Raw genomic sequence first — 72089 nt, 5'->3', positions numbered from 1 at the left:
CCACATCAGGATGAATGTTCACTCTGAATAGAGAAGTTATAGTATAGTAGAGCATTAAGCAAGGTTGTATTGAGGATTACACCATGGAGGCTAAGTATGTAGCTACCTGTGAAGTTGTTAAGGAAACCGTTTGGCTCATAAAATTTCTCACAGATTTGAAAGTTGTTCCAAATATGTCCTTGTCCATCATACTTTATTGAGATAATAGTGGTGGTGTGGCAAACTCCAAGGAGCCTCCTAGCCACAAACAGGGAAAGCATATAAAGTGCAAGTATTATCTTACCTGAGAGATTATGCAACAGGGAGATGAGATCGTCACAAAGATTGCCTCAAATCACAATATTGCCTATCCATTTACAAAGGCTCTCACAGCTAAAGTTTTTTAGGGTCACTTGGAGTGTCTGTCTACGAGATATGAATGATCTAAGCTAGGACAAGCGAGAAATTTTATTGGGTATATTGTATGCATTAGTTTATTGTATTGTATATTGATACTTTAATTTCCCACTTCTCTTTTATTGTATTTTGATACATTTCACTAGCTTTGGACAAGTAGATGATTGTTGGGATTGGTGTCCTAAATCTAGTGTATCTCGTGGTTTGTAGTTTTGTTAATACAAATTATTTTTCTAATAAAATAAAAAGTATTTTATTTGACATTTAGACAACATTAATTTAATCTAATACACTAAGATCCAAGGTTATACGATGTCACTGAACAGTGTATGGTTGACATACAGGTGGTTCATGTTAAAGTAATAACCTAAAAGGTCTACAGTAAATGGATGAAGGTTGGGTGCCTTATCCTAGTAATACTGCGGATACGACCCACTTTGTAATTGTTACATGAGATGTAAGTGTTACGACCCATATTGTTAATGTAAAGACATATGAGTGGAGGTATCCTGTATAAAGGAGTTTATACATAGACCGGACCACGAAATAATTAGTTTCTCTTTATTACACTGTTACTTCAATAGGATGACCATAAGAGGCTTCACCTTAATCCTGAGTGAGTTGTGAACTCCTGTTTATAATGGCAGTCCTTTGATCTTGGGTAAGAGTGGCCATAGTAGCCAACTCAATAAGCCTACCATTTTAGGGATTTGTCTGATTAGGAAGCTGGGAATACAACTACACATGATGGAATTCACTCCTTCCCATTCCTTGGGAAAGTAGATAAATTGCTCCCTTAATAGCTGGTTCTGAGTCTTGAACAATGAGGCCTCAACCTTTCACTCGCCCGAGAGGTGTTAATTTTGAAGGAACCATTGAAGGTCCTTGAGCGAAAAACGGGATCAGACCCAAACCCAAAATTTACATAATATAAATTTTACCGAAAACATACAGAAAAAAGAAATGCATTTAATTAAAAACAACACGCTAGAGAAAAATTACAGAAGAATGTGTTTTAGAAACCCCTACCTTTGAAGACCAATCTTCAAGTAAATTCTCTCGAACCAATAGGAACATCACCACAATGGAAACCTTTGTATTCTCTGGGTGAGAATCTAGGAGGTGTAGGTTCTGGGATGAGGGAGATAGAGAGAGTAGAGAGGAGGAGAAGATGGGAAGAATATCTCAAAACGTTATTGTGATTTTTTGTGTTTGTCTCTATAAAAATCAGAGGAGAGGATAAAGATGATTAAGTCTGTTCAACCCCATGTTCTTACTAATGTAGTAAAGAGAAAAAGGAGGGAGGGAGTTACTCCCTCCCTAGAAATATATTTTTTTAAATAAATAAAATTAATTTTAATAAAAACTTTGATATATATATTTACATGATAACCAATTTATCATATAATACATATTAAACTATATGTTATATCAAATATAACATATAACCTATAGTCTAATATTGTATCTAATCAATATAACCTATAGTTTAATTCAATCAACAACGAAATTTAATATAAATCCCATTTATATAAAATTTAATTATAATATAATTCTCATTTATATAAAATTTAATTATATGAATCCAATTCATATAATTAATATTTGAATCATATTCAAATATTTATTTCCTCTCAAATAAACTTTATAATGTATCAAATAAAGTATAGTGATTATATAATATATAATTATATTACATAATTAATTCCCTCAATTAATTTAAACAATTCAAATTAATCCAAAAAATTGATTCTCATTAATTCACGTTGAGCTATAAAGGAGACCTTATGGACTTGAGCTTGAAGCTCCAATGGTACATGAATAATTAATTAAACTCTTTAATTAAATTAATTAATTATTCACCATCTGTTAACTGTCAAACATTCCACTAAATATTGGCAACTACACTTTTTGTACTACAGATATATTTTTATGTTCATTGGATATAATCAGTCAACAGTACGATGACCTTTCATAAGTTGCTCATAAGTACAGTTGGGCCAAAATTATCGGTTTACCCCTATAGTTACATCTAACTTCTTAGGTACCACTGATCCCTCTAATGAACAATAAATCATAGTCTAACTATGACCAAACGCCTCTCAGACCAGGAGAGGGTGTGGTGCCATATTATTCAAGCCCTAGAATCAGCCCTTAAATGAGCAATTTATCTACTTACCCCGACGTTAAGGAATGAGTGAATTCCTTCTTGTGTAGATGTGTTCCCAGCTCTCCAATTAAACAAATCCCTAAAATGGTAGGGTTGTTGAGTCGGTGATCTGGCCATTCTCACTGATACAAATCAAAGGATCACCTTCATAGGCAAGAGTTCACAACTCACTCAGGATTCAGGTCATGTTACCTGTGGTCATCCTGGTGAAATGTAAGTCTCTATTATGAATGGCGTTATGTAATAAGACTAAGCATTTCGTGGACCGATCTTATACAAACTCCTTTGTGTAGAATACCCTCGCTCACATGTCTCACATGAATGATCAGGATCAAATCATTTGTAGCACTTTACAACAACTGTAACATCTATAAAGCGGGTTGTACACTTAGTGTCACCAGGATAAGATATCCAACCTTATCCATCTACTACAGACCATTTAGGTTATCACTTAAACATGATCCACTCGTATATCTCTACATATATGTTTAAGCTACAAGATAACCTTGGATGTTAGTTTATTGGTTTGTGGGTTTAATCCAACTAAATGTCAAATAAAACATCACATATTTTATTAAATAAATAAAATGTTTGTACAATACTATTACAAACTATAGGGGGACATCAACCCCAACACCACTTGACTTAAAGCTAGTGGAGTGTACAATATAAAAGTCAAACTAATATACAAAGTACACAAAACAATAAATTAAGGCATAACACACCTAGTACAAATCTCCCACTTGCTTTAGTCTAAACGTGATTTGTCCCATAGACCCATACTCTGCAGGTGCCCTCAAATACCTTAGCTGTGAGGGCCTTTGTAAACGGAGCAGCAACGTTGTGCTCCGAAGCTATCTGTGTGACGATCACATCCTCTCGATGCACAACCTCTAGATGAGATGCACAACCTCTGAGTTGATGCCCTAAATCTCGTAGGGTCCTATAGTTTGTAAACATTTTTTAACAAACTCATTATGTATTTAATAAAATATTTTATATTTTATTCATTGTCTATAAAATATATGATATTTTAGTTGCATTAACTACAAACCAATAAACTAACATCCAAGGTTATCTTTGTAACTTAAACATGTATGTAAAGACATACAGGTGGATAATGTTTAAGTGATAACCTAAATGGTCTATAGTAGATGGATAAGGTGGGTACCTTATCTTGGTGACACTACAAGTATGACCTACTTTGTAGGTGTTACAATTGTTGTAAAGTGCTACAAATAATATGATCCTGATCATTCATGTATAGACATGCGAGCGGGATATTCTATACAAAGGAGTTTGTATAAGACTGGACCACGAAATGTTTAGTCTCATTATATAACATCATTCATAATAGAGACTTACATATACAGAGATGGCCATGGGTAACATGACCTGAATCCTGAGTGAGTTGTGAACTCTGTAGGATTGTATCAGCAACAGCGGAAGCACAATGATCATCTAAGCATTCAAATTCACTAATTTTGGCAAAATATAAAACATGCTCTTGCAGAAAAACAAGTGAGTTTCAAGATATATCTCTTGTAGAACTTCTTCAAAGCTCCTTCTCCAGCTGCTATCTTCTCCAAAACCTTGTTGCAGACTACCTCAAGATCTTCCCATTATTCTCTTGGTGCTCTAGATAGAGTTGTGGGACTCAAAGTAAGCTTGAATCAAGGGATGAAAGAGAAAAGCTCACTGTAGCAACCTTATTGAAGAACCTTTCTTCAAACCGAATTCTTATCTAAAATTCTCTATAGATTGCATGCCTGATTTTCACTCCAATCTCTTTATTATTTGCAGATCAACATGCAAAGGAGAGAGTTGCATCTGTTGCAGCTCATGCTTGGAGAAGACAAGGCAAAGAAAATGCTTCATGTGTGAGCAAGTGAAGAAATGGATAATGGAAAATCAACATTTTCCATTTTAGTGTTTTGTTTTCGAATTTTTCAATTTTATCTCAAAAATCAAAATTTGATTTTATTAAATCTATTTTGATTTTAAAAAAGAAAATTTTAATTATTTCATAAATTAATTATTAAATAAAACTTAATTAATTTAATATCAAATATTAATTTAATTTTACACACATATCCATCTTTATATATTTAAATCATATTAAATATATAAATTCTCCTATTCCATTTAATTGATTAAACATGTAATTATATCTCATATAATACTAATTCCCTTAATTTTAATTTGAACCTTTTAAATTAACTTATCACGCTATTCTAGAGCTAGTCCGTTACGAGCTAGCAGGGAGACCTCGCGAACCTACAGATCACGGGCTTCAAACAATCCAAGATTAATTGGCTAAACTCATTAGACCATATTAATCCTCATTCGTTAATTAATGGGTCACTCCATTAAAGCCCATAGTTGCACTCCCCTCACTGTAGATATATTATGCCACATGATTTAACCATAATAAGCAAGTCGACCCTTCACAGGTTGTTCGTAATAAGGGTGGGTCAAATATCTGTTTTATCCTCAAGATTACGTCTTATTCCTCAAGTCCTTATTGATCCTCTAAATGAACAACTGGTTTGTGATCCAATCACTAAACCAAACTCTCTCAGCCCAGTGAGAGGGTGGGGCACCTGTTCAAGACTTTGAATTCAGTGCTTGAGAGAACAACCTTTCTCTTATCCCTAAATCGAGTAGGCGTGAACTCCATCTTGCACTCTATGTCCCCTGCTATCTATCTTGACTAATTTTGACCTCTCGAGCATGAATCCGCATTCATTTTCTTGAAATACAAATCACATTTTGAATATAAGGTCGGTCAAAGTTACTTTTCAAAGTCAAAAGTCAACTCTTTGACTTTTTACATCTTTGACCATTTCCATTATTTTCGAGCTTCCGAATATGGACGTGTTCATATTCTGATATTTAAATCACATTTAAATATTAAAGCTGTATTCTCTAAATGAAAACCCGACCACTATATCACATATACTTATCGGTTTCTTTTCTTCACCTTAATTTGAACAATTCGAATTATTCTATCATATTGTTCTAAGTTTTATTCCATATGAGTTAGTAGGGAACCTAATGGACCTATAGATCATGGGCTCCAACGATCCGAGATTAGCTAGCTAAACTCTTTAGACATAGCTAATCAACATTCGTTAAACTAACGAGTCATTCCACTATAGTCTCGTAGTTGCACTCCCCTCACTATAGATATATTGTGTCCATTTGATATAACCATAATTAATAAGCTAATCCTTCACAGGTTGTTCGTAATCTCGTCTGGACATAAAAATCGTTTTTACCCCCAAGACTACATTTGTTCCTAAGTTCCACTGATGAATAATTGGTTTAAGATCCAACCTATCTACTACCCCTATAACGGGTAGGAGTGGATTCCGTTTGCACCCTATGTTCCCAGCTATCCACCCGATCTTAACCCTGAAATAGGAGGCTTATTGGGCCAGCGATGAATGAGCTGCCCTCACCTAGCAGATCTAAGGATAATTCCGAGTGAACAGGAGATTCATAGTTAGTTCAGGATTAAAATTAAGTTACCTAGGTCATCAATTAACGAAATAGTCAATTTTATACATAAAACGCATTTAGAACATAAAAAGTGACTATTTCATGGTTCAGTCTTATGCAAACTCATTGCATAGGATGGCCCACTCACATATCTCTATATGAACGATTAGAATCACATCGTTTGTACTAACTACAAATGGGCCTCATCCATAGTGTCCCCAGAATAAGGCGCCCAACCTTATTCATATACTATAGACCATTTTGGCTATATATTTGAACTTGATCCACATTTATGTCACTACATAAAGTGAAAACTATATTAAATAGCCTCAGGACCTTAGTTTATTGGATTCAAGATTACAATTTCAACAACAACTTTATCGAAAAATAAAATAGAATATGTTTATTAATTTACAAACTACGAGTTTTAGGACTTAAATCCAACAAACTCCCACTTGGACTAAAACTTCTAGTGGAGTATCATAATGTGAATTTAAGTGAGAAACATATGAGTACAATAAACATATGAATACAATAAACCAGGGTATATACCCAAAAGTTCTCCCACTTGTCCTAGTTTACAAACTTCACAGACCTAGACTCTGTAGGTGACCTTCAAACACTTTAGCTGTGAGGGCCTTTGTAAAAGAATCAGCAATGTTTTGCTCAGAAGATATCTGGGTTACTACAACGTCTCCACGATGTACAATCTCCCGAATCAGATGGTATTTGCGCTCAATATGCTTGTCGCGCTTGTGGCTTCTTAGTTCTCTGGAATTTGCAACTGCACCACTATTATCACAACGTAGGGTGATAGGCAGATGCATATTTGGAACGACTTTCAAATCTGTCAAGAATTTCCTCAACCATATTGCTTCCTTTGTTGTTTCACAAGTAAATATGTATTCAATTTCCATTGTGGAGTCCGCAATACAGTTTTGCTTCACACTTCTTCATACTACTGCTCCTCCATTCAGAATGAACACTAATCTCGATGTAGATTTTCTTGCATCTTTATTGGTTTGAAAATCAGAGTCAGTGTATCTAGTAAGGATCAAATCCTTAGTACCATACACGAGCATGTAGTTCCTCATTCTTCTAAGATACTTGAGGATATTTTTAACGGCAGTCCAATGATCATATCCAGGATTGGACTGATACCTACTGACTATCCCTACTGCAGAGCATATGTCAAGTCTAGTACATAACATTGCATACATCAGGCTCCCTACTATGGAAACATAGGGAATGCGTCTGATATCCTCAACCTCTTGAGGTGTCTTAGGACATTAATCCTTTGACAAATGAATTCCATATCTGTAAGGTAACAGACCTCTTTTGGAATTCTGCATCTTATACCTAGATAACATTCTGTCTATATAAGTTACTTGAGACATGGCTAGTGTTTTGTTCTTGCAGTTCCGAATAATTTGAATCCCGAGAACATACTGTGCATTTTCCAAATCTTTCATTTAGAACTGCGTTTCTAGCCATTTCTTGATGTCAGTTAGGTAACCTACTTCATTCCCAATGAGTAGAATAACGTTAACATATAAAACTAAGAACGCTATAGTAGAATTGACGATCTTCTTGTAAACACAAAGCTCGTCAACATTTTGTTCAAAGCCATAAGATTTGATAGCAGTATCAAATCTTATATTCCAAGATCTAAAAGCTTGTTTCGACCCATAAATGGATTTTTGAAGCTTACAAACTTTTTGTTCTTGACCCTGTGCAATAAATCCCTCTGGTTGAGCCATATAGATACTCTCCTCAAGATCGCCATTTAGAAAGGCTGTCTTGACATCCATATGCCAAATTTCATAGTCATAAAAGGTGGCAAGGGATAAGAGTATTCTAATCGACTTAAGCATGGCAATGGGAGAGAAAGTTTCTTCATAGTCCACTTCCTCTCTCTGGGTATAACCCTTTGCCACAAGTCGAGCCTTAAAAGTTTGTACTTTACCGGCTTGTCTCGTTTTCTATTGTAGATCCACTTACAACCAATTGGTTTTACATCATTTGGTTGATCTACAAGTTTTCAAACAAAATTGAAGTACATAGACTCCATTTCGAGGTCCATGGCTTTGACCCACTGATCACGGTTCACATCTTTTAGCGTCTGTTTATAGGTCGATGGATCCTCTATGCCGTCATCAGGTATGACGACTTGTGTTTCTGTTAAACCCAAGTAACGGTCATGTTGATGAACAACCCTCCCACTATATTGAGGGATTCTCAACTCTTGAGAAGGATGTGACTGACCAGATGTACTAGTTTTATCTACTACTTTAGTAGATGAACTAGTTCTATCTGTAGCGTCTTTGGAAATTTCATTCAATACTAGTCTACTGCGAGGTTGATGACTTCTTATGTGGTCTTCCTCTAAGAATGTGGCCTTTTTCGATACAAACACCTTATTCTCTTTAGGATCGTAAAATAGACCACCTTTTGTTTCTTTTGGATAACCTACAAATAGGCATAGTTTTGAACATCATTCCAATTTTTTAGGATTTTGCACCAACACGTGTGTCGGGCATCCCCAAATCCTAAAGTGACGTAAACTGCATTTACGCCCTTTCCATAGCTCATAAGGTGTTTCTGAAATACTTTTAGAGGGAACGTTATTCAAAATATAGACAATAGTCTCTAATGTATGTTCCCAAAAGAAATCAGGTAACTCAGCAAAGCTCATCATTGAGTGAACCATGTCCAACAAGGTTCTCTTTCTTCTTTCAAATACACCATTTTGCTGAGGCATATTAGGTGCAGAGAGTTATGACTTGATTCCATGCTCTATCATATAGTCCTGGAATCTTAAGTCCATGTACTCTCCACCTCGATCTGATCGTAGTGTCTGTAATTGTTTTTACATTACGATCTGCGCAATTTTTATGTCCTTTGTCCACATCAATAGCCCTTATCGTAAGCCTCACATGATAGGGTATTTCTTTGAACTTTTTCAAAAGAATCAGACCTTGTGATTCTCCGCTAGGTAAATAATGAACATAGCTTGAAAATCATCAATAAAGCATGACTGATGAAATATTCTCATCTACACCTTGAGCTTTGGAATTCATGATCACAAGGTCGAATGTAACGAGTATTCTAAAGGTATAGGTGCTCTGAGACGCCTTTCTACTCAGTAAAAGATCTTTCTTAGTCATTCTTAATCCGACTCAGACAAGACTCACATGGAGTAAAGAAATGGTCTTCTAAAATGATTTAGGAGTCCATTCTTAAACAATCTCTTAATCTTTGTATTTTATGGACAAAAAGTTTTTAGGTGCCATAGATAGGCATTAGAAGAAACTTTTGTCTTTTTTATTCTGAGTTTCGAACTATTTCAACATTCTCCAGTAATTTAAGAACAAATTTTGCTTTAGTTGGTCTTAACTTATATAAGTTGTTTTTCAAGTTATAAGCATGACAACATTTTGAATACTTTTCCTGAAAATTGAACCGCTTCATTAAACTTTCAAAAGATTATTTTATACTTTGTTCCAATATACAATGTGATAGATTCAAATTCCGTCTCATATTCTAGGAGCATACAAACATACTTTAAGTATGATTATCTTCGTTAAAAAACAACTTCAAAGTCTCGCCATATCTGGATCTGAGACCACCTCTCATGTTCCAGTTGATGGTGCTTCACCTTACTTCCCAGCTTTTCCAGGTCAGAACTAGTTTTTGACAAAATAAGCAAATATGATTAGTGGTCTGAATCCATATCAGGTTGGAGGTATCATACCACTAAACCTGTTTCAGCAACTAGTAAATCATATTTTTTACCTTGTGCTTTCTTTCGAGGCAGGGGCCGTGAGGACATTCCTCAGTTAAGACAAATCCAGGTCCATCTATTACTAGTGTTGAATTTAGATTATTTCCATGTTGAGTATTCGTGTTTAGTTTCTTGGAACTAAGAGTTAATCTAAAGCCTAGTCATGCCCTGAAAAAAAAACATCCTTTTTAGTAAAAACTTAATCTTTTAAAATCCAATCACGGTATTAGCTAAAAATAAATAAATAAATAAAAATTGATAACCGTTAATTAATTATATTTTTGCTAACGATTATTTCAATAGTTTTTAGAATACCTTCACCGACGGGTGATCGTATATCCTTGTTGAAATCCAAGACTATTTGACTAGATATTGTATCACCCAAATAACTCTTAATCCTATAGTAACTCAGTATTCCTTACTTTGGTAAAGAATTTATTTAACACTTAGTAATGCTCGTTAGTGTACCTACCATTTTCAACCTCAAATTGATCGGAATCATTATGCTCCCGAAGTTGGAAAGACAAGAATGAAAATGGACCTGAGAGACCCTATCAATTTCTAGAGTTCGCGGAGTTCCAAATCCTATAATACAGCCCTCCGATTGGTAAGGTCGCTCCAAGGCAGACATGCAAGCACATCAGAGGAATCTCACGGTGCCACCTAATGAAAGAGACTGTAGGATGTGTTGACACACTTCCTTCTCCCACTTACTATGAACAATTTCCCCTATTCACCTTGGTATTCACTCATGCAAACACTCTCTAAATGGAGTCTGCTCCCAGGGCGGCCCAAAGCCAAGCATGAATCTCATGGTGTGAACTCTTAGGGACGCTAGAGCTAAAAGTACATTACTTCTCTCCAATTGAAGTGTTCTTAACAGTTAGGGTATAAAATACTTACCGATACATTTTGGCTAACTAAATATATCCTTAGTCTTGGTGATTCATCCGAGTATAACTTTTATACTGAATTTTTAACCTACGATGTCTAGGTGATAAACAAAATTTATTACCTCACACCGCTCATGCATACTCATAAAATCGGTTTAACCTAACTCAGACGCCGGCTCAATCTCCAGGTAGTAGGTATTCCATGAACCATCAACTTAAAAACCTTCAACCTTAGTCACCTAATCTGACTTTTTGCCAAGATCCTACCGGGTGATTTTTCTTGTAACTTCGGTTTTACAAGATATTGACCTATTTTCTATGAAAATTGGGATTGCTCGATGGTTAACCCTAAATGAGCATGCATCTTATCTTTGTTATAGATTTTAGAAATTTAGGTTATTTTATAACAATTATAACAATTATAACCCTAGAGCATTCATCTATAACATGCTTCCTTCAATCAAACATGCTTTAATATAACACTTATATTAAAACTAAGCATGTATAATATATATTTTATAACACTTATAACATATAACACATGCATGTCACATGATTTTCCTATGGTGGGGTTTTAAAATTATATGGCATACTATATGCACATATAATCATACAACATTATACATCACATACATAATAGGTAAACAATACTAAAGTGGACCGATTTTGGCATTAAAAAAAAACAAATAACTAATTTATTACAAAAAAAACAGAAACCATCTTCCCGGAACTGGCTTCAAACATTTTGAACCATCTGGAACCACTCAGAAACCACTCGAACCGGCCCAAAAACACCAAAAACCAGTCAAATCGGCTCAGCCAAGTAAAACGGACCGGTCTTGACCGTCTAAACCAACTGGTCAATAGTTATTGGTGTAGTCAACGGAAGCGGATGCAGGGTGGGTCGGCGGAGGCAGAGCGGGCGCACGGCGGACGGGTCGCGAGTGGAGCGGGTGGGCACACGGGCTCGTGGGTCGTGCTAGTCAGATTTGGGCGGGGCAGCGTGCAAGCAATCCGGGTCGGAGCCTTCTCTCGGGTCAGATCTGGGAACATTCTCTCGGGTCTGGTGGCCAAATTCGGGACTGTGAGCCAAAATTCCTTCAATTTTGTTGTTGTCCTCTCTCCCAAAATCAAGAAATTACAATCTAATTTCAACTCTAATGACTCCAATAAATTTACAGACCCTTTTCTACACATTAATGCTCATAAACATGTGAGAAATTACAAATTTTCACAAGAAATTTAAAGGAAAACAATGCCAAAATCATAATAAATCTACTTTAGTCTATATTTCATTCAACACTTGAATAGAAAGGGAAAAAAAACACCCACAAAAAGCAATTGAGCGTAATTAAAGCATGCTCTGATACCACATGATGGAACACGACATATACGCAGTAGAAAAAGGACCTAATTACACTTTAATTGCTTTTAATTTAAAGGAAAAAATGCATGCAATTGAAGGGAAAATAGTAATTAAAAATTACCTTTGAAGCTCCCGAAAATCGCTTCTCCTTGCTGAATCTCGATCTGAACTCTTCCGGACCACCATTAGAGTTAACTTACTATCCTCTGGACTCAGCCGAGTTGTGAGACCCGATGGATGAAGAACCCGAGAGAGAGAAAGAGATTGAAAAGAAGATGGAATTTGGGTAGGGTTTGGGTTTGTTTTTCCAGCCCAACAAAATTGGCAAATTGTCAAATCTTTTTCCATCCAAATTGAAAGCCCATTTTATAGAAAAAAAACCATGCAATATTTGCATGAAATAAATCCATAAAAACCCAATACCTAGAATCTACTATCTAAGTGGGCTTAATGTCTCCACTATAAGCCAACACCTAGCCCACTATTTTGTTAGTGGAATTATCCAACAAAAGTTTGGATTTTCCCACTAACTTTAGTCAAAGGGCAAAATAGTCATTTTGTCAAAGTCAAACTTTGACCAAAAAGTCAACATTTTGACTTTTTATGATTTTTTTCGTGTTGACTAATTTTGACCTCCCGAGCATGAATCCACATTCATTTCTTGAAATTCCACATTTGAATATAAGGTCGGTCAAAGTTTGACTTTTCAAAGTCAAAAGTCAACTCTTTGACTTTTTACATCTTTGACCATTTCCATGATTTCCGAGCTTCCGAATATGAACATATTCATATTCTTGATATTTAAATCACATTTAAATATTAAATTTGTATATCTAAACTGAAAACCCAACCACTATATCACATATACTTGTCGGTTTCTCTCTCTTCACCTAAATCAAACAATTCGAATTATTTTATCATACTGTTCTAAGTTTATTCCATATGAGCTAGTAGAGGAACCTAATGAACCTATAGATCATGGGCTCCAACGATCTGAGATTAACTAGCTAATCTCTTTAGACGGAGTTAATCAACATTCGTTAACTAACGGGTCATTCCACTATAGTCCCGTAGTTGCACTCCCCTCACTATAGATATATTTGTGTCCATTTGATATAACCATGATTTGTAAGCTAATTCTTCACAGGTTGTTCGTAATCTCGGCTGGGTCATAAAAACCGTTTTACCACTAAGACTATATCTTGTTCCTTAAGTTCCACTGATCCTCTAATGAACAATTGGTTTAAGGTCCAACCTATAAACCAAATCCCTCTCGGGCCAAGGAGAGGGTGTAGCCCCTTGTTCAAGACCTGGATTCAGTACTAAAGGGAACAACCTATCTACTATCCCTATAATGAGTAGGAATGAATTCCATTTTGCACCTTATGTTCCCAGCTATCCACCCGATCTTACCCCCCAAATTGGAGGCTTATTGGGCCAGGGATGATGAGCTGCCCTCACCTATGCAGATCTAAGGATAATTCCGAGTGAACAGGAGTTCATAGTTAGCTCAAAATTAAGATTAAATTACCTAGGTCATCAATTAATGAAATAATCAGTTTTATAAATATATCGGCATTTAGAACGTAAAAAGTGACTATTTCATGGTTCAGTCTTATGCAAACTCATTGCATAGGATGCCCCCACTCACATATCTCTATATGAATGATTCAGGATCACATCGTTTGTACTAACTAAAGTAGGTCTCATCCATAGTGTCCTCAGAATAAGGCGTCCAACCTTATTCATATACTATAGACCATTTTGGCTATATATTTGAACTTGGTCCGCATTTATGTCACTACATAAAGTTCAAACTACATTAAATAGTCTCAGGACCTTAATTTATTGCATTCAAGATTACAATTTCAACAACAACTTTATCGGAAAAAAAATAGAATATGTTTATTAATTTACAAACTACGAGTTTTAAGACATAAAATCCAACATTTCATCTGACGAAACATATAAACCATAGTTCTTTTTCTATTTTATGGTACTTAATGTAAATCACACTTACATTAATCCTCCACTTTATGTATCTTATACATCACACCGATTATATCACATATAATCGAATTTTCTCTTATCAATTTGAACATTTCAAATCAACACCAAGAACTGATTCTCAACTTGAATCCATGGAACTACTAAGGGGACCTTATGGACTTATAGCTTGAGGCTTCAACGATACGTGAATAACTGGCTAAACTCTTTACTCACAGGATCCACCATCCGTTAACTGTCGGAAACTCCACTAAAGACTGATAGTTGCACTCTCTTTACTACAGATACATTTTTTGTCCATATCAACCAATCAACAGTGCGATAACCCTTCACAAATCTCTCGTAAGTACAGTTAGAAAAATTTACCATTATGCCCCTGTAGTTACATCTAACTCCTTAAGTACCACTGATCCCTCTAATGAACATAAGTCATAGTCCTACTATGACTGAGTTCTCTCTTCCAAAGAGAAGTTGTGGCCACTATGTTCAAGACCCGGAAATAGCCCTTAAGGGAGCAATCTATCTACTTACCCCTGCTTCGGGGAAGGAGTGAATTCCATCTTGTGTAACTGAGTTCCCAGCTTCCAAATCAGACAAATCCCCAAAAAGGTAGGCTTGTTGAGTTGGCAATCTGGCTACTCTCACCCATACTAATCAAAGGACCATCCATAAAGGCAGGAGTTCCCAAAACACTCAAGATTAAGGTCATATCACCTATGGTCATTTAGGTGAGATGTAAATCTCGAGTATCAACAGCATTATATAAAGAGATGAATCCTCTCGTGGTCCAGTCTTATAAAAACTCTTTGTATAGGACACCCTCGCTCGCATGTCTCCACATGAATGGTCAGGATCTACTATCTGTAATAGTTCACAACACTTGTAAACCTCTACAAAGCGGGTCGTATCCGTAGGGTCATCAGGATCAGATATCACTCTTTAATCCTTATACTACATACCTTTTTAGGTTATTACGTAAGGCACGATCCACTTGTTTTTCTCATATACATGCTTAAAGTTTACATACAATAACCATGGAGCTTTTTTTAGTGGATATGAGTAAATGCAAAATAAAATAACTCTTATTTTATTCATAACAATGTATACAATTTACAAACTACAAAACTCTTGGAGAATTAGGACACCAATCCCAACAATCTTCCACTTGTTCTAATGCCTCAAGAGAGACTAATGTACAATACATGATAAATATAAGTACAATATACAATAAACTAGGGCATACTCTATACCCCAGTATCATCTCCCACTTGCCCTAGACAAGATGCCGTATGTCCCATAGATCCAGACTCTCCAGATAACTCTTAAACACTTTATTCGTGAGAGCCTTTGTAAACATATTAGCAACGTTGTGCTTCGACGCGATCTTCGTGACTATCACATCACCGCGATGCACAATCTNATGCACAATCTCCCTGATCAAATGATATTTTCGTTCGATATGCTTGCCTCTACGATGACTCCGAGATTTTTTTGAATTTTCCACAGCCCCGCTATTATAACAATAGAGAGTGATCAGCAAATCCATATTTGGAATAACTTCCAAATTTGTAAGGAATTTCCTCAGCCAAACATCCTCCTTAGCTATTTCACAAGCGGCTACGTATTTGGCTTCCATAATGGAGTTAGCGATGCATTCTTGCTTGATGCTTCGCCACACTACAGCCCCTCCATTCAGAGTGAACATTGACCCTGATGTCGATTTATGAGAATCTATCAGTCTGAAAATCAGAGTTTGTGTATCCTGTAAGGATCAGATCCTTATCTCCATACACAAGCATGTAGTCTCTCGTTCTTCGAAAATACTTGAAGATCGTTTTGACCGTTGTCCAGTGATCTAATACTGGATTTGACTGATAACGACTAGCAATCCCTATTGCGTAGAAATTGTTGAGTCATGTACACAACATTGCATACATTAAGCTTCCAACAGCTGAAGCATAGGGAATCCATCTCATCTCCTCAACCTCTTGAGGTGTCTTATGACATTGATCCTTAGACAAAATGATTCTATGCCTGAAGGGTAACAAACCCTTCTTGGAATCCTACATCCTCTACCTGATCAAAGTCAAACGATTTGACCACACTGTCAAATCTAAGGTTCCACGATCTAGATGCCTGTTTCAGTCTATAAATGGACCTATTAAGCTTGCAAACTCTTTGCTCTTGATCTGAAACAATGAACCCCTCTGGTTGAGCCATGTAAATGGTCTCCTCAAGATTACCATTAAGAAAGGCAGTCTTGACGTCCATTTTCCTTATCTCATAATCATAAAATGTGGCTATGGACAATAGTATTCTGATAGACTTCAACATGACAACAGGTGAGAAAGTTTCCTCATAGTCCACTCCCTCGACCTGGGTATAACTCTTTGCCACGAGTCTAGCCTTAAAGGTTTGCACCTTTCCATCTACACCTCGTTTTCGTTTGTAGATCCACTTACACCCTATATGTTTTACCCCATCGGGTTGATCCACAAGTTTCCCAACTTTATTGAAGTACATAGACTCCATTTCTTGGTTCATGGTCTTGATCCACTCATCCTTGTCAACATCCTCCATTGCTTGCTTATAAGACAATGGATCCTCGACCCCATCATTAGAAATGATATTCTGGGCTTCAGTGAAACCCATGTAGTGTTCCAGTGGGTTCATAACCCTCCCACTACGTCAAGGCAGTCTCAACTCTTGAGATGGTTCACTAGATGAACCAACTTCAACAACTCTTGTTGATCTATCAGTCTGTTCAACAACTCTTGTTGAACCCTCAGTAGTCTCAGTCTCACTAGAAATCTCACGTAAAATAAGCTTACGTCGTGGTTTATGATCCCTTATGTGGTCTTCTTACAAGAAGATAGCATTTGTAGAAACAAACACTTTGTTCTCACTCAGATCATAGAAGTATCCACCCTTGTTTCCTTGGGGTAGCCTACAAAAAGGCAAACTTTTAAACGCGGTTCCAACTTCTTTGGGCTAGTCACAAGCATATGGGTCGGACACCCCCAAATTCTAAAGTGGCGTAAACTACCTTTATGGTCTCTCCACAACTCAAAAGGTGTTTCATAAATACTTTTTGAGGGAACATTGTTCAGAATATAACATGCAATCTCCACTGCAAAACCCCAAAACGAGTCTAGAAGATGAGCATAACTCATCATAGACCGAATCAGGTTTTGTTTCTCCTTTCTGATACACCATTCTACTGAGTTGTACCTGGGGCCAAGAGTTGGGACATAATTTTATGTTCTATCATATAGTTCTGGAATTGGAGGTTCATATACTCTCCACCACGATCAGGAGAGGGTGTAGTGCCGCATTGTTCAAGCCCCGTAATCAGCCCTTAAGGGAGCAATTTATCTATTTACCCCGACGTTGGGGAAGGAGAAAATTTCTTCTTGTGTAGTTGTGTTCCCAACTCCCCAATCAGACAAATCCCCAAAATGGTATGTTTATTTAGTCGGTGATCTGGCCACTCTCACCTATACAAATCAAAGAACCGCCTTCATAGGCAGGAGTTCACAACTCACTCAGGATTCAGGTCATGTTACCTATGGTCATTTTGGTGAAATGTAAGTCTCTATTATGAACGGTGTTATATAATAAGATTAAACATTTCGTGGTCCGGTCTTATACAAACTTCTTTGTATAGAATACCCCCGCTCACATGTCTCCAGATGATTGATCAGGATCAAATTATTTGTAGCACTTTACAACAATTGTAACATCTACAAAGTAGATCGTACTCTTAGTGTCACAAGGATATGTATCCAGCCTTATCCATCTAGTACAGACCATTTAGGTTATTACTTAAACATGATCTACCCGTATGTCTCTACATACATGTTTAAGCTATAAGATAACCTTGGATGTTAGTTTATTGGTTTGTGGGTTTGATGCAACTAAATGTCAAATAAAATATCACACTTTTTTTTAAATAAATAAGATGTTTGTACAATACAATTACAAACTATAGGACCGTACGAGATATAGAGCATCAACCCCAACATGTTTATAGTTGGACTATAAACTGTTTGTTTATTAGAGGAATCAGTGGTACTTAAGAAGTTAGATGTAACTGCATGAGTAAAACGGTATTTTGACCCAGCTGTAGTTATTAGCATTTGTGAAGAGTCATCGCTCTTTTGATTGGTTATATCCATGGAAAAAGAAATATATCTCCAGTACAAAGAGTGCAACTATCGGTCTTTATTGGAGTGATTGGTAGTTAATGAATATTGATTAATTTGATTAAAGAAGTTTAATCAATTAATCTTATATCATTGGAGCTTCTAATCTGTAGGTCTAGATCCCCTTGTTAGCTCATTAAAGGATAGTAATGAGGAATGATTTAAATTGTTCGAATCAAATGAGGGAATTTTATATTAATGAGATTAGTATATAAATGGTTAAATATAAATATGATCTATAATTCAAATTATGTAAGAGAGATATATTTGAATAAGATTCAAAGACTAAATTCAAATGAATTGGATTCAGAAAGAGATATATACATATAAATATATGATATTTATATGTTAATTAACTCCATATTAAATACGATTTAATATAGTTATTTAATTTATTAATCAATGGTTAATTAATTGATTAAGAAATAATGGAGATTGGAGGTATAAATAAATATATGATATTTATAATAATTAATTAAATGTATGTCAAATTAGATTTAATATATGGTTATTTAATTAATGTGTCAATTAATTAAATAAATACTATTTAATTAATTAGCACTAAGGGTATAAAGGAAAATTTTAGAGAAAGGGTTAACCCATCTCCATATAAATATATCCTTATAGCTCATTAAAAAAAAAAAATTACACAAAAAACCTAGCCTCCAAACCTCCACCTTCTCTTTAGAAATTATATGCTCTTTTCCTCCTCAAAAGTTCTTAGAAACCACTCTTCCAAATTCTTTAGAATCCTAGAGAATAGTAAGGTAACATTGTTGGTGGTATTCTTCTTCATTGGAGAAGTTCAAGATCATTAATAATAGTGGAAGAGGAAAGCTAGAGGAATCATGAAATGTAAGTTTTGATTAATTCTCTTCTTCCTCTTTTCTACATGCTCATTATTTTGTTTGAATGTTTATCCTACAAATACATGTTTTATTTTACTGTTTTTGTTTTCCATAAAAACGAATGTCTAAATGCAAGACGTTTACATGCTTTTGTGAGAATTCGATTCCTTTAGTTTTTAGACATTTGCATCAATTTTCATCCAAATAAACTCAACTTGCTCTGGTGACTCAATTTCCTGAAATTAACTAATTCAACCACGTCAAATCACACAAACTAGCAATATTAGCTCCAAATTCGAAGGTTTTAAGCACTTTTCACGTGCTTTTTACTTAGTTTTCAAATTTTAGCTTAGTTTGTTTAAAAATTGATAGAAAGTAGATAACAAAGAAAAGAAACTTTGATGTGAAAAATGTGTCAATAGACTTAATTTTCAAAAACTAAAAACCAAATTATTACCAAACTGGGTCATAGTTTTCAAAATCTTATACCTGTTTTTGAAAATTGGCTAAAATTTTAAATGTTCATATAGGAAAATATGAAAACTATAAATAAGAAAATGTGAGAAAATAAGTACAATTTTAAAAAACAAAAGCAAAAAAATAGAATAGTAATGAAACGGAACCTAAATAAACAGTAGACACTCAATAAATTCAAGAATAAATACAATAAAATCAAGTACTTGAAGAAATGCCTAACTTAAAATAAAAGGGAAAGGAAAAAAATTACATGAGAAAGATTTTCAAGTCTAATGGAAATATTCATAATAATTATTTAAAAAAAAAAAAAAAAAAAAAAAAAAACTAACTCCTCAACCTTAAGTTGTTGAGTTTTTAATTATTCAAAACAATATATATATATATAAATTGTTGGAAAGAAATCATGATAAACTAAAGATATATGTCACAAGACATAAGTGAAGAAAATCATTCAGATGAGGGGCTAACAATATAAAAGAAATTCTCTTGTTCAAGGCCTTGGACGTAAGGTTGTGTGCCAAAGTGTTGTGTGAGACCGTCAAATGTAAAAAATAAAAAATAAAAAAATAAAATTAAAAATTTAAAAAATTTAAAAAAATCTATTATACCAATCGTGTTTCCATATAACAGTGTAATCACCTCTACACAGTCAGATTCTATTTAAATGAGGTGAGAATTGATTGTCGAGTAAGCCATCATACAAAAAATGATTTTATTATAAAATTATAAACTCATGTATTTTTTTAGTACAGCAACTACAGGGTGAGGAATTGAACCTCCAATCTCTTAGGAGGTAAGTCTATCAATGTCATTAAGTTCGATTTATTTTGGTATAAACTCGATTATTTAGGTGTATATATAAGTTAAGAAGATTAGTTGTAATGGTCGTTTTGTTTTTTTTTTTCTTCTTCTTTTACAATAATTATAGTGATGGAAATCGAACTTTCGAAGAAGATCATGTCAATATATTAAGTAACGGCGGTTTTGAGTCTTTGAATTGTATTGTTGAGCATTTATTATGATAGGGAATTGAAATCCTCAAGTTTTGAAATGTACAATTTGGTTTCAGATCAATATTTCAATGGGATGGATAAGCATTTATAATTGGTAGGAAATTTTAGTTTTGATAATTTTGCATGATAGAGATTTTTAGTCCAATGCCAGAAAATTCCAATATTTAAAAATACAAATACACGTAAGTGCGTTTGGGAATAGAAAATACAATAAATATATTAATTTATAGCCAACATATTTTCTTTAGTATATTTGTTGTTGAACCAATTATTTCGATAACGACTCTACAATTCTGAAAATTTGAAGTGATAAAACGGAATGGATTAATTATTAATTAACTTGGAAGGAAATAAGTCTAAAATATGTATTTGCTTGATTTAAACTCGAGAGATTTTTTTATATATAGTTAACAAGAAGAGATATTAATTTAAGGGGAAAATCAATCTCCAAAAGATTTTAAAGACTAAAAAAAATAGTTTATACCAAATTTGGAGTTGTAAATCAATTAAAAGGTCAATTGTATTAATTTGAATCATAAATAAATTAATCAATTTGACTATAATCTTGATTTCATATTAAATTAACTAAAAAATCATCTAATGTAATTATTCATTCATCCAAAATCCTATGAAAGTAGCGAAAATAAATATTATAAAATAAAAATGACATGATTCTTGAAATAGAGAAAAGCCACTCATGTAAATGAAAAGCTACTATTATTTATTTTATTTGAACTTTTTTTCTTAAATAATATTGTATTAACCCCTGCAGTTAAAAGAGTATTATACACATGAAAATTACGCATTTAATGGTTTTAAAATAAAAGGGTTTAGGATCCAAATTTTTACAATTATTAGTTTAGAGTTTTAGTAATTATAAATTAAAATAATAAATAGAAATATATCTCTCTTTTTTCTCTTGGTTATTTTTGTTGGGAAAAAGATCCCACTTCTATTACATAAAAACGAGAAATTAAAGAAACACAAAAAAAAAAACACAAGAATTTACCTTAAAAAAAATTCTAAACCTAGATTTTAAAAGTATTTTCAAAATCAAACTCAATTTTCTAAAACTAGAAAAAGTAGTTTTCAAATAATTTTTTTTTTTAAAAAAAAAAAACTTAGAAATTCAAATGTTTATATGGAAAATATGAAAATCATGAGATAGTAATTTGTAATTGATAAAAAACAATCACAATTTTAAAAACAAAAAACAAAAGACGAAATGATTATAAAATAGGATATTCATTTTTAGGTTTTGAAATTTATGTCTTATATCCTTTAATTGTTCAATTATAATTTTTAGTTTGGTTAAAAAAACACACTTGAAATTACTAGTTATATTCTAAAAGCAAATATAAGTTTTCTAAAACTATTTTTTTAGTTTTAAAACTTTGGTTTGTTTGTGAAAGCATTAGAAAAAGTTGATAACAAATATAGAAACTTATGAATGAAAATTATATTTATAAGCTTAATTTTTTAAAAAAAAAAACGATTATCAAACGACGTCTTACAAACTACTTTTAAGCTCCATTTTGTAGTTAGATGGTTTTTATTTTTCAAAATTAAACTCATAGACATCATTCCCATCAAGTGGTTTCTATGGTTTTTTTATCTACACTATAGGAGTGTTTTCAAAATCAAAATCAAAACCAAATTTTGAAAACGAACAACAAGTAGTTTTCAAAAACTTATTTTTGTTTTTAGAAATTGGCTTAAAAATCAAATGTTTACACATGAAATATGAAAATCGTGAGTAAGAACGGGTTAGAAAATAAGAACACCTTTTAAAATCGAAAACAAAAAATAGTTACCAAACGAGATTTGTTTGCAAAACTTCTTGATTTTTTTAAAAATATTATTGGTAGAAATTGATATATAACAAAAACAAAAAATTTGGAGATGAAAGTAGTGTTATTTACTAGCTTAACTTAGAAAAAAAAAAACCAAAATCAAAAATCAAAAATAAAAAATAAAAATGAAATGATATGGATGGAGAGTCTAAATTAAAGAAGTTGCACATCGAGGGATTAATTTGGAAATTAATTATATTAATTATTAATTATTACAATAATTAATATTATGATGTCAATACTTATTATTATTATTATTATTATACGAACAAGAAGGTAGGGTATGAGAATGGAATTTGAACCATTGACTTTAGAAAAAAAAAATACATATTAATTACGAGTTATGCTCTTAGAACAATCATTTCTTAAATGCCATTCCCTCTCCTCTGTTGCAATTACAACAAAAATCCCTCATCCTCCAATTTTTTTTTAGGGGTAAATGTAGTTTGGTAGGTAAACTTTTATCAATTAATTTCAATCATAAAAGTTTTTTACTCACTTTTCATTTTGGTCTTTTAGTATTTAAAATCGCTATTAAGTCGGTCTTAAATTATAGTTATTTTTTTTTATTTAAATCAATTTGAATCCCTAAACTTTGAAGTTTGTTCTATTTTAGTCCCTAAACTTTTAAAAACGTCTATTCTAGTCCTTAAAATTTTCAAAAGTACTTACTTTAGTCTCCGCTATTAAAATTCGGTTAACTCTTAAACAAAATACTGAGATGACTGGGTTACCAAATAAGTTAGTAACGTTAAAAAATGTAAGATTTCAATTTTAAATTAGTTGGTAAAACGATTTTCTGTAGAACTCAAAAGTCATTTTGCATTCAAGATTGTGGACATTCAGTATTTTGGCACGTTGGTTGTTGCCATTTTACTTAACTTTCATTTTGCTTGACACATGCTAGACGCAATTTCATCAAAAAGTTAACCAAATAATGGTATTGATGAAAACAAACACTTTTTAAAAGTTCAGAAACTAAAGCAGTTATTTTGAAAAGTTTAGAGACTAAAATAGAACAAGATTCAAAGTTCAGTGACCAAAATAGGATTTAAACTTAATTATTTTAGTACAAGTACAAATAGGGATGTTCAAAAAACCCAATGACTCGAAAAATCCAATCAACCCAACCCAATCTGTATAGTTTGGATTAGGTTATCAATTCACTTAGATTGGGGTGAGTTGAAATCAATAAAAATTTTATGAGTTAGATTGATTCATGAATTCACCTAAAACAACTTGAACTTTTTACTAATTCTAAAAAGTATGTTTTTCCATTTATGATACAATTATATATACATATATTTCATTTCATTTCATTTTTTTTAGATAATTTATTCTCCAATAATTTCTGAAAAATTATTTTTTAGCATTTTAGAAAGAAATTTTTCATAATATAAATTAAAACTAAATTGTTAATTTTAACTCAAGATATGAAAATAATTTAATAAATTTTTTATGTAATAACATTTTACTTACTTTTAAAAATAATAATAAATAAATGAACTTAGGGGGACTTATAAACTTTGTATATATGAATTTCATATATGAATGAAATTGATTCCCATATTCCTTTATTGTTGTATATCTCTCTCATGCTTGTTGTTTATCCTTTTAAGGAGAGTTATTGTATTTGAAGTACTAAAATTATGTTTTAAAAATTTAATTGATATTCTTACCATCGAGTTGAATTATGTGTTAAATGTCTTTTTGTCCTTTATTAAGAAAGAGTGTTCAATTAATTTCAAAGGATGAGAAATTTGTGAAATTAGTTTTAAATAGAATTAGCTTAAGTTTGGTTGATTTTTAAGATGTCTCTTGAATATAAAATGTTGTTTTTTATATTTTTTCAGAAGGCATGTTGATAAGAGAATAATGAAAAATTATGTGTTCATGATTTTAGGAGAAGTTTTCATGTCTTTATGTTATTTTTCTTAATTGTCCCTTTTTTTATTGATTCCAAAAGGGGGAGAGGTATTAAAAAAAAGGAAAGCATGTTCTTATTGAATATATTCTTTGTGTTCAAGTGAATTGAAATTATATGTGTATTGATTGTAATTCTTGTTCATATTTTATATCATGAATCACTTCGGATTTCATTTTGGTTGAGTAGTTTGTCATCATCAATAAGGGGAGATTGTTGGCTTTTTAGTCCTTGATCTCAATTTTAATTTTTTTTATTTTTTTATTTATTAATATTTTAATTATAACAAATTATGCTTTTATTTATTAACAATTTCAGTGTTTTGAAGTGCTCATTGCGTAGAGTCCAAAATAATGATCCTAAAGCAATTTGAATCACTAAAATTGGAGCTCAAATGGCCAAAACAATCTTAATAGAAAATTTCATGAGTGACAGATTTTATTCATCAAAGTGAACCAATTGAAATATGCCACTTGGAGCAATGGAGGAGTGATATATGGTGGAGCAATTGAAAAATGCCACTTGGAGCAATCTATTCATCCCCTCTAGGGTTGCCATACTTACAAACCCAACCAAAATGTTTTATGGTTGGGTTGGGTTCATTATTTAATAAGGATTATTTGGGTTGAAGAAACTTACAACCTCAACTATTGGATTGGGTCGAAAAAAATGCTTCAATCTAACTCAACCCAACGTACGAACATCCCTAAGTACAACAATTACGAGAATGAGAGATCAAACCTCCGATCTCTAAGGAAGTAGAACATGCTAATTACCATTGAGCTAAACTCACTTTGGATAACTCAACAATTAATTATTCTTATCTGCTTCTAGCTTTCTAAATCTTTCTTTCATTCAAATAGCCTCTCTATATATATAAACTAATTAGATTTTTGCAATTCTAAATTTTTTAAAACATAGATAATCTCACAAACATGATCATAATTTAACTAATATAAAGTATGAATTACCGACCTCAAGGTCATAGATTCAAATCCCTCTATTCTATATATTGTTGAAGGGAAAAAAGAATAGCGAACATCTCACATTTTTATACATCAAATCCATGTTATCCGTCTTTATCATAGAAAACTAAATATGATTTTGAATGAAAATTTGAGGGCTAAAGTTAATTTTGAAAATGAACCAAAATAGCATTAAGAAATAGGGAGGGTGGGATTGTAAAATCAAGTTGCAAGTAAAATTGAGCCAGTTAAATAGTATTTTAACTATCATTTAATTTCTATATTGAAAGGTAAAATATTTTAGATCCATTTTTGACAAATTTAACCCAACTCTTTAATTAATAATTTAAAAATGTTATTTGATTAATATAATCTATTGTGCATAACTTATCTTTATCTTTTGAAATGTAAAATAGTAGACTTGTTTTCAGACTTATTTTTTTTTACTTTATTTCATTTCAAAATTCTAAACTTAACCCTAATAGTGAAAGTTTTTATCTGATTTATTTAGTTATTTTCATTAAAATCAAAATAATATTACTTACGTTATTAAGTTAATAAAATAGTCATATCAAATTTTTTTAAAAAAAATGTTCTTATAATATAAATAAAGTTTTAAAATTGGAAAAATTAATTTTAAAATCCTTAAACATATCTCTTGTTATGTAGTGCATGTGTTCCCTTGACCTACCCTTTACTGTGAACCCTTCCCAAATAAAGATACTAAAGTTAATTATTGGTGATATAAGGACTTAAACACAAATAATTTATATGCATTGTTCAATGTTCATAACCATTTTTTCCTTCTTTTCTTCCTTCTTTTTCTGATGAAATGCATTGTTCATAACAAAAATGCCAATAGAAAAGCTATGATCAAATGTATATATTGTGTATTATTAATTGATAACCAACCCTCATCTAGAAAAAGAGAAGATTTGGTATCTCAAAATTTGATAGATTCACTTAATTAAGCACAATATCTAAACATATGGGTACAATAGTTTGAAACAATAATCACTATTATGATCTTGACCTTAAAATTATTTGATAATTTTGTATTTTGTATTTTAAGATTGTGCTTTCTTTAGCTGAAGTTGGACTAATATAAAGTGTTCTCAAAACAATACGCACTTATTAATTAGGTTCGTTTTCAAATATAGAAAAATAAACCAAAATAATTATAAATAAATTTTATTGTCTATGTGCAATAGACCTCGATAGAGTACTATTTGTGTCTGTGTCATATTAGACATAGATAATAGTCTATCACGGTACATTTTATTGCAAATAGACGGTAATATTTTATCATTATTTGTAAATATTTTCAGCAGTTCTGTCATTTAAAATAATTTTTCTATTAATTATGTGATAAACTTTAGTAATGAAAATAAAACTATAGATTGAGCTATTGAATTTTAAGATTGTGTCTACTAATACTGAGTTCTAAAACTTTACAAAATATCTAATACATCCTTTGACTGATCTAAAAATATAAACTACTTAAATTTGTGTAGCATAGTCTAATGTAATAGACTTATGGGCCCAAGATTAAAAAAAGGGTCTCTAATCTAAAAATTAAAAAAACTTGCAGAAGAGTAGTATTAGACCATAAGAAATAATGAACATTTTTGTTTAAAAGATTTGTGAATTTTAAAAAATGTTAGATAATTCAAAGACATGTTAGACAAAAAAAAAAAAAAAAAAAAAAAAAAAAAAAAAAAAAAAAAAAAAAAAAAAAAAAAAAAAAAAAAAAAAAAAGTTCAAATAACTTATTGATACAAAATTGAAAGTTTAAATATCTATTAAGTACAAAATTGAAAGTAAAATATCAATTTATTAGATACAAATTAGGTTTAAATTCTATTTTGGTCCCTAAACTTTAAAAAACATTCGTTTTAATCTCTCAACTTTTAAAAAGTGATTATTTTGGTCCTTTCTGTTAAGATTATATTAACTTTTTAAAGATGAAATTCGTTTAAGGATGAAATTACATTTAGCATGAGTTGAGTTAGATAAAGGTAAAGTAAAAATATCAACAATCAACGTGCCAAAATCTTAGATGCAAAATAACTTGAGATCTCCTATAGAAAATCGCATTACCACCTAATTCATAATTAAAACCCTAGATTTTTTATCATGGCTATTATATTTAGGAGTTAACAAAATTTTAATAGCAGTGACATAAGCATTTTTTAAAAGTTCAGGGACTAAATTGAACGTTTCTTTTAAGTTTAGGGACGAAAATAAAACAAGTTTCAAAATTTAGGAACCAAAATAGGATTTAAACCTACAAATTAAAAGTTCAAATGACATTTTTATTTAATGTTTATTGACTTATTTGAAAATCCAGCCTAAAAATCAAATATAGGAATAAAAAAACACAAACTAATAATTTTATCAATAACATTAAACATTCAAAATTGAATTAATTTAGACAATCTGCAAGTAGTTTATGGCTAATTCTCACTTGAAATCATTTAACGTTAGCTCTCAAAAGCACATAAATAAAATTATTCTCACCAAAAGTAGCAAGAACAATTATCACGTAATTCTTACTAATTAAATAAGTAGAGAGAAAAATAGAGAGAGATGAGCTGATGAAAAAAACACTCAAATTTAAAGAGAAATCACCACTACCTATTTGATTCTTGCATTTCTCTCTAATTTACATTATTCATTATATGTAAAAAAAAATTATACATGTAGATGAAAGTTATGCATTAATAGTTTCAAAAGGAAACTCTTTTATACAGGTAGATGAAAGTTATGCATTAACAATTTTAAAACGAAACTCTAGTGAAATCTAAATTGATTCACTTATAAGTTATGAAAGTTTTGAAATTAAATTGATATTGTTACAGTATATATATTGTGAAATTAGGAAATTAGAATTTTGTTTTATATACTTTCATTTCATGTAGTCCTCATTGTGTATATATATATATATTTACAATATGTGGAGTGAGAAAACCGAACCTCTAATTTCGAGATTGATAGTTCAAGCACTATCCTAATTAGTTACAATCATTTTTTATTTTCATTGTAAATCATATAGTGTTATTCAATAAAATATACAAAATAACATTTATGTATATAAATCGATATGGGGTAAAAGGATCTAAAAATTTTGATTTATTTGTAAAAAAGATACGCCTAAGTACTTAACTAATTCATGCTTCAAATTGACCAAAGTCAAATCGATTGCGAGGTTTTCAAACTTTGGAATTATATGAATCGAATCGAATCGAAAAGATTGGTTTTTTTTTTCTTCTTCTTTTGATGCAAAATGTAAACCCTATATGGTACAATCTTGAAAAGTGTACTTTCCAAGCAACTTGGTATGAATGAAAGAAATGAAATGGTCAGCGGCAGCCTTTTTAAAAACTCTTCATAGCATCCAATCATATGTCCCACTTCTAGGTATTTTGTCAAAATTTTGGTCAATTTTTTTTAAAAATTGATTGCAATTAACCTACCTCTTATTATTTCTTTGATTTCCTTTTGTGCCATATACATAATTGACATCTGTGGTTGTTTCATAAGCTAAATTGATTTTTTCCATCTAATAGAAATGGGACCATCATAGATTAACTTTTCAGCTTTTATTTCAACCAATCTATGATATACTTGTGACTTTTCATACACATTCGTGAGTACCCACCTTTATAATAGGATAGATATTTGACAAACTTTAAAACTACGTATTTGGTAGCTTTGGGTATTAGATGTTTGCGTTAAAAATGGAATACTAATGAAGTTATTATAAAAAGAAAGTGTTGATGTATTTGCCAACATGATCGGACCTTAATGGTTAAGACGGATGTGTTTGGAATACATTTTTAAGTGTTTAATTTAAAAATTAAGTTATTTTGGAAGAAGTTGGAGTGTTTGGTAATCATTCAAAACAACTTTTTAAGTATATTTTAATAAGTTTTTATCAAAAGTGTTTAAATAAAAATGATTTTTTTTTTCAAAAATATTTTTTTCTTAAGTCATTCCAAACGGGTTTGACATCTATTTGCCAATTCAATCGACATAGCTTGATTTAATTTGTTAAGACATCATAATCGTGATTGTTAAAAGTACAAAGTAAAGTCTCATATTGATTAGATAAGTGGAAAAGATTATGAGTATAAAGTGTGAAAGAGTATCCCATTTGTATGAGACATTTTAGGTGAAACGAAAAGTAAAGTCATTCAATATATATACTAGAATTATTTGGAAAGCTTGCAAATGAAAAATATCGAACAAGTAGGTTTGGATAACTGCACTCACACGTAAAAGAGAGAATTCTTTTATTACTTCTCCTTTATTTTTTGGTCAAAATAAATTACCATTTTAGCTTTTTATCTGAAATTATTTTATTTCTCATATCTGAAAACAGTGTCTTAATTCTCATATATGAAAACATTTTCATATTTAAACCGTTATTCTTGATTCCAACTCTTCTCTAATGAGTGTATGTTTGAGGTGGGTGTTGTGTTAACCTTGAGGAATATCCAACGTAGACGATTGCACCGAAAAGTCACGTGTTGAATTTGCTTTTAAGATAGTGATATTCTACGACACAACAATTAGTCTCAATTTTGTAGATGATTAACATATCATACTACCGTAGACAATATAAAGATTACAAAATCTCTTTATCTTTTGCAATATGGATCATGAACACATGATTTCAACATCCTAAGAACACCTTCTAATTTGTTTTATTTTTGTTTTCGAAAAGTATACAAATGATTAATGAGTATATATGCATATGATTTCCACATATCCAAAATCTCGAAATTACTTGGCCTTTTTCCAAACTCTGCGCGAAATTATTGACTCAAATAATAGTCAAACTACGTGTGACATTAATTGCACATAGAAAAAACGAAATAAGAGAGGCTGACTAGCTAGTTCTCATTTGAAGAAACAATAATAATGGCAAATTACGTAATTAAACCCTTGACCAAGGGCAATAGCACATAAAAAGTCCTATAAATAAACAACCCTCGATCTATGTTTTTTCAGACAGTTCGATTTCAGAAAACCAAACCAAAAGACAAAACAAAAACATGACTTCCACTCCTTTCTTCTTCCTCAAAGCTCTCTTCCTCTTCTTCCACCGATTTTTCTCTAAAAAATTCCGACGAGCCACCGCCGCCGTTCACCGTAAGTACCAAAAACAACCGCCTTCGACAAAACTTCCCGGTGGCAGCGACGACAAAGTTCTGATCTTTAACGTGGAAGGAGGTCTATTAAAACCCTCATCTCCATATTTCTTCTCTTATTTCATGTTGGTGGCTTTTGAAGCTGGTGGACTACTCCGTGCGACAGCTTTATTGATGTCGTACCCTTTAATCCGACTTGTCGGCCAAGAAATTGGGTTGAAGATTATGGTGATGATATCATTTTTTGGGGTTAAAAAAGACAACTTTAGAGTTGGATCATCAGTTTTGCCTAAGTTCTTCTTAAACGACGTCGGATTGGAAGTTTTTGAGGCTTTGAAAAAAGGGAAGAAGAGAATTGGCTTTAGTAATATTTTTCCACAAGTTATGATTGAGAGCTTTTTGAGAGATTATTTGGAGGTTGAGGAAGTGGTTGGTAGAGAATTGAAGGTTTTTTGTGGTTATTTCGTGGGTTTGATGGAAGAAAAGGTGAAGGTTTCTTCATTATTGTCTCATTTGATTCATGAAGAAGAAAAAGAAGAAAAGGAGAGTGATATGTTGTTTCATAAGAATGACAATTTGATTGGGCTTTGTGGCTCTCAAAAGGGTTGTGATTTTCAGCTACTCTCTTCCATTTGCAATGTAAGTTTTCCTTTCTCAATTTTAATTTATCTTTTCTTTAAAAAAAAATGTTGTAATACTTAGGTCGAGTTTAGATTGCAGTTTTTCCTACACATAAATAAAAATTATTTTTTTAATTTTTTTAAAAGTGAATTGTCACGTGACAATTTTTAATTTGATGTAGAACTGTATGATAGATAATACAGTCCATCCCATGTTTTTTTTCCAATTCTATCTCATATCCCCAGTTTGTTTTACATATTTTCATAACTATTTTGATTTTTGTTTTTTTGGTTTTGAAAACTATATGTATTCTCAATACAATAGTAGGATTATTTTTCATGTTAAAAATAATATCAAGTTTTTAAATATTACGTTTTTGTGTTTTTTTAGACAGTATGTTTATAGACTTTATTTTTGAAAAAAAAAACAAATAAAATACTTATCAAATTGAGTACTGATCTTTGAGCTTTTATTTTCCTTTGTATTTATCATTTACGTTTATGAAAACTTTTGTTTGAGACAATATGAAACTTTTTTTTAATTGTTATTTGAAAAGTATTTGAATTATATATTTATGTCTCTTTTTTTTTTTCTATTTGTTAGTCTATGCATATGTTTAATTGCGATTAACTTAGATTTTGTTTGTGATTGCTGTAACTTTTGAAATAATTACTGACGGTTATGTTTTTTTAAAAAAAATCAATTATGAAAAGAAATAAAACAATGTTTTGTAAATTTCAGCTTAAATCTAAATAAGTAAGTCGGAGTGTTTGGAAAAATAAATACAAAAACATTTTATTTTAGATATAATAACTAAAATAGTCTAATCATCAATTGTTTTTTAAGTTTTTTATAATATAAAATTTTAAATAATTGTTTAGTATGGTAAAAATTGTTTGTTAGATTAATTTTTAAATATTAAGAAAAATATCTTTATTTTAAAAAATATCAATATGGTATATTTTTTTATTAAAAAAACAATACATTTAACTCATGAAAAATAGAAAATAGATTTAATTAGATGAGAAATATATAAATATATTAAAAAAATTAAAAGTATAAAATTGAAAATTATTAATTAAAAACTCTACCTGCAATAAGGTTTTTTCAAATGACTTTGTAATACCGTTAACACAATGCCAAATGTAGCCTTAATTACGATTTTTTAGGGGTTATGAAATAAATAAAAATATATATATTAGTTAATGTGTATTGTTTTTTAAAATATAAAATGGAACTCAAATAGATTATCAACATAGTTTAAAATAATCTGGATTTATACCGATACGTTGTATGGAAAAATATTGATTTGTTATATTTGAATAGTTTTTTTTACTTTTCAAAAAGAAAAATGAATCGATAAATCTATTGAAATAGTTATAATATCGACAAATAGATCTTTGAATTTATTCTCATGTTTATATGTTCAATTAATTTTTAGATTGAAACTTTTGAGTTATCCCTTTGAGACTTTTTTAATACAAAAAATTGATAGTCTAAACTTTTTTCTTTTCCTCTTACTCATCTATTTATAAAAGATTACACATGTATGGATAATAATGAGTTTAGGTAGCTAAATAAAGTCAAATAATAAATGGTTTCTTTCATTAAATGAAAGTTAATTAAATAATTTTTTCAATGCAAGAATTCAAAGCCAAAGGGGAAAAAAAAAGAAAAATACATCCCTAAGTAATTTTCTTCTTGGATTAAAAATCCCTTTTTAGTCCCTAAATATCCGTAAAAGTAACTGTTTAATTCTTGAAATAATAATTTAGCCTCTCAATTTTCAATTTTGTAACAATTTAGCTTCTAAATTTTACTATGTAATAATTTAGTCATTGTACTTTGAAATTTGTAACAATTTAGTCCCTATTTTAAAAATTAATGTTAAGGTTTAATGAAATTTCTTGCATAAAAAAACCAACAAACTAATTAGAAACTCAATATTTTTATAAAATACAAAGTATACATCATAAAATAATTAAAATTGACATTTAATTTTGATAAATTTATTTACATTGGGAACTAAATTGTTATAAATTTAAAAGTATAATGATTAAATTGTTATATAATAAAGTTCATGGACTAACTTGTTATAAAATCGAAAGTATTTAGAGACTAAATTGTTACAAACCAAAGTTCAGTAAATAAATTGTTACTTTTATGAATATCGAAATGACATTTTAAATAAAAAAAAAAATACATATCTTTTTCTCTCTCTCTTTACCCTCATCCCCTCTCCTTCTTTAAATATTATGGTTAAACTAAAATATCTTATCAATTTTTTTTAAAAAAAAATCTATTGATCTTGTCTGCGTAAGTTTAAAAATAAAGGAACTAAAAATTTACAAAATATAGTAAAATTTTAGAGCTATCAATGATAGATGCTGATAGACACTGATAGACATCTATCATTATTTATCAACATCTATCATTGATAGTTATCAAATTTTGCTATATTTTGTAAATATTTTAAACAGTTTTAACATTTGAAATAATTTCCTTTTTAAAATCCTAAGAACCAAATGCAACCATTATTGAGGATTTTTCTTTTCAAAAATCAATTTGAATTAATTATGCATTTATATAAACAATGCTGAGTGGATACACGTGTTAAATAAATCACTATCATCAATTGATGGGAATAGTTTTTTTTTTTTTTTTTTTTTTGGGAACAATTTTCACGATTGATTAATGTGAATTAATTATAAATAGTCTAAGTTCATCAGCACCTAAATTCATGTTTAATTATTTTTTAAATAACCAATCAATCAATCGAGTGATGTTTCTATCTTTTATAGTTAATGTAACATATCAGTAATTAGTTATATATACGTAAAAAGATGATAAAGAAATATATTAAAATATATTTAGAACATTCCTTTATATTCTGACTGTCTAGTTAGAAAATTAATTACATTTAATAATTTCATATATCACAAGACACAAGATATTATACAGAAAAATAAAATCGTCCACCCCTATTTTGTCTTTAATAGTTTGGATATACATTCACATCTACAAGTCTTATCATAAATAATAAACATGCATAATGGACTTATATATTATTGATAAATTTTTATGTTCCAAGACTGTTTCAAGTTTGGTTCTGAATTTTATGGATTTTTATTTTCTTCTTTTAAAAAAAATGGTTGGGAGATTCTCAAAAATAGAAAAATAAAGAAAACTATTTATACAAAATAACAAAATTTAGAGGTGGATAGAAGTCTATAGTATCTATCAGTGATAGAAACTAATAGAAGTCCATAATTGATAGATGCTAATAGAACTATCTGCGTCTATCAGTATTTTTTTTTTTTTTTGCTATTTTTGTAAATAATTTGAAATTTTTTCTATCGACAAAAATTTTTCTTTTATTTTTTTCTCAAAAAAACATAATTTCTTCGATCAATAGTTTTGCTACTATATTATACCTTTTTTTAGAAAAAATACTTTGTTTTAGTAAAATTATATATACATAAAGTCCTTACAAATTTGTTCTGATTTTAAAATCAAATGAGAATTCTGAAGGTTTTTTTTTTTGAGAAAAAAACTTAATTATATATATATAAATCCTCTTCTTCTTTTTTTTTTTTTTAAATTAGAGTACTTGCTTGATGAAAAGAATAAATAAATAAATAAATATATATATATATATATATATATTATAATATAATATATCTTGTCATAAATAATTTAGATGTACATTTACATCTCTAAGTCATCATACATTAATGAACATCTGAAAATGATTTCTCATTCATTTTTATGTTGTAAATCAAACAAAAAAATATATCATTAATATAATAAAAATCAATTACTCATTTAATAATTTTTTTTAATTATAGACCTGTGTATAAATAATTTTGTCAAAATAGAAAAACAAAATCATATCAAACAAGTATTGACGATCGATCGCTGATGTTTATTAACAGGAAATCTATACCGTGAATGAAGCGGAGAAGAAAAGGTGGAAGAGGCTCCCTAAGGACAAATTTCCAAAGCCATTAGTCTTTCATGATGGAAGACTAGCCCTAAACCCAACTCCATTTGACACTCTTGCCCTTTTCATGTGGCTCCCTTTTGCCCTAATTCTTGCTTTCATTAGAATATTTGCTTATATCTTTTTGCCTTCTATTTTATCCTACCCCATCAATGCCTTCAGTGGAATGCACCTCACAATATCAATCCCCAAAGAAAATACCAAATCCAACAACAACAACAATCAAGGCTTTCTATATGTTTGTAACCATAGAACCCTCCTTGACCCTCTCTACATTTCAGCTGCATTGAGAATCAACAACCCTACAGCTGTGACCTACAGTCTAAGTCCAATCTCAGAATTCTTCTCGCCGATTCGAACTGTCCGATTGACCCGAAACCGCGACCGAGATGCAACCCTAATGGTGCGGTTGCTATCGGCGGATGGAAACTTGATTGTTTGTCCTGAAGGAACCACGTGTAGAGAGCCATATCTCCTTAGGTTTAGCCCTTTGTTCACTGAGATTAGTACAAAAATTGTGCCTGTTGCAAATGACACACATGTTACAATGTTTTATGGCACAACTGCAAGTGGGTTCAAGTGCTTTGATCCATTATTCTTCTTGATGAATCCTTCACCGTCTTACACTGTTAAGGAATTGGATATGGTTGATGGATTGTTGTTTGGATCAAATGATGATGGTGATGGTGATGATAAAAATTCTACAAGGTTTGATGTGGCCAATTTTGTGCAAAGTGAGATTGGTAAGGCTTTGGAATTTGAGTGCACAAAACTTACTAGGAAAGATAAGTACTTGATTTTGGCTGGCAATGAAGGGATTGTACATTCAAAATAGATCATATATTTGTAAGGGAGATGATTAATTAATTTAGTTAATTGATTTGATGTTTTGTAATTTTATTTATTGATACATTGTATATAAGATATTCAAGCATTATTCACTAGTTGTGTTGATTCTATTTTGATCTTCCCATTACGTAATCAATGTTTTTATTTTTTGAGTTTGAGTATAAGAGATACATAAAGACTAACTTGATGTCTTTGCTAATATGAATATAATTTACCAATAAAAGAATATATATTCTTGTCCTTCTTGAAGTTGGAGATTAACATTCTCACTTTTATATAGTTTTTTTTTTATAATGAATAATTGAGATACCTAAATTACCTTCACTAGCAAATCTCGACCCTATCTTTTATTATTATCAAGAATATTACCATACAAAGAGTGGAGTTCAAAACAAGGATTACCAAAGAAAGAAGCTCAATTAATATTGTTGATGGGTACTTGAGTTAGAAAGGGAAAAAAAAATAGAGAAGTAGCCCTCTAGGTCTAGCCCTTGGTTGGGTTTCCTAGGGCCCAATTTGTTAGGTAAGGCTTGAATGTTGGTTCGACATAGACCAATTTCTGTTTAGGTCTACCTTCATCTCGAGCCTTTTCTTTTTAACCTTTCCATTTTTAGCGAATCTCTCTATGCTCAAATTCATCCCAAAACAAGTAAGATAAAATTAAAATATTTACACTAAACGTCTTCTTTCCGTCATATATTTTACAAATGTCCTTTCATTAGAAATTTTTAATTATTATTTTAGACCATTCTAGCCTTTTTTTTACTATTAATTTAATTTTTCAAAATTATATTTGATTTCCTTATGGAATGAAATTCGAAAATGGCTCTCTTTTTCAAATATCTATCTTTTGTTTACTGCATTTAATATAGAATTAATCGTATTTATTTTCCCTTAAATTATGAGAGTTTTTATTCATTTTTTTCAACAGATTTCATTAAATGATTTTATTTTGTTTAAAATTTGAAATGGTCCTACAATTAATGAAGATGATTATTTTTTTCATATGTTGCATTTCTTCTTTGCGGCAGGCTGTGGCATTCAATCGAACATAATTCTTTTTATAGCCATTTATGTTGAATTCATTCAATTTCTTCCAGTTTTGATCTTCTTTGTATTATATTATGGATATAAAGTATTCGATTTATATTCAAGATCCATGTTCAATTTTGTTTACTTCAAATATCTATATGAGATTATTTTAAATACATTTATTAGAAATAACAGATCTAAGATTATTATATAATATATATTCTATATTTTAATTTTAATATTATTTCTATTAAGATATATATTCCACATATTATGTCATATATATTGTCTCGCAAATATTATTTTTTTATTTTTTTTTTTTACAGATTTCAGATTCGGTTTAAAATTTAGAATCCCAAACTAGGGCATAACTATGAAAAATAAAATACAATTTATTAGCATTCTCATATTACTTAATGATAATACAATATATATTCGAAGTTGAAAACAAAAAATAGAAAATTTAAACCTCATATTATATATATATATATAATATATATATATATTTATATATATATAATTTATGGCAATAATGTCTACATAAATATTCCCCATGTATTCCCATACATATTGTATACTCCTAATTAAATCTCAAATTTGGCCAGCAACAAGAGGGAAGGGGTGGAATGAGATTGGTCAAGCAGATCTAAATATGTACTCCCATACATAGAAATAATGGTGAATTTAAGACCGTCTACTAATTTAATATATTTAAGGGCTGACTAGATAAATAGCGAAATTTAAGTTTTCATTTGGATAAATAATAAAAACTTTTTAAAATTGTCAATATAGTAAAATGGATTATAAAATTAAAAAAATAATGATTTACAATTGTCAAAACTACTCCATGGAATTGCTAAAGGTGTGAGAATTTCAAAACCGTTTGAAAACAACAAATACACTCTACCTAGACAACTATCACATACTAAACAATGTATCACATACTAAACAATGTATTCTGACAAAGTGTCTAATCCACGTGAACAAGAAATAAACCGCTTTCTTCAATACCGATTTCAGTGTTGCCCTCAGGAGATTGGGAAGAATGATCAATGTCTGCTAATACAGATGAGACATGGTCTAGTCTACCACTATACATAAATCAATTTGGGGGGATTCTGATAAAACTGACATCAACCACAAAATATCCAAACGAGATATAGTTAGCATAACAAATTTATTAAAGAGTAGTCAGTAGTTTATTAAAGAAACCACAACAAACCCCTAAATCGATGAACACTTATGAAGAGTAACAAAAGTTATGTCCATTATTAAAATATGGAGATTATATTAACTATATGAGCAAAATTAGGAGGGCAGTTGTTGTTAAGAAATATAGTCGGATAAACTTGACATCACCTGCAAAATATCTTTATCTTCAATAATATTCGAATTGGCAGAACCAATCTGGTACATTGTCAAACGAAATATAGTTAACTTAGCGGAGGGAAAATTTTTACCTTTGATATATTCCACAAGTTGTTGGAACGATAAATTTGATGGAATATGCGCCTCAAAATTTCGAAAATCGTGGTAGTGAGAATTCCCTTACCATCGACTAGAGTCTAATCCGTTGTAAAGCCATAGCAAAAACAGTATTTGTTAAAGAAACCACAACAAAACCTAATCGATGAACACTTTGTGTGGATAACAAAAGTTATAACCAAGTGATATTTCTTTTTTTCCAAATAGTTAAAATAATAGAAAAACAGTATACAAAACTATTTTATTAAGAATATGAAAAATATACAACTAATTTATTAAGAATGTATATAAAAAATTATGAAAAACAATTCAAATATTCAAATAAAATTAAATACGTATAAAGTAATGAAAAAACATTCAAATATTTGAATAAAATATATGGACAAAATAAAAGTTAATAATATATGGATATTTAAAATATAAATTTGATAGAAAAATCTAGATATTTAATTAAAATGAGATTAATTCGAAAAGTGGTTAAACAGAATCTAAAATAATAATAAAATATGGAAATTATGCTAACTAGAACAAAATTAGGAGGACAGTTATTCTTGAAGAATATTAGCAATTACGACTCTATACACATAACTCAACTCAATATTTTCATTCTATAATTAATATAGACAAATTTTTGGCCATATGCATATCATGAGTTGCTTGCCATTTTTCATAACAAAACCTTAAATTCGTCCTACGCTCCAATTTTCCTATATTTATTTAATTAGGTTATTGGTGTAGAAAGCCTTTTTGCCCTTATCTTTGAGGAATTTGAATACGTAGGCACGATTTAAGTTTTATTTGGAAAAATGTCAAAATCAAAAGTAATAAGATTTTTGGCAAGTCATGTGTGAGATATTTTTCGAATATAAATATACTATAATTGTTGGAATTGAGGTAAGGATGTAGTTATGAATAAGTGTAATTACTAAGTTATCATATTTCAAATGTACTGATTCAATAAAAAAATAAATAAATGAAACCGTGAGTAAATTTCCATTTAAACAAATAATTCTCCTTGATTTTTCTCCCATCTGTTTGGTATCTATTTTTTTGCTACATATTTGATTTTATCTGTTTTCATTTGTGTATACATTTATCTGTTTTCATCTTTTTTTTTTTTTTCTCTTCATTCATTTACTTTTTTATCACGTTCTATTCGTTTTTTTTTTTTCATTTGTTTATTCATATGGTTATTAGATTTCATTTTGTTTTTTCCATTTTATTTATAGTTTTTAGTGTATATTCTTATTCACACATAAGTAGAATTGAATTTACACATTTAATTTTTCCTTAATTTTATTTTTTTTTTCATCCTCATCTTTTGATTTTACCAAATGATTCAATCTATCGATCCATCGATTTTCCTCTTTTCCCCTTCATTTGTTTTTGTATAAGAATTCAATCTTCTTTTCTTTTATTATATAATCAACTTTTTTTTTTTTTTTGTTTTTTGGCCAAAGAAGATGAAATCTAATGTACCTAAGAATCTTGCAAACACACTATGTATTTGAATAATAATTCCGTAGAAACAGAATAGAACCTTCTGTTCAACGTTCTGACCACGTTATTATCAATTTTGGTTTATCTAACCTTTTTTTTATTTGGCTAGGCTGCTAGACGTATTTCTAGTTTCCCTTTAGCTCTAAAAATTAACATGAATTTATGAGATTAACTAATTCTAGTTTCCCTTCGGTGGGCTCATGAATTTATGGGATTAACTAATCTATATTTGTACAGTGTAATTGTAATATGAAGTTATGCAATTTTAACCTTCATTTTCCGTGTTTCCTGATTTAAATTATAGATTCTCTCTGATTTTTTTTCCAACAATATCTATGTGAATCTATGTTTTGTTATCAGATTTTGTTTTATCTTTTTTTATTATTTATTTATATATTTTGTTACCATATTATTTTTTTATATATATTATTACTATTTATATAGTTTATACTTAATGATATAACAATATATCATTGGTATATAAAAGATATTTATATACCTATTTATTATTTTGATAAGATTTGTTTTATATTATTTCATTAAAGAAAAAAAAAACTGAACCTTTATTTTCAACGTCTCAATATATTTATAATTTTTTGTGAAAAAAAATATAAGCACTTTCCTCCCGACATATTTAAAAAAGATATTTATATACCTATTTATTATTTTGATAAGATTAACTAAACCTTTATTTTCAACGTTTCAATATATTTATAATTTTTTGTGAAAAAAATCTAAGCACTTTCCTCCCGACATATTTAAAAAAGATATTTATATACCTATTTATTATTTTGATAAGATTTGTTTTATATTATTTCATTAAAAAAGAAAAACGGAACCCTTATTTTCAAGGTTTCAATATATTTATAATTTCTTGTGAAAAAAATCTAAGCACTTTATTCCCGACATATTTTTAAAAAATTGTTTTTTTAAAAATTACCTCCCACTTATCCCACCATTTTCTTTCTCTCTTTCCTATTTCCCATTTATGGTAAGTTCGTAGCCATAACATCTCTACAACAACTTCTTTATAATCTATGATAGCACACCCTCTTCACCACAATCGCATCTTCGATCATCTCCTTTAGCATCTTTCTTCTCTCACTATTAGGGTTGACAAAAATCCCTGTGGGATTGGGTCCCCATCTCGATTGGGGCTGGGAATCCCCGGTTTGATCGGGGATGGGGGTCAAATCGGGTATAAAAATTGGGTCCCCAACCGGGACGGGCGGGGATGGTATCCCCACCCTGAATATTTTTTAATAAATAACAACATTAATGTGTATAATATATATGTATATATATATAGCTAGTTTTATTATTTTAACCTTTTTTCTATTTTTTTAAATTTATTTCATAATATAATTATATTAAACTTTATATTAAATCTAAAATATTTTTAATTATTAATTTAAATAAATATAATAATACTAATACTAATACTAATAATACTTTGTTACATTAAATATTTAAATTTTGAATATAAATACAAAAAATTAATTGATTCTAAATAAATAATTAATTTAAAATATAAATATAAATAGGGAATTTTTCTTCGCGGGACCTAATCCTCGAACGGAGATTTCCTAACTAAATGGAATGGGGAGTGCATCTCCATGACCGTCAAATCACCACAAGCACACCATCATGGTCGTCCATTGAAGAAGCAACCACCCATTATTTCTCGGTGAGGACCATATTGGTAGATTTTTAGATTTTGGAACCGTTTCTAAGATTTTGATAATGTTATTTATTTTTTAGTTTTTGGTTGAGATTGTAATTTGTTTTGCTTCTAGAGATTTTAGATAGAATGTATTGAAAGTTTAAAACTTACTATATCTCTTGTCAGTCATTTATCTTTTCATTCTCTTTTAGTTTTATCCCTTTTACATGGACCCAAATGTTAGGGGAAATGGGATCCGATTGGGCCCTGTTTCCATTTATTGGGCTGTATTTGAACCCATATAAATTGGGCCAGGCCCAAAGAAATTTAAGCGTTCCAAAGTCCCGTCGTGTCGGCGTAGTTAAACTTACAAAAGTGGCATCCGAGGAAATTTAATCAGAAATTGGGGACTGATCGTGTAATTCGGGAAAGTTCTATATAATATAACGAAGGGAAGTTCTGTAGCCTTTTTCTTCCTTCCCTCGAATTAGGGTTTCGGAATTTTGCAGTTCCAAAACCAGGCCCCTTCAATCGCTTTTCCCAGAGAGCAAGCTTCGGTCAGGTCCTGTCTTTCTCTTAAGGTAGAGTCCAGCTGTTTTTCTTGGGCTATTTCTATAGTTCTGTGCCGGCAAGGGTTTTGATGGGTGCGGAGAGGAAGAGAAAGGTTAGTTTATTTGATGTGGTGGACGAAACCTCGGTCTCCGCGAAGATTAACAAAGCGAACGGTGGAGTAGCGTCGTTGAACAATGGCGGTGGAAATGCGGGCAATAGTCTGATCAACAGGTGGACTGGGAGGCAGTTCTCGCAGAGGTACTATGAGATTTTGGAGAAGAGGAAGACTCTGCCTGTTTGGCATCAAAAAGAGGAGTTTTTTCAGGCTTTAAAGAGCAGTCAGACTTTGATTTTGGTTGGTGAGACTGGTAGTGGTAAAACTACTCAGGTTAGTTGGGGAAAGCTTTCTAATGTTTGATGTATAGATGGTTATTTGCTGTCGAGACTGCAAGTAACTTGAGAGTTATTTATAACTTCCTTTTTCTCTTGGACGCACGCGGTTGGTTTTTTCTTTTACTTGGATTCTAGGGGACAATTATTTTGTTTATTGTGATTATTTAGATTATGTACTTTCTTTATCAAGCCATTCTCAGGCTTTATTAGGGATGTTTTGGTTAGAAGGACCTTTACTCTCTAGTTTGATTGAGGGGTAATGCGTTTTTGGCAAGAATTTACGTATTTCATCAATCTAGGCCAATAATACAACCTAAAAATGTAAATCTAGGATTTTTTTAGTTTGCCTTTTCTTGTTTAAATGCTCGTGATATATCCTATTTAGTCCTGAACGTTCATTTTAACCTGTTTTAGTTATTAATTTGCAAGTATTCTAGAATATTTTATTTGTCCTCCCTTGAGAAGGGAGCAAATTATCGGACGAAGTCAAATATTGCACACAAAATTTAATCTAGTTGAGCCTCACATGATGTTGCGGGTTGGTTAAGATTCGTGTTTAGCACAGTATGGAAAGTTCTTCGATTTCATCAGTCTAAGCTCTAAGATCCCTTCAGGATGGGGCGAAGCTGCTATTGTTTTTTTAAGATTATTATTATTCCTTTAAAAGGATTTAGAAGTTACTACTATTAGTTATTTATGGGAATGAGCATGTTTATTCATGATATACATATTTTTCGGTTGTGGCATTTTTAGTTAAAAATAATTTGAACTTGGTTTTGGAAGCCTGGGCGTTGAGTTTTTAGATAATTTGTTTGCTCGTTAGTTAACCTCTTTGATGGATGGATATTTAGTTTGAGATATTCTCCTTGCTATTCTGATTTCTATTCTTGTGACTTTGCCTGTTTCAGATTCCTCAATTTGTTTTAGAAGCTGTTGACCTGGATAGTCCAGATAAACGTAAGAAGATGATGATTGCATGCACTCAGCCTCGGAGGGTGGCAGCAATGTCAGTTTCTAGACGTGTTGCCGAAGAGATGGATGTGACTATTGGAGAAGAGGTGGGTTACAGTATCCGTTTTGAAGACTGCAGTAGTGCCAGAACTGTTTTAAAGTAAGCTCATTCTTTCTAGTACCTGCTCATCAGTGTTGCTACTATCTTTTCACTCGATGGTTTGAAATTTTGTTCTCTACTTGATCATAAATTTGTTGTACTTTTTATGGGTGGCAGGTATTTGACTGATGGTATGCTTTTAAGAGAAGCGATGACAGATCCTCTTTTAGAAAGGTATAAGGTAATTATTCTTGATGAGGCTCATGAAAGAACATTAGCAACGGATGTTCTTTTTGGGCTTTTGAAAGAAGTATTGAAAAATAGGCCTGACCTAAAGCTGGTGGTCATGAGTGCTACACTTGAGGCTGAAAAGTTCCAGGGTTATTTTAATGGTGCTCCACTTATGAAGGTTCCTGGTAGGCTTCATCCAGTGGAAATATTTTACACACAGGAACCTGAAAGGGACTATCTTGAAGCTGCTATTCGGACAGTTGTACAGATTCATTTGTGTGAACCTCCAGGTGATATACTTGTTTTCCTCACTGGTGAGGAGGAAATTGAAGATGCATGTCGCAAAATAAATAAAGAAATTGCAAATCTTGGCGACCAGGTAGGCCCTGTGAAAGTGGTGCCTTTATATTCAACTCTTCCTCCAGCTATGCAGCAGAAGATATTTGAACCTGCTCCACCGCCAGTAAAAGAGGATGGACCTGCTGGAAGGAAGATTGTGGTCTCCACAAATATTGCAGAGACTTCATTGACCATAGATGGCATTGTTTATGTTATTGACCCTGGCTTTTCAAAACAGAAAGTTTATAACCCACGAGTACGTGTGGAATCATTATTGGTTTCTCCTATATCGAAGGCTAGTGCGCATCAGAGATCTGGTCGTGCTGGAAGAACTCAGCCTGGAAAATGTTTTAGACTTTACACGGAAAAGAGTTTCCAAAATGATTTGCAGCCACAGACATATCCTGAAATTTTGAGATCAAACCTTGCAAATACTGTTCTTACCTTGAAGAAGTTGGGAATTGATGACCTTGTGCATTTTGATTTTATGGATCCACCTGCTCCTGAGACATTGATGCGAGCTTTAGAAGTTCTGAATTACTTGGGTGCATTGGATGATGATGGGAACCTAACGAAGCTTGGGGAAATAATGAGTGAATTTCCACTAGATCCTCAGATGTCAAAGATGCTCGTTGTTAGTCCAGAATTCAAATGTTCAAATGAAATATTATCAATTTCTGCCATGCTTTCAGGTACTTCAACACTCTTTCATATTTTCTTTTTACTTTCCCAATCCTATCGAGTTGTATGTAGTGTGTACGCCAGATGCCCATGGTTGTTAAACAAGGGGCAGGGTGCATCAAAGTTTGATGCATTTTTATCGGCGTGGCATGTTTGCAGTACATCTGCCATGTCTTCTAACGAGTAAACATGTATGTGATTTCACGTGCATGTTGTTAGAGCACTATTCTGTCAAACTAGGTTGTCATCAGCAACTATCTTCTCTGGTTCCATGCCCTCAGATGGCATGCACCATAAGATTTCTCAGTCAGTGCTGATGTAGTTAGTTGCAGTTTCTCAGTATTATCTCATGAAGCAAATGGTCTCGTCTTGCATCTATGCATCTGCTGACCTTCCCTGGGCCTCCTCTGTGTGTGATTACCAATTTCTTTCTTAGTACCCAATTGCTTTGTCCGGCCTAGGGAGGCTCAAAAGGCTGCCGACGAAGCAAAAGCTAGGTTTGGCCACATTGATGGAGACCATCTAACGCTCTTGAACGTGTACCATGCTTACAAGCAAAACAGTAAGTATTTATGGTTCTCATCTTCACCCTTTCAATTAAGCACATCCAATTTTGATGGATTCCTAACCCAATTATTGTGGTACAGATGAGGATCAGTCATGGTGCTACGAAAACTTTATCAATCACAGGGCAATGAAGGCTGCGGATAATGTCCGAGAGCAACTAGTCCGCATCATGTCTAGGTTTAACCTCAAATTATGCAGCACAGATTTCAACAGCCGTGACTACTACGTAAACATAAGAAAGGCTATGCTATCTGGGTATTTCATGCAAGTAGCTCATTTAGAAAGGACTGGACACTACTTGACAGTGAAGGACAACCAGGTATGAAGATGGACTAGGTCATGCTGTATAATGCACTTCCAATGCCCATATTTGGGATTAACAAATCTGTTCTACAGGTGGTACACTTGCATCCATCGAATTGCTTGGACCATAAACCAGAGTGGGTCATTTACAATGAGTACGTCCTAACGAGTAGGAATTTCATCCGTACAGTGACTGATATCCGGGGTGAATGGTTAGTTCCTCCTATAATCTTTTAAATGTTTGGATCCAGAATCAACGTTATTTGTATACTTGTGGTCACATGATGCAAGGGTTTGTTTTCTTTACTTGCACTATTGCGGAGTTAATAGCAACAGTAGTCTATTCACCTGAGTAATTGACATTATTTAGAGGTCTTGATGAGGATTATTTGCAAATTTCTTGTCCCAACAGGTTGGTGGACATAGCAGCACACTATTATGATCTGGAAAACTTCCCTCAATGTGAGGCCAAGCGTGTTCTTGAAAGGCTTTACAAGAAGCGGGAAAAGGATCGTGAAGAAAGCAGGAATAGAAAATGAGTTTTTCTTTCCAGCTCATTCTGCCCTCGGAGATTTCAACTTAGTATCAATTTTCTTCCGAGGTGATTAGAGTGGGGGGCGTCCAAGAACCTTAATTCTTCTCATTCTTCATTCCAAGGTCGTCCATGGCCAGATAACATCAGCCGAGGAGCGGAAGAAATTGGTTGTATTTCTATACTGTTGAATTAGGCCAATGTTCTTAGAGTTCATAATAGTCTCAAAACAATATATACTCTCGCTAGGTTTTGACTTTCAATGGAAATGGTTTTTTTTATTGCTTTCATGTTATTTTAATGTATGAAATCTAAAAAACTTTAAAGGTGACCGGACTGAAACTTTTCGTAAATGTGGAATTGCTATGAACAAAACATCAGACTTGTCTACACATTGCACACTTGATTTGCTAACATTTTATACTAAGCAGGAACTAAAGCTTTAAACGGTGCATTTTAAGCATCAATGTTATACAAAAGATTAGTTGTTAGCATTTAACTTCCTGGTCCAGAACTACCATTCACAAAATGATCAAGGAACGTAACTAAAACGGAGTTCTATTGTCATATTCACATCAGAACTTAAGGTTCAAACTGGGCACAAGGGAAGGGCAATCTGGTTCTCAAAATGTAGCTTAGTATTCATTGTACATTCTCTGATGGTCTCCACATGTGATTGCAGTGCCTGGATCTCATTTTCTTTAGTCTCTATTTCAAGTTTAATCGATGATTGTCTCCTCTGCAGCTCTGTTATCTTCTGTTCAATAGCCTTGCTTTCTTCTGCAAGCTTAGATTTGTTTTCGGTATGCTCCAATATTTTGTTCTCTGCTACTTTTGTTTCCTCTATGTATCTCATTTCAGTATCTTTGATAAATAGTAGCTCATTCACTCGATTGCAGAGCATTGAAATATCGAATCCATGTTGCTCCAAGTCATATAGACTGGCCAATGTGCTTTCAAAAACATGTCTTGGATAACTGAACTGTAGTTTGGTTATCTTTTCAACCAAACTTGCAAAAGTTACCATACAGCCAATGGCCAATCCTTCACGACATTCCTCCTTGTATGTATTTAAAGGGTGGAAATGAGGCTTTTGTGGGATTTGCTTGAAGACTTCTAAAGAATCAATGGCACTCCAGACAGGTGAATTCTTTACAAAAGGCCAACCTTGATTCTTGACCACTTCATTTTCAGGCGCTCCATCAACTGTTCTCATTTCATTCACACCATCTACTTGTTCACTCCCATTTGTCCTTCGCTTGGATGTAGAACCAGATGTTTGTCCTAATTCTAACATGGAAACAAAAACAATCAAAGTTACAAACAGTACTCAGTTTCGATATGCTAGTGCAAGTTTTGTATACATACTCAATGAGTTGTTGCTTGCTGAACCTTGCATTCCTCCAAGCCACAATAACAGTGGTCGATCATCGTCGTCGACACTGTTAGTTCCAGTGCCATTTGTCTTGAATGCTGAGACATTGTTCCCGTTCCTTCTGTTCAGATCTTGAAAATCCACAAAATACATTGGCATTTTCCTAAAGCCTTTTTTTCTTTTGGTTCTTTTGGCTTGTGAAATGATAATTTCAGAAAGGTGAAACAAATAGTACTATATGGGTTTTTTAAAGGATTTGACATTAAAGAATAGCAGCCTCACCAGTTACACAACTTTTTATAGTTGCTTTCTCGGGTTTCCATCCACTTCCATCTTGCTCCACATCTGTACACACAAAAACTTCAATTGTTAACAGTTGTATGTAAAATACACATATATATATAAAACCCATGATCACAGACGCAAGGACAGGATACCTTCTGCAGTTGTTGGAACTATCATCAATTTTCGAGGTCGTCCTCTCTTTCTTTTGTAACTGTTTTTACTAGCTTGTTGCTGCCCAGATTCCTGATGAAGATATAAAACATCAATCCTATCAAACTCTAAGCATACTGAAGAAGAGGTAAATCTAAACACCTGCCAAATTTCAAACTGGTGAAAGATCTGGTCTTGAATGAAAGAACCGGTTAACCAAAATGAGTTATTAGTGAAAGGCTGAAACTAGAGCGTTGCAAGTGATCCCACATACACCATCATATAGCTAGAATTTTTAATATTCAAACGCAGCTGGTGGAAATGTTGGTGTCCGTTGAAGACGCATCCCCTCAAAATCCTAGATGGGTGGACTCCTGATCTCATTCGGTTGAGTGGATTTTTTCTAATTTCTTTATAATTTACATTTACAAATAACAATATTTCTGATCCAATAGTCTTTTGCTTGCATGGATAAAAATGCTGGTTGAAAAACATTTGAATAGGTAAGAGAGTCTAAGGCTGAGAGAATTTTTGAGTTTCAGAGGCATATGCTTTATTTGTTGGTGCTTTCACATCATGGCAAGTGCTGTTAATCTATTACCCGATCCAGTTTTCAGTAGTCCCTCAACCTCCTGTCTTAAGAGAGTTATGATGGTTAAGTTTGTAAGCTTTAGAGTTTAGAAGTTTAAGTATCATTCATTTCTTTCATGCCCAAACCCAAAATTAGCCATAACTTCAACTTTTCAAGCTTGAAGCAACATATTCCTCGGAAGAATCTCTTTTTCACTAGCAATGACTCTTGGGATTTCAGTAATTCTTTTCAACCTTTGGTGGGGNATGGTTAGGAAGAGAAGGTAACAGTTACAGAGATCTCTGACAATGTAGAAACAAGATCCATGAGAAAAGCAAAAACTTGCTCAGATGGATATGATATTTCATTTGATGACAAATACTTGGTGGTTTCTCAAGCTTTTGTCTTAAGAGAAAAATGAAGGATAATTTTGTAAGCTTTAGAGATTTTAGTATCAATCATTCCTTTCATGCCCCACCCACAATGACAAACAACTATTCCAATTGGAAGCAAGATTTGAATCTGGTGCTTTAAGTTTCATCTTTTTCCTCCTCCATAGCCCTCTGAGGTATATCGTGATTAGGAAGTGAAAGTATCGATTACAGAGGTATGCTCTAACTATGTAGAATACTAGACTCAACTGTCAAGATCCATGGGAAACTTCGTCTTTTCTTTGGAGAGATGTGGTATTGTGTAGACTAGGCTCAGTCAGATGGATCCCATTTTCCTTTCCTTTGATCGCATTAAAATAAAAGGATCGCCCTCCTCGTGAGCCTTTTGTGTTGCACAGGATCACCCTCCTCGTGCATTGTTTTATGAAGCCTTTGGATTCAGAGGAACAATATAGTTTTTAGAGGGATTAAGCATTCTATGCATGATATTTGGTTTCTTGATGTATTTAATGTTTCATTGTGAGTGTTGATTGAAGGTTTATTTCTTTTTCTTTTTCTTTTTCTTCTTTTTTAAATTATCAGTTAGGTCTCATTGTGCTTGATCGAAGACCCCTTTTTTAGTTGGACTCCTTTTCTTATGGGCCTTTTTTGTTGTTAGCCCCCTGTGTTCTTTCATTCAATGAAAGCTTGATTATTCATAAATAATAATAAGGGAAGAGATGATTTGGTGTCCTATACTATTCCAAGGAAGATCCTTAGCAGATCGAATTGAAAAGGAAAAGAGAGAGTGGCAAATGATTTTGTGGAAGCAGCTCATCAACTAACAACCTTGAAACCAATTAGATCACATGCCCTCACTTTTATCAGTGATTTTTGTTTTTTGTTTTTCCTTTTCTAGGTTAAGACAGTTTTGGTCTTTGAATATTTCATTAAAGCAACAAATTAGCCCTTAGCTTCAATTTGTAACAATTTAGTTCCTATACTTTCAAACTTGTAACTATTTGGTCAAATAGATTTTATCAACATTAAGTATCAATTTCGTTACATTACTACTTAGTCTTTATAATTTATAAAAATTTGTAAATTTAATCTCTAATCAGTTTATCAATTTACATGTGTCAGAAACTCAAAATCTTGATAATATTTTGCATGAGATTGATTAAATTGTTGCAATTTGTAAAGTTCAAGGACAAGTGTTACTAAAATTTGGAGATTAAATTGTTACAATTTTGAAAGTAGATTAAATTGTTACAAACTAAAGTTCAACGAAATTGTCCAATGAAATTTCAAGAACTAAAAAATGTTCCCTTTTTATTTTTTAATAATCTTATTCTTCGAATCTCCTTCAATACAGAAAATAGTCCAAGGAGTTTTTGCTGACTTGAAGCGTGCACCCAAGATAATTGAAGGGAAAAGTTTCCAAATCCTTTAAGGAGTGTTGAGGTATTGAGTTGAGTTATAAAGTCTGAAGTTAGGAAGTTTATATTTGGGGTAGAGTTTCACAAATGGAGTTCCTTGATAAATGTGCTAAAGAGAGAGATGGAGTTCCTCAATAAATGCATAAACTTCAATAATGAACAGTATTGAAGTGGGTGGAGTTGAGTTACTTAACATCGACTTATGAAGTCGGTAGGCCAAACACCCCTTTGGATACCACGAGAATCCTTGCAACAGAGTTGTAGGGTCCTTAAATATGAAAATTCAAAGAGAACCTACTAGTTAAAAACATTTAAGGACTTCTAGTTTTGTGACCTTGATTCTTAGAAGGTCAAATAGCTCTGAAAGGGCTTCACAAAAGATATGATACGCTTTTACTGTCCATGTTCTCAACCTACGTTCATTCTTTGTGACAAGGCAGGTCAAGATCTATCACTCTCATTCCTTCTTAGACTATATCTTTGCCTATAGTCGAGGTTCCTGATTTATGACACTTTTTTGAAGTTTAAAGATCTTTATTGCCTAGAGCCTATAGGGGAACCTCTAGCACATATCCTTTTATCTTGGCTGGCCTCTTCACTGTTTGAAGATCTGCTGTGCTTCAACTTACCACTTTACCAATTTTGTGGGAGATGTGGTATACTCACAATGGGGAGGTTTCCTAGGACATTAGTGGTGTTTTTAAGAGGTTCAAACAGACTGAAGATCAATGTACCTCTTTGGCATCTTACCTGCATGATTTTACGAGGCCTTCCCCTCTTTCTTCTATCACTGTTTTCAGTAGCTTCTTTATCACTGTTTTCAGTAGCTTCTTGCTGCTCAGGTTCCTGATAAAGAATTAACATCATCAATCCTATCAAACTCCAAGCACACTGAAGAAGAGGTAAATCAAAACACATGCCAAATCTCAGAACTGGCCAAAGACCTGAACTACAGAGAAGGTTAAGCTTATAGAGTTATCAGTGAAAGAGGCTGAAACCTGAGACATGATAAGTGACCCCACATGACCCCTACAATGTTGCTACATTTTGGATGGTGTTCCTCTTGCCAATATTAAATACTAAAAGCACCCGAAAGAATTACTACCAAATAGTATTTTCATTGGAACAATTTCTTTTAAAAGGAAAACATGATTTCATTAAAATGTGTGAAAGAAAGAACTATAAGAAACAAGTGACCAGAGCATGCCAAAAGGCCAACCCATTTTGCCATCTTGGCCAAAACTGCAGATGGCTACAACATGAGCTCCAAATACGTTGAAAACCTTGAAAGTAAAAGGACTGTAGTCCATATTAGAACCAATGCAGGTTTTAACAATGATACAAGAAACACGGGTGAGTAGTTGGAGGAGGTGAAATTATTACTGATAAGCCACTTTCTCATGTGACTAATGATGAGAAAAGTTCCATGACCAGGAGTAAGTTTTAGGTTGGGAGGACTTGACGGCAAACAGGGCAACAAGGTTGCACCTAAAAACTAAAACAAATTCCACATGAAGTTAAATTCAATATCTCGTTGTCAGTTGCATTCATTTTCTGTTGTGCCTGTAACAAATATTACTTTTAAGTCATTTAAAGCTGTATCTCTCAGCCCACTGAAGCAAGGGGAGAGGTTGTGCCATATATAAAAAAGACACGTAAAAAAAAAAAGGATATATTCAGAAAAAGAAGAAATGGAACAGCCCAGAGGCCAGGAGTCAAGAAAGCCCCTCCCAAGAAGACTACAACTTGCGAGAGCTCGCCAATAGTTAATAAAGAATTAACAAGCTGTAGTTACAAAAGAATTTTTTGTATAAGCCAATCCACCAAGAGGCCACTTTTTGTTCAGAATTACAAAAGCAATTAAAGCATAAAGGCTTATCATTCTAGCGTTCCTTTCTTTCCAAAGATGCAACAAGAGTGCCCTAAAGGCACAGCTACTGACCACCCTTGCTTTACCATTCAAATTCCATCAACACAGCCCCTCTAAGAGTCAGTTATCCACCTTCTTAGGAAGACAAAACGAAATGCATAGCAGATTAGTAGTGTAATTCCAAGCACGAGAGGCAAAATCACAGTGGAGAAAAAGATTGTGCCATTATATTGAATAATGAATAGTGGTAGTCGTCCATAAAGTAGCTACAGTGGAGTCCCTAGTAAACACAAGCTATGTTAGAAATGACTAAAACAAATAATAGGCTGCTAGCTCTTCATTAGGACAGCCCCCAAACAGCAATCCAAGAACATCTGTCAGTATGACCACCTTCAAAGCTTTCTTTCTTTTAAAGAAAGAAACATTTCATTGACCAGATGCAATGGGAAAATCCAACACCAAAAGGTGAAGTATGCACGCACCGAAGCCAACCAAATAGTTCGCTTGGAACCACCAAAAGGATGACCCACAAATAGAGATGCCAAAAGCTCAAAAGTGGAATTAGGGAAAGCAAATGACCGCCCAAAAGCATCCAAAACAATATGCCAGAGGTGTCGTGCAAAGGAGCAATCAGCAAACAAAGGAGCGGGGGATTCAGCTCTACAACATAAGATACACCATGATGGAGAAATAGACATATAAGGCATACATCGTTGCAAACAATCAGTTGTACTGATAGCATCAAGACTGAGCTCCTAAAGAAAAATCTTAATCTTCTTTGGATAATAACTCTTCCAAATGATGGCGTAAAAGGTCCTACTACCGAGGATCAACTGAACCAATCAAATCAGCCATAAGGGATTTTGCAGTGAAACATGAAGAAGAATCCAAGGGCCAAATCCAAGCATCAGCAGTAGCCTGAAGTCTAACAGATGATAAAAGACAAGATAAAGAAGCCCATTCAGAAATTTCCATATCATTGAGATTACAATGAATGCAAAATCCCAGGTCGCCGAACCAGCAGACCACACATCAGTCACTATGTCATCGGGATGAAGCGTGAGATGAAAAAGACGGGAGGAATCAATAGAGATAATGCCACAGCTAAGCCAAGAATCGGTCCAGAATATGTGGAGGAACCATCACCAATACGTCGCTGAGTGCGATCAGCAATCAACCCAATGCACTGGCAAATGAAACGCCAAGGGGAGATGCAAACCATAATGTTGAGCGGTTGGCCAAACTCTACCAATCGAACGATGTTTTGCAACAATAAGATGATGCCACAAAGCAATAGGCTCAGTAAGAAAGCGTCAAACCCATTTAGCCAAAAGGGCTAAATTACCGTTATGAAAGTTGCCAATATCAACATCCCCCATCAATTTAGGGCGTAGAGTAGTTTCCGAATTCACATTTGTGCACACCACCATCACCACGAAAACATTCCAAAAAAAAATCCCGAACCATCTTATCCGAAGTAGCAACGATAGTACTAGGAGCACGAAACAGAGATAAGTAATAAGTGGGCAAACTAGACAAAGTAGCCTATATAAGCATATGCCTACCACCTTTAGAAATAAAGGCATACTTCCAATTAGGAAGCTTGTGCTTAAATTTCTCAACAACAGGTTGCCAAAAAGCCAAAGACTTCGGATTTCCACCTAAATGGAGACCCAAGTAAGTAGATGGCCAACATCCCCTCTTACAACCAAAAGTGGTTAGCATCCACTCTAAATCATCATCAGTAATATTAATGCCAAGCAGCTCACTTTTAGAAATATTAACTTTTAATCCAGAAGCCCTTTCAAATATACCAATGAGGTCAAAAAGATTTTGTAAAGCAATGCAATCCGCAGTGGAAAAAGTAAAGCATCATCACAAATTGAAGATGGTTCAAAGAAAAAGATGACAAACCAATGGTGTATGTAGCAATAAGACCCCTGGAGGAGCTATGGTGCATAAGACAGCTCAGACATTTCGCAACCAAATGAGGAGGAAAGGTGAGAGAGGATTCCCTTGTCGAGTACCACGAGCAAGAATGACCTTACCACGAGGACTCCTATTAATAATGATGGAATAATTAGCACTAGAGATACCCCTCTAATCCACTCTTCAGATGGGACCAAAACCTTTGGCCTGTAACACAGCATCCAAAAATGCCCAATCCACAATATCAAAAGCTTTTTCAGGATCCAACTTAAGAATCACCCAACTTTGTCATCAATGAGCTCATTAGCCATCAAGGAAGCATCCAAAATTTGTCTCTTAGCCACAAACGCAAGCTGATTTGCACCAATGGTATAAGGAACAAGCGATTCAATAACACCCGAGCAACAATTTTGTAAGCACAAGAGATAAGGCTAATGGGGCGATAATCAGAAACCGACTTCGAATCAACTTTTTTAAGGATTAAACATATGTAAGTCTCATTTAGAGATACGTTAATAATACCTCTAGAATAGAAGTCGTTGATCAAAATCAGAAAATCAGACTTAATAATAGGCCAAAAGAACTTGAAAAATTCACCTACAAAGCCATAAGGCCGGGAGATTTAGAAGAACTCAGAGAGGAAACAACACAAAAAATTTCCTCATTGAAAGGTTGCTCAAGGTCAATAGCTTGTGCATTGGAGATAAGAGACCAATCCACATTAGTAGGGAGGAAACGATGTGCACCATCATTGTTGAAGAGGTCCAAATAAAGTCCAAAAACTCAAAAGTCAATGTCCGCTGCAGATAACAAACTGTGCCCATCCGAGAGAATTTCAGTAATGGAATTTTTCCGCTTTCGAGCAACAACAATACGATGAAAAAAATGTGTGTTCTCATCCCCCTCTTTAAGCCATTTCAATTTCCATCGTTGATGCCAGTAAACATGCTCTTGTGTAATGAAGAGCTCAATTTGTTCACGGAGCTTGCGCCTAGAAGAAACCTGTTCCAAAGTCAAGGGGTCATTGTCCTCTAGGTTATCAAGTTCCTGTAATCGAGACATAAGGAAAGGTACAATTGAAGCCTCTAAGCATTGTGTCCTGTTCCAGCATCGCAAAAAAAACTTTAGTGCTTTAATTTCAACATCAGACCATGGTTAGGGCGACCAACACAGGGATTATTGGACCACCAATCCTCCACCATGGCTCTAAAGGAAGAAACTTGTAACCAAGTATTTTCAAAGCGGAACGAACATGGGCCACAAACATTATTACTCGAAGATAGGGGACGAGGAAAATGGTCAGATGTAGTTCTGTCCAACCGTTTCAAAGACAAAGGACCAAACTTTTCAATACAACAATTAGTAGTTAGGAACCTGTCCAATAGAGAGAGATACCGAGCAGAACCCGAGCTGGACCAAGTAAATCAACCATCACTAAGGGAAATGTCACACAACTGATAGTCCATGATCCATTAGTTGAAAGCTTGCATACTTGAGGAAACAGAGTGGCCATGAAATTTTTCCCAAGTCCATCTAGTCACAGTAAAATCACTAGCAATAACCCAATTGTCGCCTCCTAAACCAGCTAAGTTATTGAGCTCCTGTCAATAATCAAGTCTAAAAACACCATCAGAAGGACCATAAACAGAAGTAAGCCAAAAAGAAAACCCGTCAACCAAGGAAAGATGCACAAATACAGTAAAAATGCCCTAGATAACCTGAAGAACAGTGTAATCGGGTTCACTCCATAAAATAAGAATATCCTCGGATGAATCTATAGCATTAAGTGTTGTCCAACCAATGAAAGAAAAGCTCCAACTAGATTTAATGAAAAAATAGTCAACGTATGGCAATTTTGTTTCTTGGGGAAGGACAAGACCAGGATTGTGTTTCTAAATTGTCTTCTTGATCAAGGCACAACCCACGAACATTCCATGAAAGAATTTTCATATTCCAACCGAATCACTCTCCATAATGGCCAAGGTGGCCATTTTATCATAGTGGACTGAGGAGTGTAAACCTTGTAATTCCCGCTGTAGTTTTGGATTTTTTTATGGAAGAGGAAGATTTTTTTTCTTGTTAGGAAAAGGAAGAGTAGGGATGGCCACGATACAGAGTCCAATGCCTGGAAAGAATAAAAGCCATGTCATTGAGGCTAAAGGGAAAGGGGGGTTTGACAGGGGATGGCATATGATTTTAAGGGTGGGGGGTTGATAAAGTCTTAAGGGTTTTCTGCAGGTGAGGCTGGCTGAGAATGGGCCTGTTCAGATGGAGTGGCCAGGTCCGAAGGGATAGGTGGGAGCAGGGATATAGCTTGTTGATGACTTTCTACAGGAGTGTCTCCAAAAAATATCATCATCAATGGGCTAGGGACAAAGGCGATAATTTCATCCTTTGGAAATTGAGGAATTAAATCATCTTTTTAAGGGGGGTAGGGCTAGATAAAAAAATCCTGTGTGTTAGAGCCCACAAAAGTCACCGACTGGGCTTGGGCTTGGGCTTGTTTGGAGGTGCAGTGTTTTTCTCTAGGGCAAAGGGTAGAGTGGACCTCATTAAAAGTAATTATGGCTAAGGTTGGTTGAGAGAAGGATGGTGATGGGATTTTGTGGGGCCAAGGTTTGGTAATTGGAAGGAGAAGGTTGGATTGGATGTGGAAGCAATGCCCGAAGAAACGGTTGTGGGTCCATTAGAATGCTCTCCCAAAATCACGGGAATGATTGGATCATTACATGGAGAAGAACCAACCAAAATTTTATTATTGGATTTTCCTTTTTCAATTAATTTAGGTTGGATTGCGAGCGAAATCTTTCCATCTCCATCATTGCAGCCTCCCATAACTGATGAGGATTTCACAGCAAGTGGGATGAGCGACGCCGCCTTCCTTAGCAAGCCCAAGAATCTGGACACAAATAGCACCACCAGCAAGCTCAGTTGGGAGGGTTAGATCGGTAGGGATGAAACCCTAATGATTCGACTTCACCTCCAATTGATCAACCATGAGATTAATGCCTCTGTCGGAAAGATTTGCACTAGAAAGAAAGTCGCCACACTGATCTCCTATAAAGTTGAGGATTTTTTCGTTCCAAAAGGGAGGAGGAAGGTCAATAACCTCAATCCAACCACCGTACGAAGCAAATGATTGTCGATGGTAGGCTGCAAAATCAGTCACTGCCCAAAATTTCAGTCGGAAAGATCCATAGAAGGTCCAATTAGAAGCATGTCTACAAAGCTTAGAAGTGATGTCAGTATTATAAACGTGAAGTAAGGCCTTATTGACATAAAGTGGGTTGATGGAACAGGTAATCAAGAAGGACGCCTCTATTGCGGGTTTGATCCCCGGCCAAGAGTCATGCAGGTGATGGCTCTCAACAATCACCATTGAATTCCAATTATGTTGTGGATAAACAGTAAATTGGGAGGCCAGAGGGGCCAATGAACCGGTTGTGGAGTTGTGGTCAGAGATGGATTTGCCCCATCAACACCGCATTAAAGGATTTCTTGTTGGTAGTGTTTTTGGACACCACAGGAAATTCTGCGATCAACGAGTTGGAAGAAAACTACCCTTGCTTGTTTTCCTTTGAAGGGATGTAAAGCTTCATTTGACGACTAGATTCTTGCAGGTGGGTGATTTCCACATAAAAACCGTTTTTGTTATTGTGTTTCTCTAGCCAAATGGTTGAATTACCATCCGTCGGTTCGCTAAAAAATTTCTGATTGCAAGGATCTTTGAACAAGTTGTTAAATGCGGATGCCAGCCATTTTAGCACCGGCCAAGAAAGGCAAATGAAATAGGTTGAATTTTGTCCTTGACAACATTAACCCCATTGTTCAGATCCTCCACCCTAATAGAGAAAATTTCCCGGTCAATTAGGATTGATTTTATTGGATGCTTTGGGAGAAGGTGAGAGGCGGTGGCCATGGGAACCGACAGAAGGTTGACGGTTACAAATCAGGAGAGGTGGAGGGGAGAAGGGAGGGGAGAAAGGAGAGAGGAGACAACATTTTTAGAATGGATTATTGACTTGATTGTATATGACTGCCTTCAAGGTTAACCTGCATGTTACCAGATGCCAAGTGAATACAACCACTGCATTCCTATAGTTGTCCAACTTTAAGGTCAAAATGTCCTTTATAATTTCAATGTTTCAACATTTGACATAGTTGGACCCTTCAGCCTCAACTTCGACCAATTTTCTCAATAGGCAAGCTTATTTGAAATGAAAATTATTGCTCACAATCAATCGTTACCATAATTGGTTCCTTTTAAGCTTTATCGATGTGGGGAGAAGTTATATCTGTGCCTACCCCTAAATTCTTTTTTTTTTTTTTTTTAATGAAAACAACTTTCATTGAGAAAGAATATAAGGGCATACAAAAAGGGACTTTAGTTATACAAAATAATGCATTGATAATTATATCATCCGCTGTAACTCTTTCGCTTCCTCCAATGCTTGCTCATTGTCTCCCATGTCTAACTCAACCTCTAGCCTACACTCTTAGGCCATTAAGGAGTATTGCTTATATGTCCTTAAATCTTACACATGCCCTAGGGAAATTTTCTCTTCATAATGCGAACACAAACGTGTTTCCCTCTTTGTAAGTATCCATCTTGTTTTTTTTATTATTATTTTTTTTATATAAGGAATAACTCATTGACAGTATGAAATTATAAAAGAAGGGTTTCAGCCTCATCACAAAGGATCTACAAGAAACTTCTCCAATTGGTTAGGAGAGTAGAAAAGCTATAGTAATGGAAAAGATGGGAGAATTTACACCAGGAATTGACTATATAGACCATAATACTGTCTCTTATACACATCTAGATGTGTATAAGAGACAGCTTTTAAGCTTTATCGATGTGGGGAGAAGTTATATCTGTGCCTACCCCTAAATTCATTTTTTTTTTTTTTAATGAAAACAACTTTCATTGAGAAAGAATATAAGGGCATACAAAAAGGGACTTTAGTTATACAAAATAATGCATTGATAATTATATCATCCGCTGTAACTCTTTCGCCTGTCTCTTATACACATCTAGATGTGTATAAGAGACAGCTCATTGACAGTATGAAATTATAAAAGAAGGGTTTCAGCCTCATCACAAAGGATCTACAAGAAACTTCTCCAATTGGTTAGGAGAGTAGAAAAGCTATAGTAATGGAAAAGATGGGAGAATTTACACCAGGAATTGACTATATAGCTGTCTCTTATACACATCTAGATGTGTATAAGAGACAGATATAGACCATAGCATGAAAAAAAAAAGGGATCAAAAGGAATCTAACTCATCAAAGATCCTTTAGTTCCTCTCTTGCCAAGTAAATCCAAGAAAATATGCTCTGCTCTGTCGAAGTCCTAGCAGAGAAGTTTGTTTCTCCTTTTTTAAGTGGATGACCCGTTAATGTATAGGTGGATGTATGGTTGTAGAGCTGCTTCAGGTCATTTGGCATGGCAGTGTACCATTTGTGGGAGGATAGAATAATTTCCAGAAGGTCAATACATTGGAGCAGAGCAGTGAAAAGAAGATATGAAAAAAGATGTACACCAATATGGAGAGGGTGGTTATGGCCTTGTAGCACAGTTCCCACAGGAAGAATTACACCTTTTTGGGGTAACAGTCTTTCTACATGACGTCATAAAAGTGTGGAGATGATTCTTTATGGGAAGGGGTCTATCATTAAGTATTCATCTTATAAATTTGTAACAATTAATTCTTTTTATAAGAATGTTTCTTGAGATAAGAATTTTCTACAAGAATCTTGAATAATTTTTATAAGTGTTTTTTTAGATGAGAATTTTCTACAAGGATTTTGAATAATTTGTCACAATAAAGTGTTTTAACCGGGATGACCAAGTATGTGTATGAGATGACTCATCACCAATCCTCTACCCAATTGCATCTCTTACTTACCTAATTAGCTTGGTAGTAACTTTTAGAGTGATTTAATAGAAGTGTCCATATCTCGTATGTTAGTTTTTTTTTCTCTTTTTTTTTTTTTTTTTTTGATAAAAGACCAATTTTTATTGAGGAAAAAATGATAGAATACAAGGACATACAAAAAACAAAGACAACAAAAAAGGGAGCACCCTAGAAGAAGGGTCTACAATTTTAACAATATACGACCTATGGGTAATTACAAAAAGGACTCGTCACCGAGGCCCAAAGAGAAACATTAAACTTTGCAAGAGACCAAACATCAACTAGATCCCTCTTCAACCCTCTAAGACTGCCCATGCGTCTCCCCCCAAATACTCCACAACAAATCACACACCCCAACCCTCCAATGAATTCTTTCACTGTAAACGACGGATGGTGGAGAAACTCCTTGATCATGTCACTAAGAGTTTTGTGTTGGACTGAATGGGTGCCAAACACATCAAAGAAGAAGTTGCAAACATTACAAACATAGTTAAGGTACCATAATAGATGATCTAGATTTTCCTTCCCCTCCAACAAAGAATACAACAACAAGGCCCAACAAGGAATGATAACTTGCTCGAGGGAGCCTGTCCAAGGTATTGATTCTTCCTTGAATAACCTGTCGGACAAAGGCTTCATCTTTTTTGGGATTTTCACCTTCCAAAGAATCGAGAAAATACTAACTATAAGGAGATGGATCCACTAAATTATTAAAGAAAGATTTACAATAAAAGCCCTCCGAAGGACCAGACTCCCTTATCTAAGCTCAACATCCTCATGTAAAGAAAGAACGGCCATCACTTTCATCATTTTCCTAGTTAGGCAAAAGACAACAAAAATCGAACAAAAGAGAGGAAGAACTCCCCGAGTACAATAAAAAATCAGCAACATAATGATTTTTCAAAGCAGATAAATGGTTATAAGGTTGGGAGACCTGTTAAATAAGGGAAGATCCCCCAACCATCTATCCTCCTCTTACTCACTTTAGCTTCCTTTGCTAAATTCCGAGGCCTAGAACTCGTTCGGGTGAATGGGGTTGCTTGAGAACGGCAAGAATGGGATCAAAAACACGCGTAGGACGTGGAAGTTGAGTTGTACCAACACTTGGAGGAACGAGATAAGCTCCCATTCACGAGGAAAAGAAGGTACACCACACCCATCAACCACTAAACGTTGAATAAGATCAAAAAAAGAGAAGAAGAGAACACAAAGATATTTCTTTTCACAAATTTCTAGATGTGCATTTAACCCCACTCGACATCCAATCAAAAGAATGAGGGTCGTACTTGCTTACAACAATCCTAGACTGCAAGGAGGATGGATGGCTCAAGGGAAAAACATCATGACCATTTTGCCAATGACGCAATATTACAAGTTCTTAAATTCCCTAATTTCGACCCTCCCAGGTGAACAAGATTCCCAAATTTATCAAGTGAGCTCCTTTTCCTTCTTCCACATCTCCCATAGGAAGTCTCTCATGAGACTATCCAAGCTTTCACACATTGAGCACAGGGCTCTACGGAGGGAGAAAAAACAAATTGTGATACCATTTAAAATTGAATGAAGAAAAGTATGTCTCTCTCCTTTTGAGAAGTAGCTTTTCTTCCAAGAGATTAGTCTCTTTCTCACCTAGTCCTCCACGGAAGCATAAGAAGAAACCTACCTCAGATTATCTCCAAGAGGGAGACCATGATACGTCGTTGAAAAGATACCCAACTCACACCCCACTAGATTGGCCCACTCTCTCACCTTTTCAGGATCGTTATTCAAGTCTAGAATCTGACATTTACTTCTATTGATCTTAAGGCTTGACATCGTGCATGGTAATATATTAGTATGAAGTTTAGTCTTCGCTAAATATATATGTATGTATATAAAATCGCCTAGAAATCACCACAAGAGATACTCATTATGAAAATCCATTTGATTTATATCAAGTTAATTTTTTTAGTTTGCTTACCACGCCCTTCTCTGTTGCCTGATTATTTGAATCTTCTTCCCCATCTCCAACCTCCTTGGGAATGTGAAGAGAATTTTTAACTGGTGTCTGTTTTCCATCTGAAGCTACATGTCTATTCCTTTCAGATTCATTGCTTGTAGTCACTTCCTTAGGGATGATCTCTAAGACATCATAATCTTCTTTCCCCTCCTTATCTGAGAGGCAGAATAAGAAATTATTCAAGCAAAAACTAACAGCCTATGTCCATCAAGAGCTATGTGTACCTGTAACTTGAGTTTGTTGACTTCGTTTACATTTGTTTCCTCCGTTACCATTTATTGAACTTAATCCTTGCTCTTTCAACTTATCACTTCCATCAACATCTTCCTTAGTTCTCTACACATGAAACCAAATCATCTTCAATAATTTAGAGTCATTGTAATAAGAAAAACAGTGAAGAGCAGAATACCATATGATAGTTATAACCGATTTAGTGGAACATATTATAGGTGATGGCAAGTAGAAAAAAACTAAAGGATGAGGAACTTCACATGCATACTGCCTAAGGAAATGTCGGGACATCCAAATCAGTGACTGTTTTAAGTTCTTAGCAAGATCACTTTGATACATACAAACATAAGTTAATGAAGGGAGGAGGTAACTGACATGCCTGCAATTCAATAATGACACTATAATTTGGACTGCTATAAATACTACAAAAAGTAATGCAAGATTCAAAGGCTAGAGACAAACTACCGGTTTCTTGCCTCCTCTGGGACTCCCAAAGCTATTAGGTGAAGCACTATCATCGTCAGAATGAAAATTTAGGTAGCTTCTTCTTCTGCGATCTCTGTTTGGTGTGGCACTTTTATTGAATGCTTTTCCCCTCAATGTTTTGCTTTCTATCATCCTCGACCCATCTGCTACTGGTGTCCCAAGAACAATTCCTTCTCTCAACTTCTTTAAAGGATTCAAAACTCTCGACTTAGAACTGAGACTTCTTCTTCTCTTGCTCGAGGTCAAGGCAAATGAGGCAGAACTTTCATCATAAACACCTGGCTTTTCCATCACGTCATTTCTTGAGTTTACAGTATAAGAATTTTCCTTTCCATTGATAGTTTCAGTACCTTTTAAGCTTTCGCGCTGGACATTCTCAGGTACATTAGCATCCTCAGAAATGATACTCAACTGATCTCTCAAGATTGACGCATCCTAAAGTGGAAAAAGTTGTTTTAACGTCAAGTAAAATGTATTGAATGAACATATGACAGTCATCATGATATCCAAGTTCTCAAAGATGATCTAGGTGCAGAGCAAAAATAAAACTGGATGTCACTAAGACTGGCAAGCACGCTAAATCAATAGAGGAGAGGGGGTATTTTCTTTTTAAATAAAAAAGAAGAAGAAGAAGAATTGCATGACAAGATATCAGATGTTACCTCTCTACATAACAACTCCTACAAGAAGTTAGAATGAAAGATTTTACGGCGAATGATCTTCAAGCAATGAGTAAAATTAGAAGAGAAGCATTAAACATAATGATAAAGGACGTTAATTTATCAAAGACAAAACCCAGCTACACAATAGAAAGCCAACTGCTCATTATATAGTGGGATTTTGTCAAAGAAAGTGCAATTGTTGCTGATTCAGCTTTTCAGAGAAAATACAAGTAGTAAGACAGTTTCATGTGCTCCTAAAAGTTTTAACATACCAACTAGAATAATATCAGAAATTACATGTTTCATGATGCATGCTTTACCCATTAAAAATCCTTAGGGTGAATTACTCTCCCAAAAAAAAATAATCTTTAGGGTGAAAGTAATTTTTTTATAAGAAACAACTTCATTCAAGAATGAAATTCACAAAAAGGATACACAATCTATAATATTACAATAGGCTATCCTAGTTGTTTAGTAGGCATGCGTATGAGTATGAAGCAAAAAGATTTAAACTTTTACAGCAATAAAATGCATGATAAATGACCAGGTCGAAGAATGTATCAAAATGGTGAAAGTAACATGTAATGTAAATCATTTTTTTTATGAGAACATGTAATTTAAATCATACAACAGTCTATGGACAACTTTTTATCTGTTTTACACACACACGTCCAGTTTCACAATTACACATGATTACTAGTGGGTCAATCAGTAGCCTAATTCCTAAAAGTCTACCGTCGCCAGTTATAACTAAATCTAACAAATTATCACAAAATAAACCTCCTATCAAAAGAAAACTCGCCTTCAAATTGGAGTGCCTAATCTGAACTCTCAGATAAAAACATTTTGATAGATATACTGGAGTTGTTTGCCTCAGATTGGCAGATCAGTCGCACATGTTTTTCATGAGTATATTCACCGTCCCATCCCCAACCCGACCATGTTTTGATTGCTATCCATTCCCACATTCCAAATTCCAACAACAATAGGAAAAGGCTATTCCTAAAGAAACCCTCCAAAAACTTCCAAAATATCTCACGCTAACCAATGCACAACGCGTAAACTTCACACTAAACCCAACACCATTGACTGCAAACTGATGGATCTTTCTTCGAGAGAAAGAATGTGTTGTTGGGAGTTTTAACTACAGCTTCAAACTTACCATCGATGGCGACACAATCACCAGATACTCTTAGTGGCCGAAAAGAAGACCTGGAATTGGATGCTTGGATACCATTTTAAGTTAGGGTTTGGTAGTTGGGAATCTCTAACCAAACCAACCCAAAAAATAAACGAAAAATCTCATCCAACTACCAAGGTGAACCGTAGTAATAGTCTTCGTCGATCAGTTTTCTAACAAGTCTAACAGAACTTAATTGATCAACTGAGCAGAAGCTATTAAGCTTGTAACTGAACAATCACTCATTTGAACTCATTAATTCAGAAAACAGACAGCATTAAAGACCTCTAAAACGCAAAGGAAAAAAAAGGAACCCTAAACACTCTTGATCCTAACAAGCGAATAATTCTTGGAATGAAAAGTAACCCAGATAAATTACCATCTTTTGGGGAACAACCCAGTTGCCACCAACCCAATCCTGATGCAATCTCAAGTGGTTTCGCTGAAAATCCATGACATGCATAGGATTCTTGAACAAAACAGAGTAGCCACCACCCTCCAAAACCTTACAGACAACCCCAGTCCACCATCCATCTTTATCAGCTGCATCAACAATGTCGCATTCCTGAAAATCCTTATCGGCAGTATCAGGAGGCAGAGGCCTCAAACTAAGAGCATCAACATGCTCCTTCAAAGGGGTAGATCCGTCTTCAGTGACGAGAGTTTGGTACTCAACTAAAGCCTTTTTCTTCTTTGAAGGAGGAAATGTAGTGGGGAGCTTCAAAATGGTTGCTCTGAACAAGGCGCCTTTGAAGCCTTCTTCATCGATGGAGACCTCGATTTCAGAGCCGACCGTGAAGGGAAGTTGATGATGACGGTGGTGGTTGTGGTGGTGAGTGTGAGTATTAGTTGGAGGAGAGCCGAATTCCCCCATTTTGCGGTGGCTATACTAAATAAAACCCTTGGGATTTTGGATTGGGTATGTGTTAAAACCCATTGTTGTCCATTTTTTGGTAAAGGAGATGGATAGCACGGCCTCTTGGGAAGTGGTATAGATATGGAAATACATCCAGGGAGTTGTTTTCTTCTGTAGTTTTACAAGAAGATGAACATAAAATGAATAGAAATAGAAACAAATTTTGAAATTAGGTTTAAATATTATTTTCGAAATTTTGAAATTAGGTTTAAATATTATTTTTGTCTCGATGCTGTGTCTGAGTCTGATTTATTTTTACATCTTGAGACATGTCTGATGTCGTGTTTTATGTTAGATCGAAAGGATTGAATTATAAAGGAACAAAGTTCACAAAATTTTATTTAGAGAATGAATACCTTTTCTAAACATGTTAAATAAAATGAAACAAAAATCGAAGTTTAAGAACTAATATGATAAGAAAATTCAAACTTGTTCCAACTCCAAGGAAATATGCACTCGTCTATAGTCTCGCAATATGTTCGACTAGGTGAAGTTTATTGGTTATTGTTGTCCATATGCAATTGTTTGTGTTCCAGCAAAAAGTTGCGTGTAATTTATCAGAATTGACCTTTTCTTTTACATTTATAATGGCATGTCAAGTTTAACATCTATTCAACTATTTTTTAGACCTTTATGGAACTTAAGTAATTAGACATATGTCTATGTTCTATTTGGATTGACTAGGGAAACTATTGTGTTTCAAAAAACTTGTTTTCGTGTAAACATTTTGGATAGAAATTGCTTAAAATAAAAAAAACACTCATGTGCAAAAGTTTTTTTATATATAAGTTTGTTCATTTCCCATATACTAAAAGTGTTTCTATTAATGTTCAATTACTTCAAAGAATAGCTATTAACCACCATGAACAATCATTTAAAAACACTTTAACTGGCCAAGTTTTTTTTCCGCCCGCTTATGATTGATTTAACATATCACTAGAGCTAGTATTTAGGAGCTGCTTGTTGGAGATAATTGATGCAATCAGTCGACAAAGTTGATCGCTAGAGTTAGTGGCTGGAAGTGGTCATTATTGGAATTTGTTGTCAAGGGGTTATAAGAGTTGGCCATTGGAGGTGATAGTGCAGGGTTTGATCATGCGGAATTGGTCACGGCTTACGACAACTCCGTGGAAATGAAGTAGGGAATTAGTGATGGTATTTTGGTTATTTTGTTATTATACAAATTAAAGAGAGATTTAATATTAAACACTCAAAGAGCACTTATATGGAAATTGATTTCAAGTGTTTTTCTTGAACTAACTTATTTCATAAATTCATTTTTTTTCAAAAGTTATTTTAGGTGGTTGTCAACACTTTCACACATAATATTGTGACTTTCTCGAAACATATGAGTTTGATAACAAACATATTAAGCATCTTGATTCAACGAGTATATAATTTGCCAGGCCTAAATATATATTGATATAATATAGTTATTCGTATATTATATTTTGTATATTTTTTATTTTATATGAATAATATAGTTGTTCGTATATTATATTTTATATATTTTTATTTGAGATATTTTTTTTTTTGTCTTAATTAATATACAGTTATAAATAATAAAATAAAAAAAAATAAGGATATTAAACAAAACTTTACAGTATCCCTTAATAAAAGTAACAAAAATACAACAAATATATATTATATTAAATAAAAAAAGAAATGCAATTAATTTTTATAACATATAATTAACAAAAAAAAAAATCAAAAAATTAAAATTTAAACTTATAAATCCTACTTCAGCATATAAGTTTTTATGTTAGGTTATATTTTCGTTTTTTATCGATAAATCAAGTTAAGTTTTGAAAACGAAAAAATAGTTTTTAAAACTTTGTTTTTTTTAAAAAAAAAATTGATTAGAATTTAAGATTTTTTTTTTCTAAAGTAATGTGAAAATCGATATTGAAATTAAGGGAAAAAAAACAAATACATGTGAAAATAAAAGGCATTAATAGACCAATATTTGGCACCCTAATAAAATAATTAAATTAATATAATTGAATTATACTAATAAAAAAAAAAAAAAAAAATTAAAATCTATCCAAGATGGCTTTAAGAATTATGCGAGGTTGACGAAACATTTTTATTGACCTTCTTTTTTAAAATAGGTCATGGAAAAATATAGTGGAAAGTTAATATTCTAGTTCAAATATTTGATAGGAACTAAATTAAATAAACAATACATAGGATAGTTGTAATCTCTAAAATTTTATCAATTTCTGAATTTAAAATGATAACACTTTAAAAGTCTATAGTTAAAATTACAAATATTTACACAAGTTAAAAGTATAATGAGTATTTGTAATTTACATGAGTTAGAAATGTAATTAGTTGGATGAAATTGAAAACTTTCAACAAACATGGGTCAAAACTGCCAAGTATTAACAAATACAAAAATTATCATAAATAGCATCTGGAGATTTTAATCTTTCAAAACTAGCACTCTCTTTGAAAACTCGTTGAAATAGTTTTTTATCTCGGCCGAGTTCAACCATCAAAATTTATATAAAAAGTTACATTTTCTTATATTCAAAGTATCAATTCGTTTGAACTTTTTTTATGAGGATCCAGATTCACATAATTTTCCTAAATCTTACTCGTACGTCTCAAATCTTTCAAAAATTAAATAATCACATTGTCAAATATTAGGAAAAAAATTGAAAAGGTAATTGGTGAATCTATTTACATAATCGGCAAAAAAAACATAAATTGGGTGTAAAATTTGCAAGATTGCACAATATTTGTGGGAGATCTGTGAAAGATCACGAGAGAAAAATTGAAAAGAAGCAAGAACTCGAAGATTTGGAGAGATTGTATAATATTTGAAAACAAATACATGTGGATGTCGGTTAATGTAACATCCAGAATTTTTCAGGTAATTTTCATTAAATTATCTTGAAATATTTTGACGTTATTTTGATAAATTGATGTTAAAAATTTAATTTAGGAGGCAAGTAATTAATATAAAAAAGATATTTGTAAAAAACTGGAATTTTAATTCAATTTAAGGGGGAAATGGATTAATTTACTTGGGAAAAAGTGTGATTTTTTAAATTGATTAACATTTGGAATGATGGAATTTTATCTCAAAATTGGATTGTATGTTCCCTTTAATTTTGGTTTGGAGCCCAAATTAAGTTAATTGGAAAAGTTAATTGATTTGAGATTAATTTGATGAGAGATTCATAATTTTTGGATTTATTTTGGACAAAGATTTGAAAACAAAGAAAAGAAAAAGAATTGGGATTTTGAAAATTAAAAGAAATTTGAAATTTAAGAAGAAGAAAAAATTGTGGTTTTAAATTTTATCATCTTTAATTTTGGAGTTTGGATCCAAATTAGAGAAGATAATTAATTTAAATTGAGTGGATAACATAAGTTTGGATTCAATTTAAATTCGTCCAATTATGGAACTTCTAATAATTAGATTGTGAAATTTATAATTAAAAAAGAATATGGTGGATTCAATTTAAATTCGTCCAATTATGGAACTTCTAATAATTAGATTGTGAAATTTATAATTAAAAAAAGAATATGGATTCCCAAATTAATTAGATTATGGATTTTCCTAATTAATTAAAATATGGACCTGAGAAAATGTCTTATTCAAAAGGAAATCTAATCTATTTACTACTTGAAAGTATGGAATCCCAAATGATTTAGGATTAGTATTGTTTTTCCTCTATAAATACAACCATCCATCCCATTTCAAACCATTCACTTCACTTCAAAGGTAGGTCATTTGGAGTTCTATCTTAGACTAAACTCATATTGCTCATGTATTCGGGTATCAAATTGGAGTTTAACAGACATAGCCGTTATTAAAGATTGATTTTGGAGATTTTGGTAAGTGTTTCTAAATTTTTCTTGAAAAGATTATGGGCTCCCATTAAGCTTGGACTAAACTCATGTTACCCACATTGTCTTAGATTTAAATTGAAGGTTCAAAAGGATTTTTTAATCAAAAGCTAGTTGTCCAATAAATTTAAGATCGATTCTAAGGAAATTTTCATATTGAAGATTAATTTGGGATTTATGCAAGAAGTTTCCCAAGCGAAGAGAGTTGGATTGCTTCATTTATAAGACGAACCAGTCGTCCCTACCACTTTGATTGTTTACTTAAGACTACTTCGACTATTTCTTGAGACGGTTAAGATTGATTTGACTGGTTATTCTAGACTGTTTAGACTATAAATTATGACTGATTGAACTGCATAATTTAATGGCATTAACTGATTGGATTGGTCTGGACTATTTTGGACCATGATGAATGTATTATTGATTGAGGATATACTAAAAATTTTACCCTTAAGATAAATGACTGCAGAGGAGTTTATGAAAACCGATGCATGTTAAGTTATAGGGTTCTCGTTAGCTTTTCTTATCTGGGCAGGTGTATACATTGACTGATTCATGTTCCTTTGGGTTCATGTCTATGACTGATTCATGTTCCTTTGAGTTCATGTATGACTGATTTGTGGACCTTTAGGTTACGTACTATGACTAAAGTGTGTTCCTTCGAGATCATGTGTATGACTGATATGTAACTCCTTCCGATCATAATGATTGATATAATGGTGTACACCGAGGCCTAGATAAACTAGCTAACAAGTAACCTAAAGGGTCCAATAGTGAGTCACTTATTGAGTATTTCAATGACAGGAATGGATTGACGAGTGATAGATGAGATCCATGACAGAGCCATATGGGGACAACAGAATTCGCTTCTGCTCAGTTTATGTTTTTTTTTTAGTCATTTGTATGTTATGAAACAAAAGTTTGATGTGAAACAAAAAATTTTAAAGTTTTGATTTTTTTTTCTTTCTTTGTAGATGGTTTTAGGGGCCCAATTAAATGTTTTTTTATTTTATATTTATTTAATAAAATGAATTGAAATAGTTATCCCTGTTTTAATACATTTTTGTTTTAACAGTCAAAATGTTTTGAATGTAAATATGTATTTAGTCGTAACGACCCTTGTTAGAGTACTTGAAAGGTTGGATCGTTATAGTTGGTATCAAAGCCTAAATTTTAGGTTATGTTGACTGACTTAGGATGTAAGTCTTGGTTTTGTGTCCTTTATGGCTAACTATAGATCCTTCGTCCTCGCCATGTATGTTCTTTCATTAAATATTTTATGGAAAATGTGTTTAAAAGTCTTCATGTCTAAGCTTTATGTACTGAATGACTATCATTGCTAGTTTAATGACTTAAAAGAAGTCAGCATGAGATGGCTATTTTGTTTTTGTATTGTAAAAAGAAAGAAGGATCATAATAAGGTCATTTGGCGTAGTTTAATTCAGGGAAGGACTGTTAGAAACGAACATATATTTCGATTGAAAGATATTGAAACTTGATAGAACTATGAAGTGTTATAGACTTATGATAAGAAAGAAAGAAAATGTTCTATTTAGTTAAGCCATAGAATAAAGTAGGTGAACTAAAAACTCACTGAGGAATAATATTGAGATTTTCAATAAAAGAATAAAATTGGTGGTACTACAAGGTACACATTCTTAGGTATGAGATTAAAGTTGATTTGTAAGATAAGAAAGAGGTGAATAAGATACTTTAGTTTTATTAAAGATTACTAGATATTAGAGTCAGAAGGTTTCAAGAGAAATTTTGGAAGAATAAATAGGCCATGATCACTTTCATGGTGTCGAAGTTGGTGGACCGAGTAAAATAAGGTATTTGGTTCTTCATGTTATAAAAATTACAGTCAATAAATGCAAACTAACAGGTTTTGCACAATATGAAATCACAACATGCTTACAAAGATCAAGGGAAGAATTATCATACCTTTGAAAACTCATCTTCAAATACCCTCAATCTTGAACGCTCGTAAAATCACCAAGACAACAACTCACGAATACTCGAACTCAGCAATCTCCAAGATCACGATCAATCAGCAACCACCACACGAACACCGCGAACTCAATGTACGACCTCCAAAAATCTCAAACTATGTTGAGTTGAGTACGATACCACCACAATGGCTATCTTGGTATTTTCGGTGTGATAATCTAGAAGTGTGAGCTTTGTATAGACTTGGTTAGAGAAAGAGACTAGAGGAAGACAATCGTGTAAACGATTGAGCAAGTGGGAGATGACAAGGTCTATCATATAGATGATGCCCAATCGTTTAACAAATGCTATGCGATCGTTTAGTAAAAGCTCCACGATTGTTTAGCTATCGGCCAACTGAGTGAATTGTCATGTAGTGTCACTCCACGATCGTATAGTCTCTCTTCGGCTATCGTTTAGTAAATCTCATTCACCTGACAACCTTTCCGTGAGAACTCTTTCCCATAATGGAATATCTCAAATCATACTAAA

The 72089-nt window shown here is 32.9% G+C and overlaps 3 protein-coding genes across 9 annotated transcripts; 2 read left to right on the top strand and 1 right to left on the bottom strand.

The window, feature by feature from the left end:
* The first annotated feature begins 30424 nt into the window (after positions 1-30424).
* On the top strand, positions 30425-36144 carry LOC120086762 (probable glycerol-3-phosphate acyltransferase 3). Its single transcript, XM_039043553.1, has 2 exons — positions 30425-31200; positions 35118-36144. Exons 1-2 carry the CDS (start codon positions 30466-30468, stop codon positions 36018-36020), a joined length of 1638 nt encoding a protein of 545 aa, XP_038899481.1. The 5' UTR covers positions 30425-30465; the 3' UTR covers positions 36021-36144.
* A 5982-nt stretch (positions 36145-42126) lies between these two features.
* On the top strand, positions 42127-46651 carry LOC120086761 (probable pre-mRNA-splicing factor ATP-dependent RNA helicase DEAH2). Of its 3 annotated transcripts, XM_039043551.1 has the most exons (7): positions 42132-42654; positions 43568-43770; positions 43888-44972; positions 45398-45523; positions 45609-45847; positions 45925-46043; positions 46244-46651. In XM_039043551.1, the coding sequence occupies exons 1-7, from the start codon at positions 42355-42357 to the stop codon at positions 46368-46370; spliced, it is 2199 nt and encodes a 732-aa protein (XP_038899479.1). In that variant the 5' UTR covers positions 42132-42354; the 3' UTR covers positions 46371-46651. The 3 variants fall into 3 exon arrangements, 2 of the variants coding, with proteins under 2 accessions (XP_038899480.1, XP_038899479.1); XR_005484318.1 differs by lacking the exons at positions 45925-46043; positions 46244-46651 and having other exon boundaries at positions 42127-42654; positions 45294-45523; positions 45609-45631; XM_039043552.1 differs by lacking the exons at positions 45925-46043; positions 46244-46651 and having other exon boundaries at positions 42128-42654; positions 45423-45523; positions 45609-45642.
* Positions 46652-46769: 118 nt separating this feature from the next.
* Positions 46770-65881, bottom strand: LOC120086759 (DUF724 domain-containing protein 3-like). Of its 5 annotated transcripts, XM_039043548.1 has the most exons (10): positions 65211-65881; positions 63340-63424; positions 62969-63267; positions 62497-62608; positions 62234-62427; positions 51305-51400; positions 48176-48266; positions 48021-48083; positions 47732-47932; positions 46770-47653 (listed from the first exon to the last, which is right to left on the bottom strand). In XM_039043548.1, the coding sequence occupies exons 1-10, from the start codon at positions 65703-65705 to the stop codon at positions 46953-46955; spliced, it is 2337 nt and encodes a 778-aa protein (XP_038899476.1). In that variant the 5' UTR covers positions 65706-65881; the 3' UTR covers positions 46770-46952. The 5 variants fall into 5 exon arrangements, with proteins under 5 accessions (XP_038899476.1, XP_038899474.1, XP_038899475.1 ...); XM_039043546.1 differs by having other exon boundaries at positions 62969-63424; XM_039043547.1 differs by having other exon boundaries at positions 47732-47869; positions 62969-63424.
* Between the last annotated feature and the right edge of the window lie 6208 nt (positions 65882-72089).

Source organism: Benincasa hispida, chromosome 9, assembly GCF_009727055.1.
Source record: "Benincasa hispida cultivar B227 chromosome 9, ASM972705v1, whole genome shotgun sequence".
NCBI lineage: Eukaryota > Viridiplantae > Streptophyta > Magnoliopsida > Cucurbitales > Cucurbitaceae > Benincasa > Benincasa hispida.
This window is presented reverse-complemented; position numbering and strand designations above follow the sequence as displayed.

Coding starts and splice junctions, on each gene's coding strand:
- LOC120086762 (XM_039043553.1), top strand. CDS start 30,466: ATGACTTCCACTCCTTTCTTCTTCCTCAAAGCTCTCTTCCTCTTCTTC. Junction 31,201..35,117: donor TACTCTCTTCCATTTGCAAT/GTAAGTTTTCCT, acceptor GTTTATTAACAG/GAAATCTATACCGTGAATGA.
- LOC120086761 (XM_039043551.1), top strand. CDS start 42,355: ATGGGTGCGGAGAGGAAGAGAAAGGTTAGTTTATTTGATGTGGTGGAC. Junction 43,771..43,887: donor AGTGCCAGAACTGTTTTAAA/GTAAGCTCATTC, acceptor TATGGGTGGCAG/GTATTTGACTGATGGTATGC. Junction 45,848..45,924: donor TGACAGTGAAGGACAACCAG/GTATGAAGATGG, acceptor TCTGTTCTACAG/GTGGTACACTTGCATCCATC.
- LOC120086759 (XM_039043546.1), bottom strand. CDS start 65,705: ATGGGGGAATTCGGCTCTCCTCCAACTAATACTCACACTCACCACCAC. Junction 48,084..48,175: donor AGTTCCAACAACTGCAGAAG/GTATCCTGTCCT, acceptor TTGTGTGTACAG/ATGTGGAGCAAGATGGAAGT. Junction 47,654..47,731: donor AGCAAGCAACAACTCATTGA/GTATGTATACAA, acceptor TTTCCATGTTAG/AATTAGGACAAACATCTGGT.